Consider the following 72,089-nt stretch of genomic DNA (forward strand, 5'->3'; position numbering starts at 1 on the left):
AGCATGGAGTATAAGCTAGAAAAGAACTATTTTCATATCGATATTCCTTTATCTAAACAATGATATCTTCATGAAAAAAATACAGTTTGCGTGGACTCAGCAGTCACTGGCGTCTTTCTAAAGGTGACCGTTGGGTAAATGTGACCTTTAGGACAGGTTTGACTGTATATATCATGTTTTTGAGAGCATTCTACTTATGCCTCTCTCTCAGTAGGATTACGGCACACAGTGGAACTAATCTCTCGCAATTACTAACCAGGTTCACCACAATTTACCCGATGATGCCAACAGATCACCAACTTAACATAAGTAGTTATTCTCATGATTGTTCTTCATACATTTTTTAATGGTAATAACGATATTCTGATAAATGCTCGTCTAAAGACTGAAGTCAACCCAACCGTTTTCACAAAGTTTGTGTCCCTCTTAGAAAATCTGTTTCCAAGGTAGTCCGAACAAAGAGTCATGACTTAGCGTTAGCCTTCAGTTTGGTGGCATTTACATTCTCTGAAAGGTAGTGCAAATTGTTTTTTTTGAGTAATAATTATTTGCTATTCCTGTGTACTTTTGTCATTAATTTTATTATCAAATCATATATTTTGAGAATTCATCCAATGAAACCCTGATACAAAAAATTGATATAATACTTTGCCGTTGGATGCTATTCTATTTATTATACTAATTACTCATTCATATCGATTCTTTGCACTACTGATGTACATGCTTGCTTTTTGATATGATAGAATAATCCTAGCAGTGTAGAAGGTTGTGGAAGTTTTTAAAGATTTGTTTGAACAGTAAAAGAAGTAACCAAATTTCTTGTAGATTTTGTTCCTGGATATATAAACAAAACGTACAAGTAAATTTTTTTTCCAGTTATACTTAGTTTACCGGTATTATTGGATTTTTACACCCGGTATAGTTCCCCTTCGTACATTTTATATTGAATAATCGATTAATTATAAGAATGATAATACGGAATGAATAATAAAAGGTAAATCAATTTAATTAAGCTCAAAGATTGTATATAGGTTACAAACTTTTCTTTTTGTAATATCTGTATGATTATTTTTCGTCGTTATTATCGTACAGCTTTTCCCATACAATCAGTCTAGTGATGAGAGCCAAGGTGGAAATACGAACAGAAATAGAGTGTATATGATTTGCAAATAAAACGAATGTGAGATTTAATACCTTATTATTAATCAGTATGTAATTACACAGACAGAAAGTAGTTTGGTAAACCAGGCAGTTAAACTCATACGAAGACATTATTTACATATTAACAAAACACATAATACATATATGTATACGTCGTACATACAAAGACAATATTTACATGCATGAATGCCAAGATAAATTGATCAGGATCGGCATGGTGACACAAGATCTACTGATAGATGAATATACTACAGTCTAAGAGTTACATATACTTTAAAAGAAAAGGTTGACGCTTGATTGTTTTGATTAAATGTATCAATAATAATGCTGTTCCAAGAGCACCAAGAGAAGCATCACAGAGGCTTGATTGCCATCAGAATAAACACTGGCCATTTGACACGCATATCTCTGTGACCTGGAATAGTCATGGGCTTACTTAAACCCTCTGCATATATTGTCTTCAAGCTGCAAAGGTAACAAAATGACTTTATCTGAAACTCGAACATTGAAACATATGTTCTAAAGCACAACCATTGAAGATTAAGATTCCATTTCATCGTTAGACGCGCAAAACCAAGAATCAGTTAATGAGAGAAATTAGATATGTTCCAATAAAGCTTTACATAAGATATCTAAACAATGTGATCAAATGCAATGATGTAAGCAAAACTAAGCATATATATATATATATATATATATATATATATATATATATATATATATATATATATATATATATATATATATTTGTGCTGATTTTGTAACACGGTTTACAATAAGTTTTCGAACCTCAGCTCATGTTAGCGATACAGTTGAGCCGGTGCGGTTGCGAAACATGTATAACAAAGTGATAGAAAATTATACCGAGGATGGCAAACCATCCAAACACTATATATTCATTTACAATATTAATGAGTTCAAACCAGATTAAAATGGAATAAATATATTAGGAGTCACTGTAACGTCGTTAATGTGTAGCATTTTAAAACAAAATATAATATCTAAAAGGTAAAATTGACAGTCTTAAATATGACATTTATTAGTGAAAAATATTTTGTTTTTTATTACATATAAAAAGGCCAAATATCTAAACAAAATTGAGAGGGAGAGATGATAGTCTGTGCATGTGTTTATATATATATATATATATATATATATATATATATATATATATATATATATATATATATATATATATATATGTGTGTGTGTGTGTGTGTGTGTGTGTGTTTGAGAGAGAGAAAAAGAGAGAGAGAGTACTTTATCTTTAATTGATTGAGAATGTCAGTATCCGGGTTGTCCTTCAGAAATTTTTGCCAGCCTGACCACGTTGACAGATAGCCAATGTGCTCGTCTACCGTCATTTCCTTGTAAATCACGTGACTATCATCTCTGCAAGGTAATGCGTTATTCAAACCGAGTAAATAGCAAATTAATTTTCCATTGAAAACGAACTCGAATGATTATATAATATCAGTATTTGACAATGTCATTCCGTACGTCTTGTGGCATGCAAAATCACAAAAAGACTTTAACTGGTACTGTAATTTTGTATATAACCCGGTGAAATATGAGAACTTTCGAAACCAAAAGGGACGTATCATTTGCACCTAAGAAAAAAGGGGATATTATCTTTGATTAGCTTCATGTGAGAATTTTACCTCATGAACGTTTTTCTAAATTATACTCATAGAGTGGTGAAATACATAATTACAATTCAATAAAGGCAATGGTTAAAAAATATTACAAGGAATTAATATTAAGAAATTTGAAATATACAGAAAATTAACTGCAAATACTTGTACGGTGTGGGTGAAAAGCTTGTAAATTCCAACCTTGCTCGGCACACATTATGACGACGATGATTTACATTAACGTAAGAAGTATCAATTCTATTGTTTGAAAATGAAACTCATAGAGACCATAAGAAGAGGAAAATGTTTGATGTCACTGGCAATTGTTATTTGTTTCCTTTCTGTTGAATATTAACTGCATTCGAGGGAAACGAAAAACATATTCTTTCTTCCCACGGATAGAGGAGACTTCTTTTTTGTTTTGGTGTATATGCGTGTGTGTGTAATAGGCCAAAAATAATTACTATTAACAGAAAAAGTGAAGATCTTTTATGTTTGCATATACAGAGATGACTTATGAAATGAGATGATAATCTGGTCAGTTTACGACAAATCCCTCGAATTTTCAACATCCCAGCCAGTATGAATAAACATGTCATGTAGTACAGCAGCAGAGAGGGTGAACAGACCATAGAATTCCGACAAAACAAATAAAACAAACAAATAAAATCATCTCGTAGAAAGGTCAAGATTTTACAAATGAACTTTTCCTTGAGATGTTTTATTTCTGTAATGACCGATTGTACTAATAAAACCTCAGTTCGAAATAGTAGCTGAAAAAATAAAGTACTCTACGTGTTTATTTATTTCTTGTTTATTTTTTTGACGACCAACGTTGGTAGGTACCCTCTCTGCTGCTCCCCCTTCTGCTGATATTAATTAAATTATTATGTTATAATAAAATGATACATCCAGAATCTCATACTGCAAGAACAGCTCGAGAACGATTAGAAGCAATTAAAAAATTTCTTCCTGTCAAAGACTCATTTAGAAAAAATCTACAAGCGCAGCAAGAAGCACGATTTGAGTATGAAGAAGAAACTAAAAAACTATTTAAACCCGTCACTGCAGCTACTGAGAAAGTTACAACTGTCATCAAAGAAGATCTTCTTCCGGTATCAGAAAAAATAGCAAGAAGAACTAAACAGGCAAAGAAGATTTTACGAGACCTTCCAACTGACATAGCTGCAGCTCAACCTCCACCTGTTGGTGAGGAAATACTTGAAGGTATTGGAGAACTTCGTACTGAAGTCGCCGATGTGAGAAAAAAACTTGCATCTAAATCCAAATCAGCAGGAGAGAGCTTAAAATTAATTGCAAGATTTAACGAAGGAGTTGTTGAGGAAATTAGAAATACTGAAAGAGAGAAATTACCTGAGATGATATTAGATAATATATCTGATAAATCTAATTTTTAAAACCCTCTTATGGAAAAACAAATGATGATGATTTCATTAAATGGATATATCGCGTATATTACAATAAAAAACAAGCTAGAGGTCAAGAATTTAAAAGATTTAATGAAGAAATAAATAGACTTAGAGGGGGACGGGAACAACTAGGACAAGGAGAGTCCTCCCAGTATCAGCTTCCTCCACCTCTGCAACAAATAGAACAACAGCAATCTTCTTCGCCGCAGCAAAGGTTGAAGTCGGAAATTAAAAGGGCTAAAGAGTCACTTAAATCACCGCAGCGGAAACTTCCTTCACCTTTACGTAAAATTTCTGCACCGGATGTAACATTTGCACCGATAGATTCACCACATGGATTTCGAGAAGGTGACTCACCCCCGGTCACCACTGAAGTACTTACTCCGGTAATGCAACCTCCAGTATTTAAAACACCTCAAGATGAACCTAAAACAGGATCTGGTTTATGTCCTGATAATATCATCAATGACGTGTCACGGTTAGAAGTTCTCATAGAAGGAAAACGAGCTGGAAATAATTCACCAGAAATAACCAATGAAGCAGCTGATATTTGTCGGCGACTATTTCAAGGTGGTATCATGGATATTGGCGTTTACCGAGAACTTATTGATGAGCTCGTTGATGATTAGTCACCGCGATTAGATAAATGGTAAATAAAATAAGATGATTGTGCATGATAATCATCGTAAACCCACACAGGTTAGAGCGGTAAATTCACGATTACCAATCTATAGTGTTATTTACGGAAATGGACTTGGTGATGTCATTCAGGGATTATTTACAAGGATAGCTCCAAAAGTAGCACCTGTAGCAAAACAATTATCGATGAAGGCTATTGATATTGTTCGTGATAAAGCTCCTGGTGCAATTGTCAATGTTGCTGGTAAGGCGTTCTCGGCGATCAAGGAAAGACTAGCACGATTATTGCGACGAAAACAACAACCACCGGTGAAACTGGCAAGTACTGAGGTGATGCCTGCAGATGTTAGTAAAATAATAAATCAAGCTGCAAATCAAAAACTAGCGGCGATATCTGAAGAAGCAGAAAAAAATATAACAGCAAATTTAATAGCAGGAAGCGGTCTTCGTCGACGATGATCATCATTTGAAAAATGGTAACTATAATAAAAATGTTCAGGCGCGAATCAGACCCAGCATTTGATATGGAGGCACCTGTCCTTAAGTATGAATCTATACGTGATTATCAATTTTATTCCTATGACGCAAGACTACCAAATCAGCGAGGGAGAATCGAATTACAGGTTCATGATACAAGTAGATATTTCTTGCCCGCTGAGGCGTTTATTGAAGTAGAAGGTAGACTTGTAACGGATGTTGTAGCTAATGCGCCATATGCTGCTAATTTGCGTGTTGGTTTTGTCAACAACGGGATTATGGCATTATTTAGTGGCGCCACATACATGATTGATGGAAAAAATATTGAATCAATTCAGAATGATGTCGACGTTGCTACAACAATAATTGGTCTGGCGAGATATTCTGACGACTTTACAAGATCGGCTGGTCCAACAATGATGTTTGCTAAGGATATTACCAACAACGCTGATCATGTTCAGTATATTAAGTTACAGACACCTCAAGTTACTGCATCTAATCCACAACCGGTTGATTTTGAACACGAAGACAGACCGGGTGCTGCTTTTGATATTATAAAAAGTGTTAGTGCGACTTACAACCTGGGATTAGCAACACGCCGAGCAGCTCTGTCGGGAGATAATAGAAATTTTTCGTGTGCAATTCCATTATCTCACATCTTTGGATTTTGCAGAAATGTTAGAAAAGTCATCTTTGGAGCTAAACACACAATTGTGCTCGTAAGAAAAGGTGATGATAATGATGCAATCTGGCGAGGTGCTGGTGTTGTTGCTGCTGGTAAAGTAAATATATCAAAACTTTCACTATGGATGCCAGTAATGACTCCATCTATTACTGAGGAACAAAAATTACTATCTTTTATGGATCAAGGCGGTAAATCATTGCTATCATGGTTAACAGTAACCACAGATGCTGCTCAAAGCAATATTAATGGTTTATTTACATGGCATATAGCATCACAACAGGGTGTTTCTGCACCACGACATATTTTTATTGCGCTGCAAAATATTGACCGGATAAATGATCAAGAACATTCGCATATGATATTTGATAACCTTGGAGTTAATGAAGTTTCCTTACGGATAAATGGACATCAAGAACCAGCCGAGGATATATTGTTAAATTTTAATCAAAATCATGTAGCGCGCGCATATCATCGTTTAATGTCATTCATGGGACGTGATCAAAATATAGATACCGGTTTGCAAATATCACAATTAGATTTTACAGGTCTATATCCGATTTATTATTTTTCGTTAGAACATCTTGATTTATCCAAACAATCTGTTGTTGATATACACTTTCGAGCTCATGTTACTAACCCACCAGGTGCTGGTGCCTTTTACAGAGCGATCGCGGTCATACTTAGCGATAAAGCCATGTTACTTGAAGGTGGTAGTGGTCGAATGAGGGTCGTTGATGCACCGGTGGAAAATATTTAATCGTGTTATTTAGAAAAATATTATTTATATAAAAATGTCGTATAGTCATGTTAATGTTACTCTGACCCCCGGTCAGGTAAAAAAGCTTCAATCAAAAACCGCCAACAAATGCGGAACTAAAATATCACTAAAACGAGATCATATTAGTGGTGGTCCAAACAAATTATCGTTGACAAATAATCAGATTAAACATTTCAATAAAGCCCTAGAATCAAAAACTGGAGTTCAATTCCATCTCTCCCCGAGCGCCATCAAAGACATGGTTAAAACGGGTGGTATATTTCCACTACTTGCGGCCATTCCGGCATTAATAGCTGCAGCTGCTCCAGCCGTAGCAAAAGCAGCCGCGTTAGGTGCTGTTGGAACAGCTGCTGGAATGGCACTAAAGAAAGCAACAGGGCAAGGATACAAAAAAAAGGGACGCGGCTTAAGATTGCCAGGATCTCGTTGGGGGAGAGGCCTAAGGCTTCCAGGATCATTTCGTTAGACGTTCCAGCATCAAATTTTGATTTACTTAATGCCGCTAAAAAATTAAAAATATCTGCCTTTAGAGGTGTTTTTATGCGAGATCAATTACCGAAACAACCAAACAAACTAGAAACAGGTATTATTAATCTCGATGAACGTTCTGGACCTGGTACTCATTGGGTATCATACGCGGTTGATCCACGTGGAATCATTTATTTTGATTCGTACGGGTTAGCTCCACCTGTTGAATTTATCAAGTATGTCGCACCACTTCACGCAGGAACCTCTGGTTGTAAAGTTTGGTATTCAAGGCTACCCACACAAACAATGACAGATCCGCCAATATGCGGCCGTGAAGTAATTAATGTACTCGACGCTATATCAAAATCATCCAGGCCGCCACATAAAGTCGTGCACGATTATACAAGCAACCGATTTGTTGCGCGTAAGGCGTTTTAAACAGATCTTAGATTTTTATATAATGGTTGATATTTACGGAAGATCTTCTTCACGCGTTAAGAAAAAGCCCGGCGACGTTGATCTGTCGAAGTATGCGACTAAGGATGACCTTGCTGATATCATGAACCTGGCTGGAGTTGACCCAGATGAAGTTGTTATTTTTCAGGATCGATATGGTAAACTAAAAACCAGAAATATCAAATGGAATGATATAGTCCGGCGAGTACTCGGTGCAATTACGGATAATATTCCCGTGTTTACTGATAGCGGCAAAATCAGAGATTCAAGTATGTCACTTAAAACCATCAGAGATGAAATTGCAAAAAGTGTTGCTAATCGCGTGAGAAACACCGGTGACACAATGATGGGTGAACTTAGCATGAACGGGAACAAAATAGTAGTTTTAAGAGATCCAACATCTGACGAAGACGCAGCAACAAAAAAATACGTCGACGTCAACTATGGCACCGTAGACGGTAAATTATCCACGTTACGGGCCGAATATGATGTTCACGTAACCGGTTTTTTGAGGCTTCGAAGAAATTTTCAAAAAACCGATGATTCCATTGATAAGTTCTTTGGCACTCCTCCAGTCATCAACATGAAACTTTCTGATATCAAAACTGACCTAGACACGATCAAACAAACACAGCAAGACATCGTAGCGGGAATTCCTGAGATTGTCAACAAAACAAATTTGATTAAAATTCCAGCTGGAATAACTCCCGGGCACATCACAAACATCGTATGCACGGTATCATCGGGATTTGCAACATGGTCGCAGCAAAATAATACTATCAAATATACCGCAACAGTCACTGGCGTGTACAGGCTGTCTGTGTTTAGTGCTGCAAAATTTGAAATATTTACAACGTTTCCATGGCGTCATTCAACGGATAGGTTTTCCGGGGTTGTATCTGTTATATTAAATATCGGAACCGAAGAAATATTTATTCTGGAAGCAGATGATAAGAAATTAACCGCAACATCCTTCTGGTGGTGTTTGGAATTTGTAGCTGAAACACCTCAATTGGTTACTGCATAAAAATATATATGGACGGTGCACAATACAGGTACAATCAAGCACGTGAATGGCAGGCGGCGCTAAAAGATCAAGTTGATCAATATACAGTAAAAGTAAAAAAATATCGACGACGATTGGTTATCGTTGATGTGATTGTTTATTCAGTATCCGCTGTTGTTGCTGGAACCGGTGTCATATTATCAGCGTTGACAACGATGGCACCAGTAGCTGTAACTATTTGTATTTCAGCAGCAACAACTATTGCAGGTGTGCTTAATATCATCACAAAAAAAATATGTACTTGCACGAACGAAAAATTATCCGATTACAAAATAAAATTACATACAGCGACGGTAGCATACTCGAAATTATCCTCGTTGTTATCAGCGAGTCTCAGTGATGGAATTATATCTGATTTCGAATTTTCAATGATAACCAAAATATACGACGAAGGTATTAAAGATACAAGTATCAATAATGACAGAATTACTCCAGCAGATCGTGACCAACACAACTCCGCCAAAGATAACGATGATCTCGGTAAGTTCAATTAATCCTGAATTTAGTGTTAATTTTCCTACTGCAATTCCAGAAAAAGAAATAGCACTAGCACAATTACAAGTATATTACAGCTGGCCAAATATCAGATCAAAATCATTTAATGGTACACCAGCAAATAATTCGCTTATATTTGCTAACAACAACAAACCTGATGGAACACCTGACTGGGTTGTTGTTGGAATACCAACTGGCAGTTATGAGATTGAAGAGATCAGTGAGGAATTTGCGCGTAGAATAAAATCAATAACGGGAAAATAAGCAAAAATATCAATTAATGTTCATGAACCCACCCTGTCCTCGACGATTGAAATAAACTCGCCTGATTATGCCGTTGATATTTATCAATCCACGATAAGATCCGTGCTAGGATGGCCTGAAATATCACCACCGATAACACCGATACCACCAGAACCGAAAAAGTCTGATTATGTCACGGATAGGCAATCATATCATGAAATTAATCCATCATACGGGGAAGAACTACGTATTTTAAAAAATAAATCAATGCTCAGCAAGGTTTTAATTCACGATTTTGATGAGTTATGGGCTTTTAACAATTCCGGGGAAAGAGCAAATAGTTTTGCTATTTATCGTAGTGATATTATTAAATATTTTCAGGAAATCAATCAAGAATGTAAAAAACAACTAGATCAACTAAATCAATATTTTAACGAACATATTTTTGACATATCAGCGTCATCGCGTGAAAAAATCATCACGCGTGTGGAAATATTAAATCAGCTTATATCAGATATGGAATATTTTAATAACCGAATAGTTCAAGCGATGCTTAGTTTAGAATTTTCTGAAGGAACTCATGCAAAAATATGGTTAGATAAATATAAATTAACAGAAGCCGATGTACCAAATTTTAAATTTCCCGGGTATAGTGTAACCGAGTTAAGAAAATCTGTCAGTGATGTCATTGATGAGTTTTTTCCTAAAATACTCGATGCATGGAGAAAATTAATTCCACCAGCAGCTGTTCTTAGACATGATAATGATCCACATGGCGGCGGAAGACACATATCTCCGGGGATCGTTAATATAACACCGACGGTCGCGGTCAATCTGGTTTGTGACGTAATCGATGGCAGCTATCAAATAGATCTCGGAAGATCAAATCAAGCTCAACAAGGATACATCCTGTACACGTTCACACCACAAGTTCCCCCTGGAAGTTTAATCGTGCAAGAACCAACTAATCCTGTGTATCTGCGGTGTCACTATAATATGTTAACACGAATCAATTTTAAGCTCACAGACCACCTTAATCGCTTAATTGACATACGTGGAGAAGAACTTGTAATAAATCTGTATGTAAAGTCGTAAGACTTTATCGTAGATCTTTGATTTTAAAGATCCAGTAATGTACCAGCACATGAGGGTTTTATACACTTGAAAACGCGCGTTTTCACAATTTAGTCATTGATGAACACGGAAACGAGGATTTCTTATTAACACAAGAACAGTTAGATGAACTCCGGCGCACTCCTGCATCAAAGTCGAATAAATATATCTGATGAGGTAATTCATCTTTTTTAAAATGTTTTATTTTTTTCTGAAAATTTGATCATTTTCACATAAATCTGAGTACCAACTCACCCATCAGAGTCATAAATTGCATAAATCTGAGTACCAACTCACCCATCAGAGTTATAAATAAATAATAATTCAGAAATAAATAATTTGTAAAATTAAGAAATTTGTGCAATTTTATGTTTTTGATGGGGTAAATGGTAGTCAAATTAAGAAATTTGTACAATTTTATGTTTTTGATGGGGTAAATGGTACTCAAATTAAGAAATTTGTACAATTTTATGTTTTTGATGGGGTAAATGGTAGTCAAAATTAAGAAATTTGTACAATTTTGTTTAATTTCAGTAAAAAAAAACAAATTAATTCAGTAAATAAATAAATTAATTCAGAAATAATTAAATTAATTCAGTGAATAAATAATTTGTAAAATTAAGAAATTTGTACAATTTTGTAAATTTGATGGGGTAAATGGTAGTCAAATTAAGAAATTTGTACAATTTTATGTTTTTGATGGGGTAAATGGTACTCAAATTAAGAAATTTGTACAATTTTATGCTTTTGATGGGGTAAATGGTAGTCAAAATTAAGAAATTTGCACAATTTTGTTAAATTTCAGTAAAAAAAACAAATTAATTCAGTAAATAATAAATCTGAGTACCAAGTAGCCCATCAAAATTATGAATAAATAAATCTGAGTACCAACTAGCCAATCAGAGTTATAAATTGCATAAATCTAAGTACCAACTAACCCATCAAATTCAGAAATAATATTTCTGATCAAAGATCTCAGTCATCTTCATCGGAATTACTACTCTGGATCGTTTCACCAGTAACGAAGTTACTTTCTAACATAATTTTTCTTAATTGTCTTATACGAGTACTAATCGTTTTCTTTGCCTCATACTCGTGGGATAATAACGATTTAATTCTTTCTACGGCGGCAGATAGAGGAACGAACTCCTTCACATGATCATCTTCTACGGTAGCTAGCGACTGAAACATTGCCGCCTGAATCCGTTTCATGAGCCTGTATTCAGATGATAGTGTGTGTGTCCCCTGGGTTTTACGTTCTTGTAAAATCTCAAAGTCAGAAACTATTTTTTCAGGATTAAGTTCATCAGATATATTAATTCCATCTTTTTTCAATTTTTTTAATAGCAACAATTACATCATTGATATTTTCATGGTTCATTATATAATATATAAATCTTTAAAATAAAAAAAAATATCCCTAGAACCCCTATCGAGTGTATTAGCGAGTTCGTCGGGATGTTTCAGGGACAGCACAACATATACAATGAATGAAGAGCTCCTATCGAGTGTATTAGCGAGCTCAGATTATGAATGAAGAGCCCCTATCGAGTGTATTAGCGAGCTCAGATTATGCATTGGACGGCACAAACATATAACTTAACTAAGGAAATGGATATATACAATGAAATGGATATATACAATGAAATGGCTATATACAATGAATGAAGAGCCCCTATCGAGTGTATTAGCGAGCTCAGATTATGAATGAAGAGCCCCTATCGAGTGTATTAGCGAGCTCAGATTATGCATTGGACGGCACAAACATATAACTTAACTAAGGACAGTACAAACATATACGCTCAGCAAAATCCCACCCACAATAATTAATCCAGTGGGTGATACGAAAATATGTATCAACCACAAGTCAATATTGTGGTTGAATTTTGCTGAGCGGGGGGGGGGGGGGGGGGGTTTGCGGTTCCCCCACTATTATAAAAATCGCAATTATGCGCGCACCACCGACAAATTGTCAGCCATGGGGGTTCGATCCTGGACCGCGAGCGTCACAGTCCAATACCATACTGATTGAGATATCAAACCTTGTTACGAACATATGTTTCGGAAGTTAACATATAGTTAAGCTATATAGCTAAGGAACCAATATTTACACTAAAACAGCGGTTTCTGAATAATAACAGTTTCTGAATAATAACAGTTTCTGAATAATAACAGTTTCTGAATATAAAACAGCGGTTTCTGTATTTATAACAACAGTTTCTGAATAATAACAGTTTCTGTATTTATAGCAGCGTTTTTCCTAAGCAGACTGCGAATCAATAATAACAGTGGCATGAACACACCTGCAGATCGATTACCATGACAACGGTTTCTGTTCTGTACCTACACAGCTTCCTTGCGGATCAATAACATTGTCATGATTTCTCGTAATGTTGTATGATGGGAAATATTTAAAAACCATAAATAATACTTCTACGAGTAATTAATTACGATGTAATTAGTTAAACTGACTAATTACGATCATAAAAAATCAAAAATCTACGAAGAAAACTATATATTACAAAGTAATCTCCCTTTTATATAATCAAAAATTCAGTAGTGTATGGAGGACCTACTGTGACATAAATTAAAAAAATTAATTCAATGTGGTGATGATAGTTATTGATACTGAAAGGTAATTTTCTGTTTATATTTTTTCGAGAAGGTGGTTTTATATATATTTTCTGCCGCTCTTTGTACTGATTGCGAGTGAATATCAAAATATTTCGCAGCTGAATGCATTGAACGAAATATTATTTCTTCACCAGTTTCTATGTTTGTGGACTTTACTACCCTTCTAGAAACTGTCTTACATCTTCCAGTATTACCACGTGTATTATTCTCGCTGTGAGAGATAGCTTGTAAATTGGATAAATTATTGTTTTGAGTATCCCCGTCAATATGATCAATAACAAGACCGTCATTGATCATCCCATTATGACATTCATACGTAAATCTATGACATAGATAATGTTTTCTCCCCCCAACAGTAAACATTAGATAACCAAAATTATTAATATAACCAACTGATCTCTTCAACTTGCAGTGTCTGATGATACCATTAATATTTGATTCATAGTTTGTTATGACAGGATGTGGGACAAATATATTTTGCTCCATTATAATAATATTATTCGTTTAAATCATTGTTTGTCTGAAATCTTGATATATAATCCCCCACGGATTTTATAGCGTTTTCACCGCTATTATTTTTTTTGTCATAATATCTTTTAAGTTCTCTGAACCGTTTTCCGCCGCACTTTCCACATAATTCTGTTTTTCCTCGCACTCCAATACCACACCTCAGACATGGTATTGGTCCTAGACTTCCTCGTCGTATGTTTTGTGAGTGCATCCAACAAAATTCCTTTCTGCAGGATTTGTTGCATCGATTTACTGAGCCGATCATCAACCATCTGCATTGAGACATTGTATATATATATATATATATATATATATATATATATATATATATATATATATATATATATATATATATAATTTTCTTTATTTAAATATTTGTTTTAATTATATGAACGAGTTTGAGAGATTATCCCAAACTAGGCCTGTTAAATATAAATTCAACCTTGACAGATTATCTTCTGACTTGCCAGTACGAGATTTGGTTGATCCGAAAAATAAAAGTTTGATCTCGAAAATTCACGACGCCAAGAAAGAATTTTACACGGATGTTGCATCTCATACATGGTCAACGTTCAAGATTATACGCCTTGACGGAGTCAAGAAAGCTGACAAAGTCAGTGTCGACAAAGTCACGGACGCCACAATGAACGACAAGCGAGCGGCAACTATCATTAACTACATCGCTGAATACGAGGGCAATCAAAAATATTTCTTCAGAGTAAAATTTATTGTATTAACAGAAACAGGTAGTTGGATTATCCGTGACAAATATGATCCTGTCCTTGGCAATAATAAAACTGTCATATTAAGTAAAAATTCCAGACCGGGTCTACTGACGGGTATTGACAAATCGTATTATGAGCGAGCGTATCCTGTAACAGCGGTTATTTATGGAATCTATGAGATAAATAAAAAATCCAACGTTGATAAACTAGCGCCGATGAAATTTTCAAGGTTAAATTGTGTAGCTGAACGAGTAATAGAACACTTTACAAACGCGATGCGTGGAAATGGATTAACTGATTTAAGGCGTGAAAAAATAAACTCGTGGGCTGATTCAGTTAAGGATACCGGTGCTACAATAAAAGATGTTGCTGAGTTAGGAAAAATATTAAAATTTCCAATAACCGTAGCAACAATAACGGGAGAAGTACTGTACCAATCGAAATATAAATCGAAAGGAGCTCCAATAAATATTATCGATCATAACGCGCACGCATGGACTAACGCAGTAACAATATTTCCACGTGATCGAACTGTTAGATTTTACCCCACAGATATGTTAGATTTTATTAAAGAAATAAGTAAAACCGATCCTGTATCGGTATGGTTATTTAAAAGTAATGAAGAAGGTGAATTTGATCAGTTTGTCAAACCAAACGGTGAAATATATCGCACAGAATCTCTCCATGACGAGATGAAAAATCTCGCGAAGTTTTTACAGTGCAAGCACGCGGAAAATACTGAAAAATTACTAACTAATTGTTTTACCGTTCCATCTGTTGCGGCTCATTTCGCCAGAGAACGAAATTCATGGAAACCAACACGATTTGATTTACTCGAGGACGTACGCGCAAGTTGCGTCGAATATGGACATGGCGGATTATGGAATACCAAATATAATTACAATGATGTTATTTCGGTTGATATGGTTGCATGTTATCCAGGAAGTTTTCTGGGATACGGAGATTGTTCTGTGTACTTTGAAAGATTTGGTCACCCAACAAACGAGATGACGCGAGTGGCAATTAATGGACCATTACCTGATTTTGATCTGACTGGATTCGCCTGTATTGAATCATTCGAGTTTAACGAAAATCTTCACAAGATTTGTTATGTTTGGTTTGGTAGACATTTTTGTGAAAAACGTTGGGCACCTATAGTTTTGTTACGATATATGCTAGATTGTATGATACTGACATCGTTGGTGGTCAGTGAGGCGATTATATCATATCATGCACAGACCAAAGTTTGGTTGCCCATGTCAGATTCTGAAGTTATCAGCGAGTTTAAGGATGTTTCCGAAGATGATATTCCTAATAAACTCAAAACCGCAAAAGATCTCGGTAGAAAAATTATAGGTAAATTTACTCAAGGTGGTGCATATGATCATAAAAGACATCACGCACGATTAATTTTAGATGATGCCGAGTACGATTTTATAATCGCTGATACAACAGCGAAAAATATATTTGTAAATCGAGAAAGTGTTTATTTATCCGACGGAACAAAATTGGGTACGATCGTTAGTTACATAAATGATGTATCCCCGCAATATACTCGTCTAAGATCTTCCATGTTGGCTTATGTTTCCATAAATTTATTATCGATGATTAATAGATTTCCTGAGACCGCAGTCAGAGTCGCAACAGATTCGTTTTATATTTCAAGTAAATATTTAGAATCTGTTATGAAATTTACAAGTAATGATGAACGATGGGGTTCGTGGAGAATAGAAAAGGAACTACTACACAATTATGTAGAATCAGCAGATGTTCCAATGAGAGATTTTTATCGTGAGGGTAATAAAATATCAGAAATGTCGAAAGCACCATCGTTGAGTGATCCAATAACCAGATATAAGACAGTATATCTCAATGGACCTGGTGGATGCGGCAAAACAACTCGAACGATTAATGTTTTTAGAAATTCAGATATAATCGTGCTGACACCCACACATAGACTTGCACGTGAGATGAAACAGCGGCAAGTACAATCGTGTACGTATCATAGTTTCTTTCGGTGGCGCGGAGATACATGGACTCCTGAACGGATGGGAGAAAAATATATACCTAAAATAATTATTTGGGATGAGATATGCACGGTCTCATTGGATACATTAAAAACGTTTCTTGATTGGTTGTTGACGAAAAATACCGCCATAATGATGTGTGGCGATCATGGTCAACCGCCGCCTTTTGTTGGACCATCTCCACATGATTGGTTAAAAAATTTCGATTATGATTATTACGAAGAAATAGATGATGATCATAGAGCTCTTGATGCAAATTTGAGGGAGTTTAAAAAATTAATCAGATTACAATCAAACAAAATTCAGTGTGAAATAATACGTGGAGTGATCTCAGAGACCTCAATGAGTGATTTTTTGAATTTATGGAGACCCACCGATTTGATCGTAGCAAGTAGAAAAATAATCAGAGACGCTTTACAACAGCAGTTATTTCAACTACATAAAGAAAAATATTCAGAATTACCCGTACCGTTGTGTTATAGACCATCAGATACACGAAAACAGAATATTAATGTTGATATTCCAGGACCCTTGACAGAGTCAAGGAAACAGAATCTCGTATTAAATGATATTGTCGCCGTTGATATCAGTGTGGTCGAAGATGCATTACACGCTGACAAATCTCCATGGGTGTTGGGATACGCCATGACGATCCACTCGTCTCAGGGATTAACTATTTCTGACACACGAGTCTGGATTGTAGACGATCGCATCGAGTGGTCAAATTTAGTTTATTTGGCGGTATCGAGGGTCAGAAATATATCTCAATTACGTAGAATTATAATTCCTGAAATCGTTGATAAATTTAACATCATCGATGATGATATAATAAGAAAAAAATTAATCGGATACAAACAATCTGGTAAAAAAAATAAACGTGACTTTGATCTTGAAGTTGAATTTATTATTGAGTTAAAACAGCAGCAGAATGATCATTGCGCCAGTTGTAATTGTATAATGTTATGGCGGTATTCGAGTAATGATTCAAGACAATTCACCGTAGATAGAAAAGATAATAGTCGCGGTCATACACGAGAAAATACCATGTTAACCTGTCTTGAGTGTAATCGACGTAGAGGCGCTGGCACCCTTGGCGCTAGTGCTAGTTAAGTGATCGAAATCACCGGAGTGATTTTGGTGGTAGTTGTGTATCCGCGGGAATTATTTGTAGTTGTTCACGTGTAAATCCACGTTGAGGAGCGGCCGAATCTAATCTGTAGATTGCAGGTCTGGAAACGCCTACGTTTCTCCCAGTGGATCTTGTCACGGTAGATATTTTGTGTGTGGTAACACTCCAAATAGGATCAGTCGCTCTCGCTTTACCACCTTCAAGTTCACCAGGCTCATATAAATATCTGACTGTAACATCACCTAATATTTTTTGTTTTCCAACATCTTTTCGTTGTGTTGGTATATTTTTTTTTGTGACCGCGCTAATGGGTTTCATGTTGGTTGTTCGTGTGATCTGATTATTTAATGCAGCTATCACGCCTGGTAATCTTGCAACCCATTCGCGAGATCTTTTATCCTGAATAAATTCCCTCGCGTATTGATATCCAAATAACCGTTCAGCAAGTGTTCGATTAAATCGCTCAACAATTGCTTGATCACGGTGAATTGCAGTATGACCTCGTCGTATTTTGGTATTATGTTGTTTCATCAGCGATGATACTGGACCAAGAAATTCCTTACCAGGATCAACCTGTAGTAGCTGTGGCCATCGCAGACCACCTTGTGGTCCGAGTCCTCGTTGATAAATTCGTTCAAACGCATCGGCTACTTCAGATGATGTTTTCGCTGATAGCGGCTCTGCTTCTTTATATCTACTTGCAACATCAACTACGGTTAACGCATATTTGTACGTTTTTCCACGTACAGTATCATGCGGTAAAAACAGAATATCAGCTTGATGAACTTCATTAGGAACACTGACATCGAAATATGCGTACTGAATTTGTTTAGGACGTGGTAGATAAATTTGCCATATTGCTTGTTTGGATAACCACGCTTTAGCAGTAGAATGTTTAACCGCTGCTGCATCAGCGAGTTTACCAATTGCTGCTTTGCCTCTCCAGTATCCAACTGGTGAATAATAAATTGATTCCATTATTAATTACCAGCCCCAATCGCTAATTTACCTTTCATCGAGGATCTTACTAACTAACTAGCTAATGATTCTCTAATATTTTTATTTTTTATAGAATTTAATGAATGAATTAATTTTACATCTGCAATATGCCTATCGTGTAGATTTTGACTTTTATAAGCTACATCATGAATATGACAAGCTCGATCAATAGCGTTTACTGGTTCCTCGCCTGGTTTTGGTTGATCTTGATTATCGAGCCTGATATCGAGTCGAGTACCAGGACCGCAATAATTATATCCTGGTAGATGTTTTTCTCCTGGATATTTAGCCCATGGAGTACCTGGAAACTTTGACATCAAATTAGCAATATCACCACCGCGCTTATTAGGTAAAAACGAAAATTTCTTTCTACCGCACACAGAACATTTTCCACCATACGCTATTTTTTTATTTTTTGTTATAACTGTAGCTAAATCAGTAGTTGGAGTTTTAACTCTACAGCGTAAACAATATAAATTCATGTTATAATATATATGGATATAATTGATTTCTCAGCAACTCGGCAGCGAGAACCTGTTAAGCATCATCCTGCGCTACCGAATTCCATCAGAATGATTATCATAGGACCATCTGGATCGGGTAAGACGCAATTATTACTTAATCTGATAATGAGATGGTTGAAATGGGATAAATTATATTTAGTAGCACCATCCGTTGATGATCAACGATGTTATGATGTACTTAAAGATTTCAATGAAAACGCACGATTACTGGATGAAGATAATGATGTTATAGAGTTTATAACCGATATTGATGAAGCACCATCCGTAGATTCCATAGACGGATTTATTAATAATTTAGTTGTATACGACGATGTGATGCTAGATAAACAATCAAATCCAGCCAGAATATTTTCCCGAGGTAGACATAAAAATACAGACGTGATCTATGTTACTCAACGATATACACAAATTCCGAAGGTGATCAGAGACAACTGCAACATTTTAGTTGTGTTTAATGGCGTAGACACACACACGTTGCGAAATATTCATCAAACTTGGTTTGGTGGTGACATGGATATAATTAAATTCAAAAATTTCTTCTCACGAGCGCAAGCTACCCCACATGGATTTATAACAATAAATTTACATGATCCAAGAACAAGATATCGTGTGGGTCTTGATAAAATATTTGGGTAACAGGGGTGATAATAAAATTAAATTTAATTAAACAGATAATGAACAACTGTGCGTGGCTGCGTCAAGGAACCACTAACAATTGTAATAAAAAATGCCGTGGAGAATATTGCAAGAAACATAATTATCTTATAAAGAAAAACCTTCATGCTGGTCCACGAAGTTGTGTTGGATGTAACAACGGCGTTAGAGGATTATATCAGATTTGTAAAAATTGCGGTGGAGATCGATATCGAAGTTTGATGAACTGTTACAGAAAAAGAAAGAACATAAATCCAAAAATAGAAAAACCACCATCAGAACTTGAATATTACTTGAAACATAGAACAAATTCCGAAGATTCAGATGAAGATGAAACAGATGAGGAAAAACGACAGCGAGAACGCGTTGAAAAATATTCATCAAACTTGGTATGGTGGTAAATTAATAAGAGCAGAGAGGGTACCTACCAACGTTGGTCGTCAAAAAAATAAACAAGAAATAAATAAACACGTAGAGTACTTTATTTTTTCAGCTACTATTTCGAACTGAGGTTTTATTAGTACAATCGGTCATTACAGAAATAAAACATCTCAAGGAAAAGTTCATTTGTAAAAATATGGACCTTTCTACGAGATGATTTTATTTGTTTGTTTTATTTGTTTTGTCGGAATTCTATGGTCTGTTCACCCTCTCTGCTGCTAGTACAATAAAAAAGAAGAGTATCCGAAAATCGTATATCTATTCAGGAAGTACATCATCTACTCCCGTGTAAACATGAAAGGTCACTTAACTACAGGGATATCAGAGTACACATCCAAAGAAACACAAACAAACACACGATCACGTTTGGTTCGAAAGACATATCACAGAAGGACAATCAAGCAACAAACAAGCAAAAAATTACACCAATATCAATGTCTTAAAAAACAACATTGTCCTGCCTTTTCCATCCAAGAAATGGAAGATTAAGTCTGACATAATGATCGTCTGTGTGATGCGCGTTGGGATCCCAGTACTCATTTAGAGTAACATCGTAAAGCTGAAATGAAATTGCGTAACACGAGACTAGTAATCAAGGATACTATGCAATATACTTTATCAACACAGAAGCACAATATAGTCTGTTGACTCTATATGTATTATTCCAGAAAAATATATTATCTGTGTGTCTTATTCAGATATCAGACAATTATAGTTTTGATAAAATTTATTAATTACATGTTTTGCAAGAAAGTAGTTCTTCAGTCGCTAAAATCTGTATCGTTGAGCAATTGTTTGTAAATAGTTTATATATTTTATTCACTATTTAAAGTAAAAATGTCTACACGGTACATGGAAAACAGACGAAACATGGATGTTTAAATTTGTACAAAAATCATGTTGGTGTATCAAAATATCGTTAAACACATTTCCTGAACTCACGACAAGATCAAATGGTGGAAAGAGATATACATTCTTTGTTGTAATAATTGTTATATAGTTTACCCATACATAACTTTAATGTTAATCACATATCAATCCTTACCTGATTCTGCAATGCATCAGCTTTCTGTATATCAAGGATATTTTTACCATATCCATAGGCAACGAAGACGCCACCTGGTTTCAAAGTCCTCTCGACTTCAGGGTAAAACTTATCGAGATCCATCCAATGTAGAGCCTGGGCCACAGTGATCAAATCTACCGTATCATCTTTCAGAAAGCTCAAATCTTCTGATGGCCCAATTTGAAAAGATACGTTATGTACATTTTGTGGTACATTTTTAATCTGTTACTGACTTATATCTACCCCGATCATCTTTTTAAAATATTTTCCAAGCGGCAAGGTGCTCTGCCCTGAACCACACCCAACATCCACGGCAAGTTCAAGCTCTGCCGCTCCTAATCCCGATGATTGGTGGCAATATTTTAATGTTGCCTCATACACAGAGTCAGGATATGTTGGTCTGTATAAAGCATATGCTTCTGTATGGCTGCTTTCTTCAAAATATCTACGTGCCATTTTCCTTTTGCAGTGCGAAAGCTCCTTTACAGCGGAAATGCATTATTTGATGATTTGATATTGGAATGAGATTTCTAGAAGCGATTTGTCTGAAACTATATGCAGAACTAGTATTGTTAGGAGCTGTTTTCGTCAATGTGGAAATGGTGACAAATAGTCGTTTTTTGATGTGACAAAACCGTAGTCAAGCAAACTTACATGTTTCCTAAATAGAAGTTGCTATTTGTTGCATTTAAAGTACGTTTGATAAAGGAAAGCTCGTTTAAATCGACACTAGTTAGAGTTATAAAGGCTCAAAATTTGAAACAAAAGCTGGAAAGAAAGAGACATAGAAAGTAAAATATTTAATAACATAAAACATGTCTATCTATAATTGATCAATGTAAAACCAATGATATGTACCTGGTGGCCATAAAGTCTGAGTAGCTAAAATAAATAATTAAATATAAAGTAAATATATAAATATGCAAACATATTTATATTGTATGTTTTCACATTAGTGCTTGCATTTAATTTTAGTGGCATGCAGCGATGATTAACGACTTTATTATCTGTTATTGTTTCATCCTAGGCGTGGGCAGACCATGTCGGTAAATATCAATTTCGCCTTCCATGCATAAAGTTGTACTTAAAGACAGGTAATGTCCAACTTATGAATAAGAAAAAAATTGTCGGAAACTACTAGTCTTAGAGAAAAATTCTAAGAAATCGTTTTTTTCCATAACAGTGAAATAATATTACTTCCGAATCAACAATAAAAAATGCATCAGGTGATGTCGCTATGCAAAAACTAGTACTGAAAAACTATAACTGGGTGTTTTGAAAGAGTTTCCATTTTTCAGAGGTTAATCAATTGATTTAAACATTATTTTCTGTCTTGTAGTGATACTAAATCACTTATACTTGTTGCATTTATTTGTACGGAACATTGTGTTTCAGAATATGAAAAAATGTGAAGAAACATATTTCTTTAGTAGTCTGTCTGAACAATGTGTTGAAATGCTGGAAAAAGTCACTATAAACTTACGATATTCATTTCTTGAGAAAGTGACAGTATTAGCGTACAGTGTGTTAAGATTAAAAAGTGTTGATAACAGCATATACATGTATTTGAAAGCGGTCAGAGGATGGCAAGATATAAAATTTGATTATTGCATAGGCTTTGGTAACAAGTCCTTAAGAAGTAAAAAACAAAATACGGTTACGGTACAGATGTGGTGCGGTCTTTTTCGTGGAGAAAATTGGAAATTCATATCTTGTGGATATAAGACTACACACCCGTACAATGAAGTGGAGGTGAATATTGAACTCTGGACAATAGGAACACAAAGAATGCGATTAAGGTACTATGTAAGCTGTAAGCGGCGCAATGGCAGAAAAAGAACATTTCAAAGGGACAATTTACATTCCAGTGGTGTTTGTTGTGATGTTTTTTTTCTTTCCGTTTCTTTGTTTGGAGAAAAGATGTTAATTCAGTTTTGTGAGGAGACAAATTAAGTGTCACTTCTAAAGCTGAATTTTGTTAAATCGATGTATTTTTTTTAAAAAACTGAACAGGAAATATGAGATTCAAATTTCTTCATAATCTTGACTTAAATTTAAGTCTAGAATCCAGTGATATGATTGGCTAAAACGTAAATCAGATGAACAGCTTACGTATCAAATGTATTCAGTCTAGATTTAATTAAACTGAATGCTTGTGAAATCAAGATTATTACAAAGAGTAACAGCATTGTAGCGTCACACATGGACAAAACCAATAAATTAAATAAATATAGATAAAGCCAGGATTCTCTGTCGAAGTCGGCTGGGCGGTTTACGAGGAGTCATTTGAAGTTTTTGTGTATTCAGTTTCAGTAACGGCGGCCGTAGTCGATATAATTTGAACTGGTTTAAAGCCGATATTTCGAAAAGATGCTCTCTGGGTAGAATTCTATAGAACGCGTTTGAGAAGTTGTTTAATGTTTCACACACCCCACCATATATATATATATATATATATATATATATATATATATATATATATATATATATATATATATAGAGAGAGAGAGAGAGAGAGAGAGAGAGAGAGAGAGAGAGAGAGAGAGAGAACAACGGCAGCTATATTTGATGTTAATAATAAGGAAAATTTGAATGGTCTTGATACGATCAACTGCCCTGTAAAGTTGTGTAAAACGAGACTTTTGAGAATTGTGAAATGTTGGATTATATATGATAGTTGAAAAACCATGACCGAAACCAAGTTTGCGTTGCGATCATGGGAATCTGAAATGAGAGGGAGGGTGTGTGAGGAAAGTACCTATCTAGCAAAATTATTCGACCGAAAGATAAAAATTATCAAACGGTGAATAACACTTTTTATTGAAAGGATTACTTTATCTCCAGTTTTCTGCGAGAGACGATACAATCGAGCTAATCTTTGTCCATATTAATGTAGTGCTTGAATCTCTGTGTGTGCATGTGAGAGAGAGAGAGAGAGAGAGAGAGAGAGAATGCCTACTAGATTAATGATACCTGACACCTAACATAGCACGGTTAAGATATTTTATTTCAGCACCGTATAATCGCAGAGAACTCTGGACTAATTGATCTAAAGAAAGCAGTAGGTTGTTACTACCTGAAAGTTGAAGTTAATGACCTTTTTCTTAAAAATAAATTGTTGAATCTTGCAAGAAGGAACATTTGCGAAGTGTTACAAATGGTATCTTATTATAAACAAAACTGGTCATCTATTTCTGTCCCTGCCACGGTACAGAAAGTGCAAACTGTCAATATGATTGAGAAAACATCAAATGACGAGTTCACTCATCACATGAGGAGCTTACTCTGAACTTGTCAAATTGAACGTGTCAATAGATATTTCCTGTCTTGGTGTGGTTTTGCGAAATATATCATATTTCAGTTGCTAATCTTTTGAAGCACAAATAAATGTTTTTGTTCCAAATTAAATTTTCTTTACTGTTTTATCTTGACATAATACTCATTGCCAGCAACTTTATTCTGATGTTCATTGTTGTTTATATCAATATCATTGACCGCATAGCCATACAGGAAATAATTGTCGAAATCTACTTCACCCCGATTCTAAAAATATACTCATCACTAGATTCTGTTATCTCACTTTCACTGTGTTCCAACAATTTATATCTATGTTCTTGAATTCTATAATTAACCAACTGATCAACCAATCCTCTAATTATTAAGATCTTTCTCAGTTTGATTCAATTAAATTATTGTTTTTGACGTATACAGTTTAACTTGATTTATATGTATCACAATTTCGTGTCATATTTAAATGCTACCAGATAGTGAGTTATAGAAGCGGTGACAAGTTAGTTGCCTTAAAAAAATGTATGTATTTTAAACCGATTATAACACTTTAGTTTTAAACGAATTGAATTCTTATACATTTTTTCATTGGATTGTTTTCAACAGTCGCCATATACATTGGGTAAAAATACCCACTGTTAGTATTACAATTCTAAGGCCAGCGAAGTGGTTGCTATATTGCATGTCGCATCAACAGAAGGCGGGTTGGGAATAGGTAGAGTAAGGGTGGGTTGGTAAGGTGACACGGGGATATATTTCTTTTAGTCAGAGTTTGACACTTTCATACTTTGTTTCCTCTGGCTTTGCCAAAAACAAAATAAGCTAACTAAACATATACATTGCTCTACTACGATTGGATGGTGATACATGTCTGCTCTGCCTGTATTCGAATTTTCGTCGAAAGTAGGAAATATATAAAGCATAAATGGAGCGTAGCGCTGAAGCAGTAGAGAAAGACGGTGCTACTATTTTATCCCTTTACTTTCTGTTTAGTAAGTAGGTATCAATTTAAATAATAATCAAATGTATATAACGTGCATTTCAAAATATAGCTGAGGGTTACAGTGCACTAAAATAGCGAGAAATTTCACATACACATTGAATACTTTTAACCTTAGACCTTGACCCATCCTTTTAGGAAATGAGTGTATGTCCCGTGAGTGTTAGGACACTGACACGACAACCAAACGACAGGTGCATTTGCTTGCGCATGCCTAATATTCCTGCTTACATCTATTTCAGTATATATATATATATATATATATATATATATATATATATATATATATATATATATATATATATATATATATATATATAGAGAGAGAGAGAGAGAGAGAGAGAGAGAGAGAGAGAGGTGTAGGTGTGTCTAAAGCATTTCTTCTAACTCTGGGTACATTTGTCGTTTGTTGCATTCACTCACCAACACAGGGTACGGATCGTAACATGAATATCTGGTGCGTATAGTGAGATCTGCGTAGGTTTTGAACAGTATTACTAAATCCAAGATTGTGCTATGCAAACAATATGTAATGCAGACACCTTTAACACTTTTCATCCTTAGTAGTGGAAAAATGGATACTCTTGAAGAGGATATGAAAGATGGTACAACGGAATTTGATATGATTCAGACAGTGCGAGAACAAAATGCATGATTTTTTCACTTTTCGAAAGAGTTATCAATTCAAGCAAGGATAAGTACAAGTGATTTCATATCGCTAAAAGTTTGAAAGAAAGATTTAGTAAATAAACAGACTTGCCTCTAGAAACTTTTCAAAATACAATGCATACACACACACACACTTGTACAGATCAAGAGTGCTGATTTTAATGGCGGTCAGACTCCTCTGCATTGAAACTTGTAATTTGATACCTGTGTGTGAATGTGACCTCGAGAAGTGGAGACAGGATTACAGGCAAATGTACGTATTCCTCATGATTTTAGTATTTATGAAAGGTATAGAGGGTTAATGCTCAGATTTGTATACTAGTCAATCCAATTTGACAATGATCAATGACAGTAAGGTATTCTTCAGATAAATGCATTACCTATCGACAAAGCTATTTCTTTGTCACTGAACCAAATTTCCGCTCACCACACAGATTGCAGGGTCACGTTTCTATTAAGTCCTTGATACATAACTTTAAACGTTCAGTTAATGTACACACAACTGGAGTTACATTGTTACTGAGATCTTTCGAATTTATATATGTACTGTTGGCAGGAAGACATTTAGATTCAACTTACACAACTGTTTGCATGTCTTCATGCTATTTTTAAAACGAGTGCTCTACAAGGTCGGAAAATAATAATAACTTTTTAAGTATAGCCTCCCTTGGGAAGATGAAAATAACACAATGCTTTGTGAATGAAAAAAAATGATAGGGTAGGTGACCTCTTGCCAACACGACTATTACCCAATGCATAATAATATACTTTTTATGAGAAGGACAGCAATGATAGGTAGGTAAGAAAAGCACTAGACGGGGGAGGAGTGGAAATAATAAGTTAATGGAAGTAGTTATTATAACTTTGTTACAGTCTAAATTAATTATGCATAACATTTTATTACACTCCGATTTACTCAAAAAAATATATAGAAAAGGTAATGATCAGTATCAAAGTTAACAATTTGTGGAAATGGGTCTTTCGTTTTAGATATTATCACCAATAGGTCACAGGTTAATATCCATATGTTCTAATACACCATCAACAGTAGGAAGTAGATATGTGTTGTGTACACTTTTAGTATGAAAATGAAAACAAAATCATGCGTTTTCTATTTTTGAGCTCAAATTAGATTGATTGGTTACTGGGTGGTGGGGAAGAGGAAAGGATGGAGGGAGACACTTGATAGCTAATCATGATCTCTCTATTTATCTAAGACGCAAAGGTTCTATGCTGCTAAAATGAATCAAGAAGAGTAATATTTCTAATGATGATAGATGTTTCACTTTGGGCAAGATGAACACTATTGTACGGTCATGTCTGAAGAAGTACATCTATTAATATGTAATCTAATGCGATGCTGAGATATTGTGACAGTAAAAATGTTGATTACAGGTAAAATCACTGTTTGTGTGCATAGCGATGATGTAACGTCGAACATATAGTTGTAAAATCTATGTTAAGCTTTTGAATAAAAGTTAATATGACATAGTTTTTATGCAGTTTTATGCATACATTTGTTCATTGCAACCTGATTATTTCCGATAGATATAAATGGTATGTGCATGATGATTGTTTAACTTATAGTGATTGATTAGTATTTGCAGTTTATGTTCATTACACGTTCAGATCTTTGACAATGTCGTTGGCGGTAATGTGCAAGTTAAATTAATCATGTTTTGTGACCCAAACAAAAACTTAAGACGTTCTATGCGCTTGGTTAGCTGAGTACATAAGTTTCTTAAATTACAAGAAAAAGTTATTGAAATCATGACGGATGCGGACTTGTTGCTACGTAGTTTAGAAGAGAATGACAAGGTTTACTTAAATGGCCATCTGTCCTCGTTTGTTGGCAAAACGTGTTTTTCCTTAATTGGAAATAGTTGTGTGTTGCATTGAGTCCCTCTCTATATTTGCCTCTGAGGTCATGTATACTCAATGAACAGTCGGCGTTGCTAATTCATTAGTGATTAAATCACTTTTGAAGCAAATATCTCGACCCATTTGATGACACGATATGCCCTTCAACGTCCTTCCCATGATTGAAATCTCTCCAGGAAATAAATTTGTTATTAACTTGTACGAATTAACGTATACTTACAGACAACGAATATGTAAGCTATTATTTTAATTTAGACTTTCATTTCATTGTTTTAACCGCGGTATGTGGACTAAATCCTACTAGGTTGGTTTATTTAACTTACTGTCCGGAGTAATTAAACAGAAACACACGATATATGAGTTGGTACATTACCTACTTCTCCTCCAAAAATCAGTTTAGTTGATCAGGTTTGGCGTTACACAACTTAACGAAGAGGAGGTATATCATCAACGGATAGGACAACATCTTCTCTTTGTCGAATGGCTTATTTATAATTAGCAGAACTCCGGTTAGGAGCAGATAATATGCCCGATTCCGTCTGGTCAATATGTCAATGTTTCAGATTAACACAATGCTTTCATCACGGATTTGTATTGATTTATAATGGGTGAAGGTAGTGACACTGCTATCTGAACGGTAGACGTGCAACTATGAATATAGAAATCTTAAAAAGACAAACAATTTGGCTAGATGATCTAGGTTCTCCCCTTTATCGGTCACTGACAGCTAACCTCTTTTCACATTGCAAGCTCGCCAGGAGCTTCACGTGGAGCGGTGGTTCTTCTCGTGATCTTCAGGGGTTCTTACTGCGCAAAAGGTATTGTCCATCATGTTTAGCCTATTATGCGCGGATAAACAACATCAACAAAACGTTTAACTGTACTGATTATGAACGTTTATGAAGAGAGAAACTTTGGTACACGTGCATCTTATATTCAGAACAGTGCCATGATTATTAAAACCACATTTTGGTGAATGCCAATGCAGTTGTGATTCAAAACAACGTGTATTACTGTTGACGCTATTCATTTTATACAGAAGTGATTCAACAATCTGCCGATTTGATTTACCGTACTATGTTTAATGTATTCTAATACACCGTACATATTGGTAACGTGATTACCTTTAGTAGTATCAATCTACGGGTTTTGCCTTTTTTATCCCTTCCGGCCTGTTCCTCCCGACCTCGTCTCTATCCTTCATGGGAAATGAGCCCACACTTGAACGCTTCCTGTTGATTACTTTTAATTTTGTCCACTGGGGATCTTGCACTTATATCACGTGAGTGAGCTAGTCATGTTGGGTAGAATCTTGTCCGGATGGAAAGCCCTAAAGGGTTTCCAAAACGGGCAAAATGCCTGTCTTTAATACTACTTGAGTAATAAAACATATCTACTTTGTTGTGATTGTATAAATGAAAATCCACAGTGTGCTACTTCAGGAAGCCTATATTATGATCAATATGCACACTACCAGACCAAGGCGAATGAATGAATGAATGTGCTTATATCAACCTCTGATTTGCATTGATTTTCTCCGCAGTATGTGATAGTCTATATATTATGGTATATTTACATTGATAATTTTGTACTGGCAGAAAGAATTATATAGTCGAGTTGTGTATATTCTCGTATTGAAGAAATGTATGTGGCTGCCTATATATAAATGTTGATGGCAGCGATACTACCGGTTAATATAGTATACTGAAAGAATTCATGGAAATTTTAACAGTGCCCTACACCTGCCAAATAAATGGAATGTCAAAAATCTGACCGATAAATTGAGATTGCTTTATCTTTAGAATGCATCATATTGGTTAATTATAGAAGCACACAAGATGTTGTACGAGTTCTCCGAAACTAATTCAAAACATTAATAAGTTGGTGAACCTGGGAGTGACCTTAGAAATAGAATGAAATAAACTTTGGCATATTATTAGGCAAATAAAACTAAAACGAATCTGTTGAAGATTGTGCATGAAAAAAATACATCCTCAAAAGAAACATTATAACTCGCCCACTGCTTCTGAAGCGAGTGATGTTTATCATGACGTCAATGACCAATGTCTCAGAGCAGGCTAATTAAAAAAATGTTTTGGGGCCATACGTATAAGAATGGCATCCAAACTCACCGTTTAACAGTATTTGTTTTACAGAGCAATATCCCACGAGGCAAAAAAGAAACGGCGTGAATATATGCAAATATTTTAAAAACAAAATTGTGGATTAAATTCACGAGAGGTTTAAAATTTCTGGGTACGTGCGACAGTCGCCTATGTTGCTGATGTACTCGATTATGACTCATTTGCGCTTATTGTGGTGAAGTTGTTTCCCAAAAGATATTATATTCAACACTACAGAATGATTTCACTATGGGTACTCTGAGACATGCGTAGTTAGTGTTTTGGCAAGGATTGATTTACACATTCGTGTTAACAATGGAAAATACGAGTGGGGTTGCTGCTAATACCACTAAACAGAAACTGTAGTTGTGTCACTGCCAATTTAATAAACGCTTGTGGGTATGTATGTAAAAAGTTCTATGGCATTGGCACGCAACAAATGTAAAGCCGCCTGCCTTGTAAAATATGAACCCTATGGTAGAACATACCTTTATGAATATTGCAGAAAACAAACGCAAATATTAAGTGGGGGATTAGGGAAACGACCCTGCCTGAAATGTGGCATCGGGGTCAAATCAAGAAATCAACTCTGTCAGCGTTGTGGATCTGTTTGTGAATACTATACGGCGCGCAGACACAAATCAAAACCACAAACACTCGTGGATGCTCAAAAGCACAAACAGAAACCACAAAAACAATTGAACAGAAATAAATTATATAATAACCAAGATTGAATGGACTGGAGTTTCTGATTCTGACAAAATACAAGAAATAAAGCAAGCGATCGACATAAGTTCTCAATTAGAAAGACGCTTCACCTTCCCCGTAGCATAAACATGTCTACTGTGTCAGAGTTAAAATAGCTTGCACGGCAATAGCTCGCACAGCAGCATGAAATGTACATACCAAGTGGTATAAGAAAAGCTGACATACTTGAACTATTGAGACCCATATTTGTACTGAATCCATAACCACCACAGGTTGCCACTGTAACAGCAACAACAATTACAAATAAAACAACGGTACAACAAGTTAACAAGCTAATGTCAAGGAATAAATCTACACCACTTCCAACTACCTTCTCTCCACTCGACCTTCCGGACATGTTTGCAAATTTCTTCCGTGATAAAGTACAAACCATTAGGGATAAGCTTGACACCACAATTTCAATCGACTCGTCGTCACCATACAGTTGGGATACAGAATTTGAGCGGCAACCATTAGCAGCATTTGAACCTGTCTCCATGGATTTCGTAAGTACAATCCTGATGAAGAGTGCACCAAAGTCATGTGAACTTGATCCAATTCAACATCACTGCTGCTTGAGTGATTAGATCCAGTATTGCCTTCACTAACTGATGTTATTAATACCTTTCTCTCATCCGGAGAATTCCCATCATTTTTCAAAACTGCCATTGTAAAGCCTTTGCTGAAGAAACCAACACTAGACCATAACGATTTAAAGAACTTCTGCCAAGTTTCTAATCTCCCATTCATATGAAAAATCTTAGAAAAGGTTGTTCTATCCCAGCTTGTATCTCATCTGAATTCAAACAGTCTTTTTAGCAATGTACAATCTGCATATCGCCTTTGCCACAGTACTGAAACTACTCTTCTAAAAGTAGTTAATGACATTCTCTCTGCGTTGGATAGAGGAAATATTACAGTCCTTACCCTCCTTGATTTGTCTGCAGCATTTGACACAATTTACCATGATATATTACTTCACAGTCTCCAGCATGTATCTGGCATTCATGATACAGCCTTACTGTGGTTCAAGTCCTACTTGGTCAACAGGACACAAATTGTATCTGCAAATGGAATACACTCCCACCCAGTTGATCTATATTGTGGTGTTCCACAGGGGTCTGTTCTTGGACCTGTTCTCTTCATTCTATACACTCACTCGCTCTCAAGTGTCATAGATCATCATCCAGTGTCTCACCAATTGTACGCTGATGACACCCAAATATACAAATCTAGCCACCCAACTGAAGTTGATGCTACCATCCAAGGTGTAGAGAGGTGCATTTCTGATGTGAAATCATAGATGACATGCAACAAGCTACAGATGAATGATGATTGAACTGAGGCCATTCTAATCACAACACAAAGACTTTCTCATTCACATCCTTTACCTCAAACAACAAATATCAGCAACACCAACATTAAATTCACACAATCAGTACGAAACCTAGGTGTTACTCTGGACAGTACTCTCGTATTGCACCACCATGTCATAAACATATGCAAGGCTGCATATCTTGAGCTGAGACGCATCAGCTCAATTCGCAAATATCTTTCAGTTGATGCCACTAAAACACTTGTGTGTTCATTAGTACTTTCAAGACTGGACTATTGTAACTCAGTTATGTTTGGTTCATCTCAATATCTGCTCCAGAAACTTCAAAACGTTCAAAACACAGCTGCTTGGATCATACTTAGAGTACCACGACCAGAGCACACCTCCCTACTGCTCTGTACCCTACACTGGCTATCCATTCGATCCAGAATCAAACACAAAATTTGTTCTCTGTGCTACGTTTCACTGTCTGACTCTAGTCCAACATACCTATCCGACCTCACCCATGCGTACACACCAGCAAGATACTTATGCACCTCTTCTGACAATCGTATACTCGTTATTCCAAGTATGAAAACAAAGTCATATGGACAGCGTTCTTTTGCATACCAGGGCCCAGCAACGTGGAATGAATTGCCCACTGAAATTAGACACAAAGACACAGTGATCCCATTCAAGAGTGCTCTCAAAACTCACTTATTTCAACTGCAAGAACAAACTTAAAGACCTAATAATGTTTCCTACCTTAAATATTCTCAGCATGTTTTTTTAGGTTTTCTAATTTCATGGTGTTTGTTTTTGTAATCATATCATCATATTTTTTTTATCTTATAGGTGTTGTCTGATGTTGTTAAGCGCTTAGGGCTTCTAAAGATTAGGCGCCATACAAAGTCCTCATTATTATTATTATTATTATTATTATTATCATAACTATAACATGTTGATGAAATTTCGTGGCATTGACTCACATTGTCTAGGAAATATTCATTGGACTTGGTGTGCTGCTGACCACAAGTGAGATAAATTTCGTGAAATGTTTGCGCGGATTACTTCGAAACCATATAGTTTTCTCACCATTGATTTCACCGGAACTTGCATTCGAGTGGGTAAATATCGTACGGTTCTGGACATGAATGTGTCTGAGAAGAACGTAACTCTTAAACCAATTTAACAATAAAAATACCATCATATAAAATAATATGGCGGTAATACCATATAATAGAAGACCCTGAAAAGCGACTTGCTTGCAAATGTGATAGAAGGCCACAAAAAATAAAATATATGTTACAATCGCGACAAGCTGAACGAAAAGATCTCACAGTACGGTTTGTACAAACATTTGCGCCTATGATAAAACCCATAAAGAAAATTAACGAACGTGATGAGGATATTAGAAAGGCTACAAGAGCAACCGTACAACATGTGTCAGCACGCACGGGAGCAGAAACAGCCCCTCGTCCATTTCGTAAGATAACCAAAAGTACCAAAGATATGAAAAGGGCACAATATCTGGTCGGTCTACAATTACTATTTATGCCTACCACGAAAAAACAATAGGCCCAACATGTGTTTCCCACACGATATCTTGACGTCAAAATACGTGGTTTTCATTTACTCTCTCAACACAGGCCATAACCTTGACAACTAAAGTTCCGCACTATCAGACACAAGGTCGTTGTTTCGAATCCAGATTTCGGAAAAATGTGTTCTTTATCACGTATGAAGACTACATAGCTGGAAGAGGTGAAAGGTAAAGTCAAATCTGATGCTGTTTAGACGATCCTCGTAATGGATATGTTGCACGCGTGATCTTTGAATCGTGTCTGAAACATACTGAATGCACACGTTAGTCAACCTTAAAACCACATATGAAGGCTTAGAATGAACTGAGTGCCAACATTTCAAAGAACTAATTACAAAGCACAGACTGGTCTTAGAAAGAATTAATGTGGTATGTAATAGTAAAAAAAATCAGATTGACACCAGTTTCGTACAGCTTTTTCTGTACAATGGGTGTAGACATTAGAGCCAACGGGAACAGTATGATTATGATTTGCAAATTAAACTAAAAATGCCAATATGAAGTATGATTTTTTATTATTAATCTTTACCTAAATACACGTACATAAAGAGGTCAGTAAAGCAGTTATTCAAACACATGATACATATATATGTTGATCCGTACATACGAAGTTAATACATGCTTACATCGATGCCTTGGTTGATTTGATTATGATTGGAATGTTGAAAAGATATACTAATAGATGGATATACTAGAATCTAAGAGTCAGGTATATTTAAAAGAAAAGTTTGAAGCTTTATAATTTTGTATAAATGTAATAGTAATAATAATGATATCACAGCCTCCTCCCCAAGAGTAGTATCATAGAGGCTTGGTTCCTAACAGCATAAACATTAGTCGTTTGAAACGCGTAACTTTGTGACATGGTATGCTCATGGGGTCGCTTAAACCCTCTTTATTTATTGTCATCAAGCTGCAATGTTAAAAAAATGACGGTCGATAGAACTTAATGAAATTTACAATATAAAGCATGACCTATATAGAGTAAAGTTATATTTCATCTTTAGACTTGTGTAAAAACAAGAATTAACTAATGCAAGAAACTCGATATAATCCAATCTTTTTATAAACGAGATAACTACAGCATTTTACGTAAGTGCAATGAAACAAATAACATATATGTTTTGGCAGGAGTATAAATATTTAACCGGTGTTGATTTTGCAAGAGGTTTTAAAACATTTTCTTACCCCAATCCATCTTAACGGGGCAGTTAAGCCTCTGCTGGTCCAAAACATGTATAACAAAGTGATAGAAAGTTATACCGAGAATGGCAGACCATCCAAAACACTATATATTCATTTGCAATAATAATGAGTTCAAACCAGATTAAACTGGAATAAATATATTATAGTCACTGTAACGTCGTGAAAGTGCAGCATTTTGTATATAATATCATATCTAAGAGACAACATTGACACGGTCTGATAATATATCATTTATTAGTGCATCTGAAAGGCCCAATTATCTAAATAAATCACGAAGGAAATAGATTGAGATGGTAGTGTGCGTGCAGATGTATGTTTGAGAGAGAGAGAGAGAGAGAGAGAGAGAGAGAGAGATTGTGTGTGGGGGGGGGGAGGGGGAGAGTACTTCATCTTTAATTGATCAAGAACGTCAATATCCAGGTTGTCCTTTAGATGTTTGTCAACATGACCACGACGACAGATATCCAACGTACTCCTCTACCTACATTTTCTTGGAAATCATGTGACTATCGTAAAGTCATGCGTCATTCCAACGAATGTTCCACTGAAAACAAACACGTATGATATATTGCGCGAATATTTGACAATATAACTCCGGATTTCCGTGGAATTGTATAGGGTACGCATGCTCACTAAATAGACATTAACTGGTAATATACATTTCTAAATTGCCCGGTGCAATCTGATAAAGTCTGAAGAAGAAAAACAAAAACGATGTTTCATTTGCTTATAAGAATAAAAGGGCTTATTAACATAGCTTAGCTCTATGTGAGAATTTTCCCATCTTGTACCTGTAGAAACCTATTGTGCTACATAAATCTCACAGGGAGGTGAAAAATGAGAACCAAAATTCAAGAAGGCAATGTTTGATAACTCTCAGAAAGATCTGATGCATTTACCGTGAAATGATACGCAATTTGAAACATATAGAAAATAAGTTGCAAACACTTGTACAGTAACCGTGTTAAGCTTGAAAAAACCAACCTTGTTTGGCACAGATTTTAACAACGGTGTGCAGGTTATGTATAACTAGCATTAAATTGGTAACAACCAATTCGCTCGCAGAAATTTGGAACTCCTATAGACCAAGACAAGAGGAAAATGTCTGATGCCACAGGTAAGTGTTTTTCCCTTTCTGTCTATTGAAATACAAACATCAAATTCACTGTATAAAATTATATGTTGCTAATGCTTGTAAGGAAAATGTGTTTAGAAATTTGAACAAATTAGAACAAACACATGTTTTAATAATACTGTAGGAAACTTGTCAAACGTCGGTAAAAATCATCCTAAACTTTCGATGCTTATTTCCTGAGCTTTATATAGTATTAGCATAAAACGTGTTAATATGATACAGAATATCAAGCTACAAATGATACAGAATATCAAGCTATATGTGATACAGAATATCAAGCTATATATGATACAGAATATCAAGCTATATATGATAAAGAATATCAAGCTATATACATTATTATTGGCTTATTACAAATGTCTCTACTTTTGCTTCAGATCTTTTGTGCTTTCAAATGTGCATTCTTTTCATGATGAAAATAATGATGATAACTGTATTATTGTCGTTATTAAATTCTTATTTACGTGATATTGTTATCTTGCCAGATCAGTCAGTATTGTTTTCTGTGCTCATGTTGTTATTACTATTCTTGGCGTATCATAAATGTGTTATTTGTATATAAATGCATATACATGTATATAAAAATTGTCTGATTGTCAGATATAAAGCATGATTCTTATGCAGCCTTTGGCAAAAAGTCCTTGAAAATACATAATGTACTTACGGAGGTTACGGTGCATTTGTGGTGCGATCTTGGTGTGGAAGAAACTGGAAATTTCTCGCATACGAGTGTATGACAATATACACTTGCAATGGAGCAGAAAATTGTGAGGAACGTTGTTCTGTTGTTTATTATTCTGTATATCATTAACGGATCCAACTATATATCAATAAAATAATTGAACTGAATCAAATGGAGAGAGATATCCGTAATTAGATAGAGGAGTCCATTTTGATTTATATACCTCGCTATTGTATGTCATACTGGATGATACCAGATAGCGGGTGATTTCAACAGCGTTAACTTTAATAGATTAATGTCATTTTCATCAGTTTAAACACTTTAATTTTAACTCATTGAAATGTTATATATCGTTTCTCTGGATGGCTTATTTATACAAAATTAAGAATAATTTTAACAGTTCAGCTCCTTTTTAAAACATATAAGTACATAGATATACATCTTTGTGGAATGTACATTTATGCAACATTAAGAATAGCTTTAACAATCACAGCAGAAAAGATAAAACATGGCTGCTAATATGGTACTTTCTGTGTCTTAAATAGGTGTCAGTTTATAATTATAATCAAATGTACATAACTTGCATTTCTAAATATAAATCCTGCCGTTTTGTGCATCTAGATGAGTTTTAAATTTCGATTACCTAGCGAGTAAATTCACGTGCACATTGAGTCCTTATTTTAGACCTTGATCCATATTATAGGGGATGAATTCTTTGTAGAGTGTGCTAGGACATTTATACACGACAGCAACGCGATAAGTGCCCTTGCTTGAGAAGATTAATATTACTACTTCGAACTATTTTAGTACATACGAGTCATTACAAACAAAGTCTCTCTACTAATTCTGAAGACAGCGAGCTATCGTTGACTCATTGACTCAAACGAAAATACTATCTGAACCTGAAGAATCAAAGATTTCGACATTGATATAAATGTGAAATACAGACTACGTTAGCACTTTCTCGTTCCATTATTGTGGGCAAATGGATTTGTCCTCTTCTTCAAATAATTGTCTATGCAATCATGGAGGATAAGTAGAAGAGATTTCATTTCACGTCACTACAATTTAGAAAGAAAATAAACAGACTTACCTCTTTAAAACAAGAACTGTTTCAACACACGATGCTAACGCACACTTGTACTGATCAACAACGCTAATTTTACAGCGACCAGACTCCTTTACGTTGATGCTCTGTACTTACAAAGGTGTGTGCAAATGGACTTCTAGATGGACATTAGACTTATTAGAGTGATGTGTACACTTTCCTCATTCTTTTTGTATTGAGATGAATATAAGTTAATCGTGAAAAGATTAGTTGCTAACTGATAAATAAAACTGCCTGTCAACAAAGCTATTTTTAGTTCACTGAAAAAAGTTTCCTCTCACAACAAAAATTTCAAGCCCAAGTCTGGACTAAATCTTGCCACTGGGTATATAACTTTAACAAATTCAGTTGATGATACCAGTGCACAGTCAGATGTAATATTACTGACAAAGTTATCTTGAGATGATATATATGTGCTATTAGGATGAATATATCAGGATACAAATCACACAATTGTTTGAATGTTCTGACCTCTTGCTATCTTTAACATAGAAGGCCGGATAATAATAAGGATTGCCTCACGTGGCAGGATGAAAAATTACACTTCTAGATGGAGGGCAGCAATGATTGTGTAGCATGAAAAACAGGGAAGGGTGGGACTGATACGCATAGTGTAGGAATGTTTGCTGAAGTTTCCTCTTGCCAGGTACTAAGTTAGTGTTGACCAAGACATGAAAATAACAATAAACATCTGAAACTTGTCTCACTATATAAGTTCAAGCTGACACAATTCTATCCGAATGACAGTGATTATTGGATAGGTTAGAAAACGCTGTGGGTGGGAAAAATAAGCAAAAGGATTGTGTTATCCCATCATCTCACAGTCTAAATTAAATATGTAGAAGATCGCTCCAGTGGTAAGTGATACGAGCGTCAACCTCGGATGCGGTAGGTCACGGGTTCGAGCCCAAGCTGAGTCATACCAAGGACTTATTAAATATGGTACTACAAGCTGCCTAGTTTGGCAGTAAGTATTAAGAGATTAGTGTTAGGACTGGTGGGTCTCGCGTCACGATGATATAAATTGATAGGACAAGATACTAGATGCGGCATTTTGTCCCAGTGCTAGACATCTCTATAAACAGCCTAACTGCAGACATAGTAGCGATGTGACTTAGACAGTTTTTTTTTAAATATAACAAACCCACAAACAAAGTTATGTACAAAAATACACTTCGAGTTACCCGATAATGAACACAAAAGGTAACGATAAAATTGCTAGTGTATATTTATGGAAATGAGCCGTCTGCTTCGAATATTATCACATATGCGTCACAGGCAGTCCACATATACTAATGTTGCACAAATGGTTGAAAAATAAATGTGTTGTGTGTACAACTTTCAGTACGATTGGGGAAACAAATTACGTTTATTCTATTTTGGATGGCAAAGAGGTTGGGATGGAGGGGACGACGTGTAGGCGCAAAAGTTATATGCCACTAAAAGGAATATAGAAGCGTCAAGTTTCTAATGTTCATAGACATTGCACCACGGACAAAATGAAAACTATTGCACGGTAATATCTGGAAGAGTATTTCGCGCGATATGTCGTCTAATGTCATGTAGAGCTACTTTGACAGTAAAAATACGTATTGCCAGGAAATGCTATAATTCTCTCTGTTTTTTAAAACGATATCGAAATTTCGCGAACATATTTGTTCAGTAAATGAATTTGAACCTTTTTAATAACAGTTCTATATTTCTGACAAATTGAAAGGTCATTTGCTAGTTCAATGATTAAGTTATAGTGATCGATTAGTATTTGCATTATTGTGTTCTCTACTCGTTCAAAATCGCTGGCAATACTGTATATGTTAAATTAATACTGTTGTGATGATAGCAAAAATTAAGGCGACTTTGCTTCTTTGTTAACCGTGTACTCTGTAATTCCTTAAGTCTCAAAATGCATTTGTAATCATGACTGATGCTGTATTTGTTTCAATGCAGTTTATAGGTTTTAGAAGATAATGGCTGTTTTTGCCTAAATTGACATCTGTCCTATTTGTTAGTCGAAGTGTGGTTTTCCTGACTTGAAAAAAAGGTGGAAAGGGTGGAAACAAAATGAACCTGTTAAACCCATCTCAAAATAAGCAATCGCCATTAGCAATTAAGTAGTGATTTAAATAACTTTTATAGCTAAGATCGTGACCCATTTGATGACACAATATGGCCTTCAATGTCTTCCCTACCCGCTAGTGAAACCTCTCAAAGATTGAAATCTGTTTTTACTTGTACAAGTGAAGGTATGCTTATAGACAAAATGATATCTAAGTTATGGTTTGTAATTTAGACCCGAGTTGTTTTAATTACAGTATATCCTACAAAGTTGGTTTATTACACCTACTGTCTGGAGTATTGATAGCAATTAAACAGAAAAAGACAATCTCTTGCCTAGTACATATTTTACCCCCGAAACCCATCTACTTTGGTGTGGCTAAGTTTAATGAAGTGCCAGTATATCAGCTATGGATATTAAGTCACATTTTTCTTGGTCAAATGAGTAATTTTTAAATGGTAGAACCCCGTCTAAGTGCAGATATACACAATTTCGTCTTAACACAAATGCCAATGTTTCCGATTAGCATCTTGGTTTCGTCACAGGTGTGTAGTGATTTATCATGGATACATGTAGTGATATCGCTACCTGTGCCGTAGTCGTACACATATATGATGATAAATCTTAAAAATATAAACAGTGTAACTGTACTGATTATGTACATTTGTGTCCCGAGAAAACTATACGCACATCGTAAGTTCCGGACAGTGTCGCGGTTATTAAGACCACAATTTCTTCGTATATCGATACAACTGTAATTGTGTTTCAAAGCTATTGCTGTTGACTTTATTCATTTTATACATATAAGTGTAAGCAATTTGCCAAGTTTATTTTAATTTTAAACTATGAACAACTGGTGTAAATAATTATAGGTTACTGCATTTGTATGGGAAAATATGAACGAGTTTTTCGGATGGAATACTGCACGACCTTGGAAGTGCAGTATATCCATCCAACAAAACGACACAAAAATGTGTAATCAAGCTTGAAAACCCATGACATGGCTCATGCAATTCGGATTTGCAGAACTAAGTAAGTACATTTTGAGTATATTCAGGATGTAAAACTGTAAGCATATTTTTTTGCCTTTCTTATACCAGCTAAAGGTGACAGTTTATGCCTTGTAGGTACCCATAAATCTTACGAAATCTGGCGCCAAAATCTAAAACATTGTATCAACAATGTTAGTGAGGATTGCACCAAAGCAGCTGGTATGTGGCAGTCCACGAAACATCTGCTTTAGGTCATTCAGAAACAAATTTAATCAACCAAAACGTAAAGCGTCTGCTACACGAGTGTACATAATTTGTTTACAATTTAGTTCCTAATACACTATTGGGAACACGTGTCCTGCACGTGAGTGCAATATGAAAGTGTGCAATATTGTAAACTACTGAACGATTCTGACAATGTAAAGTTAACGGAGAAAAACAAATGAGGATATAATAATCCAGCTTAGTTGAACATAGTGCTCATACCGTGATGTTAAATGATGCACTTGAAAACAGTATCATTCCCGTTATTTTGTATTTCGAATTTACTTGGTATTTCTCGCCAAGTGATAGAAGTGGCGTTGCTGTTGATTTCACCTCCTTTCAATTTCATTTTGTTGTTGGGCACCATATATAAATGCCAGTCTCAGTTCTCTTTGTCTTAAAAAGCAGCATGAAATCCTTTGAATATATGATATGACTTCCCACGGATATTGACTACTTACAGTACTTTGCAAATTTCGTTGTAGTTGAAACAATATTTTGTGCAATCAGTGTACAATTTCCTCCATCATATTTTAAAAATGTCTTTTTCATTAGATGGCATTACAAGACCTGACTATCAAGATCTGATGGTACAAGGTTAATAAAGCTAAGGACATAAGAGAGAATTAAATGAAATTCGCATAATTAGGTAGCTGAGAGTGTCTTTGAATAACGTAATTGTATTAATGCATGTAGTAATAGAAAGTTGAACATGCATTGCAGAAAAGGTATATATATATATATATATATATATATATATATATATATATATATATATATATATATATATATATATATATATATATATATATATATATATGAAAGCTGATATGTTTCTACATAACCTAAAATTGCATGCCTCATCTTTCAGTACAGATAGAATGACTTCAAATATGAACATTTTGGTGGCAGTCTAGCACATGTAAATTCGTCAGTGAAGGTGTAATATAAAATACTTTTTAGCATAAATATGGTCTAAAAGTTTATGCAGTTTAAAAAAAAACAGCCTCGAGACAATGTTGTTTTCAGAATGCTTGCTGCATTGAGTTCCTCATGAATTTCACTTTGTGAAGGGGAAAATTTCTGTCGATCTACGGAAAGCAGCAGAGAGAGTGAACCCACCATTTTCCTAAGGTTCCAAAACCCGAAATAAACCTTGTAGAAAAGACGATTAAAACCTCGTAGATAACGTTAAACTTAATCATTCTAACTCCACGAAGGCTGCCTTGATATTGTTAGTTCATTATATTTCGTGTGTTGTTACACGCCGATATCATAATCTATACGTAGTAAATTACCACGTTGAACTTATTTCGAAGTCACTCACTCCTCTGCTGCTGTAAATTTATCTGAATATTTTATCAATGCCTATACGATATCTTGATATAGGATCATGTAAATTTATCGTTATAAACCCGTGTGATGTAGCCTGCGCATGTGAAAAGATGTTTCTAAATTTAATTTTGTTCGTGTCTCCAGGGCACCAAGTTTGATGAATATTTCTTAACGTGTATGTGTCAACACCGTTAAACAGAGCTAGAATGTTACAATTATATCTTATTACTTCAGGAATTTGTGGGTATCTTTGAGTAACACATATAATATCGGTGTTTGTATGTCTTCCTCGAGAAAATATTCCTGCTGAATTTGATTGTTTATCTAACATTACATCGTCATATACAACTAGACTATTAATAAGTCCACCCAGCTCATCTACAGACAGTGCTTCATCAATATCTGCTATAGACTCAATAATATCATCATTATCAACATCCAACTGTTTAGCGTTTTCATTAAAATCTTTAAGCACTTCGTAGCATCGCTGATTATCTACGGATGGTGTTACTAAATACAACTTATCCCATTTAAGCCATCTCATTATTAAATTAAGCAATAATTGTGTTTTACCAGATCCAGATGGACCTATTATTATCATTCTGATATAATTTGGTAGCGCTGGATGGTGTTTATCAAAAAAAATAAAAAATGAACGACATCCATGTTGTACAAATATAATAAATAATATGGATCTAAAATGCCGCGCGTATACTAATACAGATATGGTAACAACAATCATGACAAAAACTAAAGGATACGCACTAACAGGCAAATGTATGCAATGTGGTACAAAAAATATAAATTTATTTCTGCAAAAACAGGTGGTGATTTAGCAACTTCGTTAGAAAAATTACCAGGAACTCCATGGGCCAAAATACCCAGGAGTTAAACATATTCCTGGATATAATTATTGTGGTCCTGCAACTAGACTTGATATTCGACTTGATAACCAAAATCAACCAAAATTTGGTGAATACCCGATAAACGCGATTGACCAAGTATGTCATATTCATGATATAGCTTATAAGAATCCAGATTTAGAAAAGCGACATCTCACAGACGTAAAGTTAATCATTCATTAAACTCTATAGAAAAATAAATCTATTAGAGAATCACTAGCTAATTGGTTAATAAAATCCGCGATGAAAAGTAAATTATTACTTGGCGGTGGTAATTAATCAACAAATTATTATAATGAAATCGATTTATTATAGCCCAAACGGATATTGGAAAGGTAAAGCAGCACTTAGTAAACTCGCTGATGCAGCAAATGTTACACGTGCCCATGCAGCAACATGGTTACCACGACAATCAATATGACAAATTTATCTACCACCACCTAAACAAATTAAACGTGCGCATTTTGATGTCAGTGTTCCTAATGAAGTTCATCAAGCGGATATTTTGTTTTTACCGCATGGTACTGTTAAAATTGGTAAACACCTACGTACATACAAATACGCGTTGACACTTGTTGACGTTGCAAGTAGATATAAAGAAGCAGAGCCATTATCAACTAAAACAACAACTTAAGTAGCTTCTGTGTTTAAAAGAATTTATCAACGAGGACCCTTACCATGGCCACAACTATTACAGGTTGACCCTGATAAAGAGTTTCTTGGTGCAGTATCATCGTTAATGAAGCGACATAATGTCAAAATACAACGTGGACAGGCTGCAATTCATCCTGATCAGGCAATTGTTGAACGATTTAATCGAACACTTGCTGAGCAGTTATTTGGACATCAATATGCAAAGGAAATGGTTTATAATACAAGATCTCGCGAATACGTTGCAAGATTACAAGTGTAATAGTTGCGTTAAACAATGAAATTACTCGTACAATCGCTATGAAATCTGTTGATGTAATTACAAAAGCGCGTATACCAATACAACGACGTGATTTTTCAGCACAGCCAGTATTAGGTAATGTTACTGTAAGATATTTATATGAACCAGGTGAACTTGAAGGTGGTAAAAAAAGAGTAACTGATCCTATTTGGAGTATTACGACACATACAATTTCTAGCGTAGTTCCATCCACAGATAGACCCGCAATATACAGATTATATTCAACTGCTCCTCAACGTGGATTTGTACGTGAACAATTACAAGTAATTCCTTCAGATACACAATTACCACCGTATTCACTTAACTAGCGCCTTTACCTCGATTACATTCAAGACAGGTTAATACCACGTTTTCACGTGTATGACCAAGACTATTATTAATTCTATCTACGGTAAATTGTTTTAGATTATTATTTGAGTATTTCCACAACATTATTTTATTACAGATTGCACAATGATTATTCTGTTTTTGTCTTAATGCCATGATAATTTCAGCATCAAGATCAAATTTATACTTGTTTTTTTCTGTCGTATCGTTTACAACTAGCTAATTTTTTTCTTATCATATCTTCGAATTGTCGCTGTGTATCCATGTGTCCATGGGGTTACATTTTTTGATAGCTCGTCTTCAGCAAAATTGATAATAATCGCGACAATATCGTTTAACACAAGATTTTGTTTTTCTGATGATCCTGGTTTATCAACTGGAATATTCTGCCGTCGCGTATCTGCTGGTCTATAACACATTGGTACCGGAAATTCTGGAAATGTCTCTTTTTGTAACTGAAATAATTTCTTCTGAAGTTTATCACGCAATATTCTTCTACTTGCGACTATCAAATCATTTGGTTTCCATGAATTCCAAAAATCATCAATAGGTGTTTCTGAGATCATTATACGCGCTACTTCACATTGGATTCTATTTGATTTTAATCTGATAATTTTTTTGAACTCTTTTAATACTACATCAAGTGCTCTATCATCATCGGTTATTTCTTCGTAATAATTAACAAAATTCGTTAACCATTCATGTGGAGATGATCCAAATACCGGTGGTGGTTGTCCATGATCTCCGCACATTATAACAGCTAATAATACTTGTGCTGAAAAATGGCGTTAAGCCCTACAACAACAACAACAAAAGATCAAATCTAGATTTAGGAAATTTTCTTTTCCAAGGCTCAATTACAGATAATCTCTTAAATTCACTCATATTATAATTAAAGCAAATATATGTTCAATTAAAACACAGTAATATATATTATGGTTCAAGCAAGAAACAAATGTAAATGGATCGCAATAGGTTTTGTAAATCCATGCAACAAAGCTTGTGTAAATGAATTCTGCGGGCATCATTCACAGAGCGTGCGTCAAGGAAGTTTAGGACCTAAACCATGTTCACAATGTGGTGTTGGAGTTAGAGGAGAAACGCGGCTATGTGTGCAAAGTGGTGACAAAAGATACAGAGAGTTGAAACGATATTACGATAAAAAATAATAATTCCGACAAGGTTATAAAAACCGCGGTAGATTATTTAACAAGATTTCAACAAGTATATGATTTAGACAAATACTATTATTGTATAATGGAGCAAAATGAGTTTGTGAAACATCCTACAATTAAAAATTACGAGGCGTCTCGAGATGGTTTTATTAGACACTGTAAATTAAAAAATCAATTGGCGCTAAAAGGAAAAACGGTTATCTTAATTATCTTAATGTTCGTTACAAAGGATCAACCTTTCATTCGCACCGATTTGTTTTGAGTGTCTTCACGGGCCGACCAAAGACGGTTTTGTTGTTAATCATATCAACAAAGTTCGTGACGATAATAGAATAACAAAATCTCTCATGCAAAGTCAAAATTGTAGATACGGTAATACCGGTAAACACGAAAAAATTGCTAAACCGGTTGCTGCTGTTATTGGATGTGATAAAGAATTTCGATCAATGAAAGCGGCTGCTAAATACTTTAATACTCATCCATGCATAGTAAAGTTTGCTGCCGATGGTTTAATAAACTCGACGTTTTCATTGAAATACGACGCATGGTTATCGTTTTATTTTACGATTTAAACAAATAAATTGTATATGGCATATGAATAGGGAAAATATCAACGACATAATCAATGATATCACAATTTTAAGAGACGAAAATATATTGCCTCCATCGTGTAAAATACTTCCAGCGGAGCATATTTCTAATGAATACAAATCAGTAGAAACGTCAAGATTTCATAACGCTCTCACATTACCGAATGAATATCGTATCATATCAATGATTATTGATGCGTTGTAAAGATCACTGTCTCATATAAAAGATGAACATTTTCATAGAATTACCAGTCTTGCTTATAAGGTAAAAAACATCAAGAAATAGATAGGTGACGGATATGAAGAGGAGAAAATGGCCAATCCTCGTACAGCTGAGTTTAGAAACATAATAAGGAGCTAAGAAAACGATACAATCTGTAATAATTTCATAGAAAATCAGAGAGATTTAGGTTTGTAACGTATCCGTGTTTATCAATGTTCCTTAGTTCATCCTTGTGGACATTAATATCCGTTTCAAGTTGTTGTGTTTTCGCTTCATTGAGATTTTTTAACTCGTTTTCGCGGTTTTTAATGTCTGTTTCAAGTTTTTCGTTTATTATTGTATTATGCTCGGAGCGATTCTGGATGTTTTTAAGGTTTTCGTTAAGATCCGTTTCAAGCTTTTCATATTCATCAGAGCGATATTTAACTTTTTTTAAATTATCATTGAGGTCTATTTTAATGTTTTAGTATTCGATGAAGCGAATTTAAGTTTTTCAATATCCGCGCATTCGTTTTCATATTTATTTTTAATTCGACAATATCTAATGTTTTACTAGAAAAATTTGACTGAATATTTTTTTACTCTGTGTAGTTTTTTCTTTGTTTCACTCTTTATTTTTCGTATAAAACTAATTTCTTCATTAATTTAGCTTATTATCTCAGTAAGATGTTTACCTTTGATGGTTCCAGCAAGACCCGTTGGAAATCTTTTTTGTTCACTTGCTTGTTCCCAAATCTTGTACAAACGAGTCAATCCGATATTATACTGTACAGCAATTTTCTGAGGGGGTTCTCCGCGTAAATCTATTATTTTGTGTTCATCATCGTGAAATAAATACGTCGGAATCCTAGGTATTATTAGATAATCATGGAAAAATAATCATGGAAAACTAATCATAGAAAAATAATCATAGAAATAAATATAAAAATAATCAAGACATATACAAGCACGGCGCGTGCGTTATAAGGTGTTTTACTTTGCGTTTATTTTTCTATGCTCATTTCTATGATTATTTTTCTATGATTATTTTTCCATGATTATTTTTCCATGATTATTCATTAAATAGATTTTTCTATGATTATTTAAAGATCTTCCTAAATACGTTTCTGAGTGTATTCAGGATTAAAAATCTTCTACGTTCAGTATTTCACATACAGACTTATACTGAGAATTTCACACCTTAAATCAAGCAAATGTCCCTTCTGATCAGTAAGTTTAAAATTAATTCTTGATAATAGATTATTTCGAGTGCGTACATAAACGGATTAATCGGTTCTTGCACTATTAAATACCCATGAGGAACTTGCGGAGTAAACGTATAAATAATATATCCTTGTTGGGTTTGATTAGAATTTTCAAGATCTATTTGAAAGCTTCCATCAATTACAGCACATACAAGATTGACCGCGTTGAAGTTATATTAACAATTTCTGGTGAAATATGTCTGTCGGCGCTATAAGAATCATTGTCATGTCTGAGAATAGCTGCTGGTGGGGCTATTGTTCTCCATGATTCAGTGATTTTAAAAAGGTTTTCCGCGATAGGATCGTTAAATTATTTCTTTTGTTTGTCAGTTTCAAATCCTGGTATTACAAATGTTGGTAATTGTTCCCTGCCAATTTTATAGTGATTAAAAAATAAATCTTTAAGCATCATTATACTTCCATTTTCCACCAATGAATTTTTAGAAAGACGATGGTAAAAAAAACCCCAGAATCGTACATTATTCCAGTCATAATTTTATTAACATGCTCAAGATCTGATAAAACCTGATTTAGATATTGTATTGTTTCAATGATCTGTTGTTTTGTATCATCGCTGTAATATTGTATAATACTAGAAAATAAATGTAGGCTGATGATTGTTTGTTGATGCTCGGATTTAATTGCGTCGGAATATGATTTAATGAATGTTTCATCAACGATCGGTATTCTATAATCATTACGAGTTATATCATCAATAAAAGTATATAACGGTTTGTTTGAATAAAAAAGAAATTTACCATCGAAAGCATAAAACCTAACATATTCACCATTAAAAATGTATATTATACATGACCATGGAACAATATTTCGATATTCTGGAATTTTTATGAACGTTCTCTCATTTGTGATAAAATTATCTCGTCGCGGTTCTGGTGGTCCATGATATTATGGCGCTGTTTCAGGCCATCCTAATATGGATCTGATCTATGATTGATAGATATCATCGGAATAATCAGGTGAATATATTTCAATCGATCCCGGTAAAGTTGGTTCATGAACTGTTAAAATTATTTTCGATTCTTTACCTATTATTGATTTTATTCTGCGCTGGAATTCGTCGTTTATTTATTCAATCTGATTACTTCTCATGGGTATTCCAACAACTTGCCAATCAGGAGTTCCGTCTGGTTTATTTTTATTCGCAAACACCAACGAATTATTTGCTTGTAATCCACCGAATGATTTTGATCTGGTATTGGGCCAACTGTTATATACTCGTAATTGTGCAAGTGCAATTTCATTTGCACGAATTGCAGTTGGAAAGTTAATATTAAACTCTGGATTATTCGAAGTTATTGTTTTTAACGGTATTGTATGCGCTGCAATTTGCTGAAGTAGTTCGTGTTGCATTATTATCCAAATTATAATTAGCTGAATTTAAAAAATCTGCGGATGTATTAATAGCAATACAGTCATGATACATTTTAGTCATCTCGGCAAACTCAGTATCTGATATTATTCCATCGCTAAGGCCTGCCGATATCAACAAGGATAATTTAGAATATACCGCTGTTACTGCACATAATTTTACCGTGTAATCGTGTAATTTTGTATTCGTGCATGATGATATTTTTTTGGTAATAATATTAAAAATTCCCGCTATATTGTTGTAGTTGAAACTCAGATTGTTATAATTACCGGTGCCATCACAAATGATGGTGTTATTGCTGATAATAATACGCCAGCTCCAGCAGTAACAACTGATGCTGAATAAACAATTATATCAATGACAATTATACGCCGATTGTATTTTTTTTACTTTCATCGTATAATTATCAACGATGGATTTTAATTTATTTTGCCACATACACACTTGATTATATCTAAAACGTTGTGCTGGCATAGAAAGACTCATTATATTTACTTAATAGTCAATTGGTGTGCTTCAGCAACAAATTCCAAATACCAGAAAGTTGCGCTTTTTAATTTTTTATCAGATGCTTCCAAGATAAATATTTCTTTGTCGTTATTATTTAATATAACAGACACGGTTCCAGAAAACCTATCGGATTCATACCGCCATGGATACGTAGTAAATATCTCAAATTTTGAGCTACTAAATACAGATAATCGATAAACACCAATAACTGTTGCGGTGTATTTTAGACTTTTATTTTGTTGTGACCATATAGCTGATCCTGATGATACCACGTACGTGTTGTTGATGATTATTATATGTGGAATTTTAATCAAATTAATTTTTTGAACGATTTCAGGAATTCCGCTGATAACATCGTTCAGAGATTTTTTAATCGTTTCAATATCACTGATTTTTGTGTTAATTTCAGCGAGTTTTACATCAACAGATAATGGACTTTCAAAGAAATCTTCCCCAATTTTATTAAGTTTTTGAAAACTTTTGCGAAGATTTGAAAATGTATTTAAATGAGATTCATACTCAAATTGTAACGCGCTTAATTTATCATCTACGGTATCTACATACGTCTTTGTTGCGGCATCTTCATCAGATGTTGGATCTCTTAAAACAACTATCTTGTTTCCGTTCATGCTATGTTCACCTGTCATTGTATCACCGGTTAATTTTAAACGATTAGCAACACTACGAATAATTTCGTTTCTAATGGATGCAGTTGATATACTTGAGTCTGTGATTCTTACGCTTTCAGTAAACACAGGAATATTATCCATGGTGGCGCCAAGAACTCGTCTAACTCTATCATTCCATTTGATATTGCTGGTCTTTAAAACACCATTTTTATCTTGAAAAATAACAACCTCATCTGGATCAACTCCCGAAAGATTCATAAGTTCAGCAAGATCATCTTTAGTCGCGTATTTTGATAAATCAATATCATCACGCTTTTTAGTGGTGCGAGAAGATCTTCTATAAATATCAACCATTATTAAATTAAGGTCTGTTTAAATAGCTACTTTTATACATATGCACGACTTTATGAGGCGCGTCAGAAGATTTTGATATAGCGTCAAGTACAGATACTGCTTCACGACCACATATTGGCGGGTCTGTTATTGTTTGTGTTGGTAATGTTGAATACTAAATTGGAATGTTTATTGTGTTTATGTATTTTAAAAACTCTTTTGATGGCGCTAATCCGTACGAATCAAAATAAACAATTCCACGAGGATCAATTGCGTATGCGACCCAATGAGTATCTGGAAATGATCTTGTATCGAGATTAATAATCCCGGTTTCAATATTATTTGGATGACTTGGTAATTGATCGTGCATAAAAACACCTCTGAAGTTTTTGATGTTTAATCGTGTAGCAGCATCAAGTAAATCAAAATTTGACATTCCAAGAATACGTTTTATGTCCGGCGTGGTATTGTTCATGGAAGTCTAGACCGCGTCCGTACATTCCTGGTAATCTTAGACCATGACCTTTTTTAAATTCCTTTTCCTGTTGATTTATTTAGTGCCATTCCAGCGGAGTATCCAACAGCACCAAGTGCAGCTGCTTTTGCAACGGCTAGAGATGCGGCTGAAATTAACACTGGAATAGCTGCGAGAAGTTTAAAAATACCTCACGATTTAGCAATATCTTTAATAGCACCCGCGGAAAGATCAAGTTTAACACTTGTCTTAGATTGCTGAGCTTTATTAAAGTGTTTATGTTGACGTTCTGACAATGATATCTTATTCGGACCACTGCTATTTGATTTTGTTTTGACGTTATTTTTGTTCCTGTATCATTTTTAATGATGATTGTAATTTTTTTTTACTTGACCTGGAGTCAAAGTAACATTGACCTGAATATATGGCATTATTAATATGATGAGCGATTTAATTACGTGTTAAAAATATTATATATTTTCCACTGGAGCATCAACAAATCTCATTCGTCCACCAACACCTTCAAGTATCATCGAACTATCACTAAGTATAACAGCAATTACTCTGAAACCACCAGCCGTGTATATCAACAACAGATTTTCTGAACAAATCTAAGTGTTCCAACGAAAAATAATAGATCAGATATAATGTTGTAAAATACAACTGCGATATTTGCAAACCAGTATCAACGTTTGATCACGCCCCATAAACGTCATCAACCGATGATATGCACGTGCTACATGATTTTCTTCAAAATCTAACAATATATCTTCAGATGGTTCTTGATGTCCATTTATCCTCAAAGTAACTTTAGAAACTTCAAGTGTGTCAAATACCATTGGATTTCTTTCTTGTGAATTAACTCTAACACTTTCCTGAATAGCAATACATATATGTCGTGGTGCCGAAACTCCTTGTTGTGATGCTATTTGCCATGCAAATAACCCAGTCGTATTACCTTGAACGCTATCCGTGGACATCGTTAACCATGATAATATTGATTTACCACCTTGATTCATAAAGAAAGGTAATATTCCCTCTTCGGCAACAGATGGAGTCATTACTGACATCCACAACGACAGCTTCGTTAGTTTTACTTTACCAGCATCAACGGCAGCATAACGCCATATTGCATCATTATCGGTGGCTTTTCTAACAAGTACTATGGTTTGTTTAGCGCCAAATATAACTTTTCTAACGTTTCTACAGAATTCAAAGATATGTGATAATGGAATTGCACACGAAAATTTTTCTTCTCCCCTTAACATTCGTCTGCGTGCGGAAAATCTAAGTTAAAGTTTTCAATCATTGATGCAACTTCAGTTCCAGCTGCGTTTAGTGTTATATTTCTGTTTTCTGGATGATCGGTAGTATCCTTTGCAAACATCATTGAACGACCGGCTGGTCTTGCATAGTCGTCGGAATACCTTGCAAAACGAAGTATTGTCGTAGCAACATCAACATTCTCAATACACAATTCGATATTTTTCCCGTCAATAATATACGTAGCGCTACTAAATAACGCCATGATACCAGTATTAACAAAAGCAGCTCGATCACTGATTCCGTATGCTGTATCATCTGTTTTCAAAAGTACACCTTCGATCTCAAGAAACGCCTCAGCAGGTACAAAATATCTGCTTATATCCTGAACATGTAATTCAATTCGACCACGTTGATCTGGTGCACGTGCGTGATGAGAATAATACTGATAATCACGCATGGAATCATCTTTAAGAACTGGTGCGTCCATGTCAAACGCTGGATCGGACGTACTTTTAAACATTTTTTTATTACAATTGCTATGATCTAAATCATGGTCGTCTATAAAAACCATTTCCTGCCATCAGACTGGCGGTTATATACTTTACTTTTTCTTTTTCTGATAGTGGTACACCAGCCAACTTTGTTAGTTTTTAATTCGTGGCCTGGTTTATTATTTTACTAACGTTTGCAGGCATAACCTCGGTGCAAGGCAAATTCACTGGTTGTGGTTGGATCGCGTTTGGGCTGCGTATTAATCGTGCTAGTCTGTCCTTGATTGATGAGAATGCTTTACTAGCAAGATTACCAATCACGCCAGGAATTTCGTCACAAATAATATCAATAGATTTCGTTCCTAATTGTTTTGCAATTGGTATTGCTTTCGGGGCTATCCTCGCAAATAAACCTTGAACAACATCACCAAGTCCATCTCCGTAAGTTGCTTTATAAACCGATAATCACTAATTTATTACTCTAACCGTGGTTGGTCCACGTTGAACATAATGTATAATCTCATCTTATTTGTTATTTATTTATCTAATCAGCGATCTTAATCGCTACAATAATCATCGACGAGTTCATTAATAAGAGATTGATAAACATTAATATCCATGACACCGCCGGTAAATAATCTTCGACAGATATCAGATATTTCATTAATAATTTCTGAGGAATTATTCCCTGCACGTTTTCCTCCAATCAGAATTTCTAATCTATCTACGTCAGAAATAACAATCAATAGGGCAATCAATAAGACCACTTCCTAAACCACTTCCGGTAGCGTCTGGAGGACCACCAGTTGAACGTTTTTGTAATTCTTTTACATCATCTCTAAATTTAATATATTCTGGATCTTTTTGATCAATCAGTGAAATTTTAACGGCAAAATATACCAAAGGAATCCAACTTAGGTATACTTTATCGATGTGTTCAGGTTTTAAATATTCATCTTTATTTTTATATTCTTCTGAAGTAAATTTGACTAATTTATCATATTCATTAGGAATACATTTTAAAGATTCTTCGTTAAAAAATACCCTAGGGCTTACTTTAACTTTTGGATTTTTTTTGGGTTGTTCTATTTGCTGCAGCGGTGGAGGAAGCTGATAAAAAAAAGTTTTGACTAAGGAGATTGCTTAGGAGGTTGCTCAGGAGGTTGTTGTGGTTGCATACGTTTAGGAAATTGAAATAATAATTTTCCTGTGGGAGGGGGGTAATATTTCATTTTAAACATCTTCTAAATAAAATCCACGTATATCATCGATTAGTTTGGCATATTTTTTATCTTTTTCTCCAGCTCTTTTTCTGTCATAATATACACGAAATACCCATTTAGCATAATCATCAGGTCCTGTATTAACATAATCAGGTTTTAAAAATTAATCCATACGAAAAATGTTATTGTATGTAGCATGAGAAAGATCTTTTTCATCAATTCCTTTAAAACTTTCAATAACACCTTCATTAAATCTTTCAGCTAATTCAACGTTTACCCTTTTTGCTCTAGATTTAGGAGTAAGTACTTCTTTTACACCGGCGATATCCGTACGAATTTTACCAATACTCTCAAGTATTTTTTCGCCTACAGAAGGAGGTTTTTCAGCAACTATATTAACTGGAAGATCTCGTAGGATTTTTTTTGTATAGTTCTTTTCGCTATTTTACTGGTTTGTTTCAGCAGTTTGTTTTAGCGTTTCAGTAATATCCGCAACTTTTTCAGTAATCGCTGTAACAGGTTTATATAATTGTTTTGTATCTTCTACACATTCAGCTTGAGCTTCTTGACGTTGTTGAAGTTTTTGTCGGACAGCATCACGGACAGGAATAGATAGCCTTATTGCTAGCTGTGTAAGATTCCTTAGCTGGTGGCATTATTAATATTGGTGATGATTTAATTACAGCAGCAGAGGAGTGAGTGACCTCGAAATAAGTTCAACGTGGTAATTTACTAAGTATAGATTATGATTTCGGCGTGTAAAAACACACGAAATATAAGGAACTAACTATATCAAGGCAGCCTTGGTGGAGTTAGAATGATTAATTTTAACGTTATTTACGAGGTTTTAGTCGTCTTTTTTACAAGTTTTTTTTTGGGTTTTGGAACTTTCAGAAAAAAGGTGGGTTCGCTCTCACTGCTGCTAAAGCACATTAGTTTGGGCCAGAGAACAATTAGTTAGATTTATGGAGACAGGCGCTTGTTAAGTCACTATGCTGCAGTGATTCCAAATGTCTGCTCGTGGTGGTAGAGATTTTTAAATTAAGCATTCGTTTACTTAACCGCGAGACGGACTATTAGGGATATGGCTAGCTTTGATTTCATAGTGGAACTGTCAAACTTGAAAAATTTCAGGAACAGTTATTCGAAGACCTAGGTCAAGTTCACCCCAATTTTGTCTCCTAGAGGAAAAGGCGGTAAATATATTTCATCCAGATTGGTTACCCTAAATAGGGGCGTGTTTCCCACACTAAATTTCCTAGCAGCAAATATTTCCCCTATCAAAAAATCTAATCAGTCTAAGCTTTGCTGCAAGAGTAAAGGTACAGGGGACTCCGAGAGTCAATTTGAAAGAAATTCTCAAGTAAAACATTATTCCACGAGACCGGATGTCTGGAAGGTCGACGGACACAATTTTGGCGGTAGAGGCGAGAAACGCTTAGCAAAAAAAGGTATTTGCGTCAATTTCAGGAAATTCGTTGATGCCAATATAATGTTTTGCTTGAATTATTTGATAATATTTGCATGAATTTATTAGTGAAATGAATTCGTACAATAATCTTCTTCATATAAAATTGTCGAATTGTTTGAATTAATCGTCATGTCTTTATAGTAATTAGGTTCGAAGAATTTCCTGTATTACTTTAGTTGATGTGAGTTACGAGAATCCGTGTGAATTCACCGATCTCATGTGATTCATGTATGCTAAATTTGAATGTGTGTATTCGCTGAACATAAGGTCATATCATCGATTGATTCCTTAATGGAATTCAAATTTATAATAGTTTAGGTGATTACATTTTCTGGAATTTAGTTTTTGTCTTTTTTTTCCTCCTGACATCATATCAGTGCGGATACATGATCGTATGTGCTTAATTTCCGTAATATTGTAGTGCTTTTACCGCTGGATTTTCATAAATATTGTCCATACTAAACTAAAAATTGATTTTACAGTATATTTCAAGTGCCGCATTACAAAGATATATCTTAGGCTTCAAAACGAGGTAATCTGCTTTAATTGTTTAAGGCTTTTAAAGAAATGCTACAAACATGAGATATTTAGCTTACACTGATTGCACAATAATGGAGACTTAGAAGTAGAATTTATGTAATATTTACAACATATTTATAAAACACGGTCGCTTCCCATGATAACCCAGTGTTTGACGAAATGTTAATTCCCTCTTTTTCTAAATTTGAGAAATGTCTTTGCAAGATTGCATTGTTCATTGGCACGACTAAGCAAACGTTTCATGAATGCATGTATGCATGCCATTAATCTCTTTACCCGATGAAATAGGTGATGGGTCCTTTGTTTTCCATAACAAACCGTTCACTGCAAAGGCCAATTTGCCAAACAGTGTAACAGTGTGAGCTCCAATGATGTTAATAAATGGTGGATAATGCAAAGAAATAATTTACCAATAAATGCAAAGGAATGCATTAAGATTATGTTAATTTCAAGACTAAGACAGAATAATGATATAGTAAAAAAATGTTGGGAAACATATCTGCCATTAAAAATATTATCAACAAAGACAGTTCCTTTGGTAAAAGGCCAAAAGCCCGATCAAAGACAACGCAAGGATCTTCAGTGAACACATCCAACATACCGTCAAGTCATTCATTCACTGTGGAGTCCAATCGTGCGAAATAGTGCTCTAAAAAATTACCGAATACTGCATCTACAAAGATACAAATTTGGTGTACACGAACAAATTGATTATTTTTGTTGATTGGGGAGAAGTAGGGGTGGAGGGGACCCCTTGATAATAAGTGATCATCTCTCTATTTGTGAAGTCCTACTGTGTATAAAATTAATGCTGGCATATATAAATACAGACGAATCATGTATCTACCGGTAGAGACCTTATAATATGGGTGAGATAAACACTATTACGCGGTCTTTTTGAAAGGGTACTTAGCTTGATATGTCATTGGAAGCGATGCAGAGTTACTTTGACATAGTAAAGTGCTGATTACCAGAATATACAATGAAATACTTTCTGGTTTGTGCATATTTGTAACGAAACGTCTTAAAAGTTGTTGTAACATGTATCGTAAAGCTCCAATTACGCCGTTACGTGCAAAATCTCGTACAAGCCAAATCATCTGAATAATTCTATATCTTGAAATATACTGGTCCTAAACATCATTGGGTTCCTTTAAAACCGGATAAGATAGACGTTTCATCATATTAAAAACCATGCAATTTCTCTCGAATTGAGAAACCTGGCCTTTTTTCATATGTGAACGAATTAATCCGATGTTGATCGTCGACCTCCGTAGGTCATCTGATTTCAGTAGAAAACTAGAACACAATATTTAATGACGTTTAAACATAAGAAGTCAACACCACATTATGTAGGATTGTCTTCAGACTAATTTCACCCTTCCAATATTACAGCATAATCGAACAATATTTTTCTGCTTGGTTTCCTGTGTACTCTTTTAAATCGATCACAAGTTTCTTAAATCTTGAAAAAGAAAAAAAAAATACTGAAATCATAACAGACCCAGAATTTGTTTCTACGCAGTTTATCTTTTTTTTAGGACTGGATGGATAGTTTTGGTTAAATGGTCACCTTTCCTCATTTGTTAGTGAAACGTCTGGTTTCCTGACCAGTAAGAAAGGTGCTTGTTTGTATGTGTATGTATGTAAATGCATGTGTAAGGGATGCTATTGAACCATTTTTACCCCTCTACGAATCCGCATATCAAGAAGCGTTATGGTCAAAAAGCAGTTGCCTTTATTAATCTTTTGGAATGAAATTATATTTTAAGGAAAGATCATGACATCTTGGCTGACGCAACATGCTCTTCAATGTAATTCTCATCACTGGAACCTTTCCAGCTACGAAATATGTTATCAACTTGTACAAATGAATGCATAAGCACAGGTAAAGGATAGTTGCTTTTAATTAAGGCTGCAGTTAAATTGCTTTAGGTGTGTAGACTTTATCTTCCTAAACTGGTTCATTTACACCAACTGTCTGGAGGTTCGTTAGTAATTAAACAGAAACACAGCATATCTGAGTTGTTATAGCGCCTAGTCTTCCCAAAATCAATTGAATTCGTCTATAACAGGAAGGTACAACTCTTGGTGTAATGATTTAATCATAATCTGTAGGAAACGTGCTTGGAGATAATATGCCCGATTTCATCGTGCCAGAAATATCAACATTTTCGATTATCATCATGATTTCATTAAGTAACAAGAATTGATTTAACATGGATAAAGATACTAATACTTCTATGTGTACGGTAGACCTACACATATGTACAGAAACATCTTTTCGAGAGAAGCAGTATAATTACACTGATTATTAATGTCTTGTGTAGATACATAAATTGGTACATCGTATATTCCGGACAGTGTTATGATGTGTGACTTTTTATCCTTCCTTCTCCTTATCACAGTTCCTTTCCATCCTCCAATTGTAAGCAGCTCACAATATTTACTGAGGGTAAGTGGTCTGTAACGAAAGGTATTGTAGAAAACAATATATTTTGTCTGAGTAACAATAACCATAACATTGGACCGTTTTAAATCCCAAATAAATAGGTTTGCTCTCTCCTCCAACAGCAATCGTTACACAAAGGAAGGTCGAGACGTGTGATTAAATTAGATGTTTTTGCGTCTAGATTGTTTTTTTCTTTTCAGTGTCAGTAACCTTTATTTTGGCCTTTCGTCACAAAACTTCCTTCTCATCCAATAGACAAGACACCCACATAGCTTAATTCAATGTCGTAATATGAAAATAATTATTATAAGGTACTAAAAACAAATGATTCGAGAGACGGATGGAGAGGTATACGGATAGACAGACTTTCAATATAACATAATACAATTCTGCACGCTATGATGGAGGTGTAAAACAAAAACTATTGTTTTCATTTCTAAGAAATATAAAAAAATCGTGTTCATCCTAACTGACATCAAATAAAAGAAGTGAAAATTCAGATGAGTATTTCTTCCAAGAGTAATAATCGAATTTCTATGGAGTAGTTTGCTCGTATAATAACTGAAAAGAGCAAATTCTAACATTCTGTTTGCATCGGCCGTCATTGGAGTTATATGATAACGTTTTCGTACTCTTTAGTACATTTGGCTGTGCAAGTGGGCCCAAATGTACCACTTCATACAGCCGAAATCGAAAGATAGTCATCTCTGTTAGAAGCCTTTGCCAAATAAGAAATGAAAATAACCAAAGATGGTTATTTTTGTGGCTTCAAGAGAAACTTCGGCTATTTTTACAAACAAATTTTAAATATTGAGTGACCTCTAGCTTTATTGAAACGGGATGTAATTCGTATGTCTTCTCAGGACAAACTTTGTTATTCAGAGATAGCCATAAATCGCACACAAATAGACGAAGATATCGAATACTACCTTACATATTGGCACAAACGGCGACTTCAGTTTTTTACGTATAAAGATGAATACTTTTCTCAGAATTCAGCAAATCTACTGCTTCGACATTTTACCCTGATGATAGAAAAGTACCAAGCTATCTAATATTACATGTTTACACCTTTGAGCTACAATATCAAAGTGACTGGAGCATGGAGTAGAAGCAATATAAGAACTGCTTGAACATCGATTAACGTGATATTCATTTATCTAAAATATGCCATCTTCATGAAGCAAAATTAGACTGAACATTTACTGTAGATATGCATCAAGGCAAATAGCAACTATTGCTTGGTTCGCTAAGGGAAGATATCAGTTTCATACAAGGCATTCATACAGGAAATTAGCCAGGGAGAAATTATAAAGGCCGCTGTGAATAGGTAACCGCAGAGTAATGGTGACCATTAACACAGGTTTGACTTTATATCTATCGTATTTCCGAGAGGTATATACGTGTTTCTTTCTCTTGTATTAGAATTAAGGGCAGTAACAATCTTCTGATAAATGATGACCCAAATTCTTTCAAAAACCTTTTGTTCTTCTTGGAAAACCTGCTTCCATGGTAGTCCGTGCAAAGAGTCAAGACGTATTTTTAGCTAATAATAGTGATTTTAAGACTTATATTTTGTCAACTATTTAACTTGCTTCATTTAAAAGTATATAACTCTAACCTAATCCTTTTTATTGTTTACTAGTACGTTACCTTATCGCTGAGTAGAAATAGGTTAACGATGAAAACATCCTATTATAAAAGGAATTTAGCACAAAGAACTTTATGAGGCAAGAAAATAGAGCGTCCGAATACTTCATAAAATGTTATTTTATCAAACGAAGTGAGATACCTGCATTGTAACCCACCAGTGACAGAAGGCATTGAAAGTTTATTATATTTATTTCAGTGAAACATTTAGATGTACCGGGATTATTTGGTTCACAGTCTTGTGGTTTTATAAATTTGGATTGCCTTCAGCTTGTTAAAATCTCTGAAAGTTAGGGTAAAATCTTCGTGTGTGTAATAATTATACTTTGCTATAACAGTTGTTATGCATCTGCAGATTAGATTAGTTATTAGTTTGTAAGTTTTAAATTTTTTTAATTCATTTAAATGTTATTGAAATGTAATATTATTTACTTGATTTTTTTCAGAATTAAGTTCAGTTCTGTTTGACCTGACTTTTTTATGTCATTGATACACACACCTAAGAATTGAAACACTGTATCTAGTTTCTGACCTTGATTCAGAACCAGTGACAGTTTAGGTAAACAGCTTTTTTACATTTTTTTAATTCTTTCTCTGAGTAAGAATTATTAAGTTAAGTCAAGGCCATACCTGGACGATGTGATAACCATCATGTAACAAACTTCTATTCTTTCTGGAAGGATGAACTCTTGACCCCCATCCGGGAATCTGTTTTGCGTTTTACTTAGTTTTATAACTGATGTATGATAACAATTCAGTCAGTCGTGTCTTAACACTTGAAAAATCAAGTTTTTTATGTTGTGTCCAGTTTGGGCTAATTATTTTATTTTCATCAAATTATTTTGAATTCAAGTGATTTGATTCTTTACCCTGGAAGTACATAAGTGCTCCTACAACATTCTTGGACAAAGACATTCACTAAAAGTTATACGGGATTCAAAACTGGAATATTTTCTGTGATTTAACAAGAAACTATTGACATAACAGCACTTCGCAGGTTACAATAGATGTAATCGTCTTTCATTTTGGATTTCATCGGGAATCGAAATCAGTTTCTTTCAGGACTTTTTATTACTAGGACTTCGTTTTTTTTCTTTGAATATTTTTCGATTTGATTGGTAAAACCGTAATTTCTTTTTTCTTATTTTTCACTTGATATTCTAGGGAAATAAATTATTTGTTAAATTTTACAAAGCTTCTTGTGTTCACTCTTTTCTATTACTTTTTGTAAGAGACTAGACTCATAACAGAAATTTGGGGTGCTCGGCCTCGGGATTTATGAATTTTGGCTAAAATATTTTAGAAAACTTTGTTTTTCTAAATGTATGTTCACCTAGTTTTTAAATGTTTTAAATCCCAAGCATTATGTCACATTTTAGAAATGTTTATTGAAGTCAACAGGCTTGTTTTTTACAATGTCATCAAAAGTGGAGATCTTTCTTTCAAATCCTACCCAGAAACAGTTAAACCGTTTGAAAAAAGAATTGCTTCAACCTGCCAGAAAATATGATCTTTCTGAGGCAAAAGCTTCTTTAACAAAGCAAGAAATTAAAAAAAAAACATTTTGGTCCTGTTCTTATGTTACGTGTTTAGGCTCGAATAAACAGGAAAAAAGAAAAAAGTGAAAACTGCAAGCTTTGAAAAAAATTAAGAAAAAAATTATTTCCCTGGAAAAATAATGTAGAAATGAAAAAAAAAAGAACCTACGGTTTTAAGAATCAATCTAAAAATAATCCAGTAATAATCCACTAACTAAATTTTAGAAGTCCTAATAATGAAATATTCTAATGAATTCAAATTTGAGTCCCGACGAAGAATCCGAGATGGAAGGAGATGACGTATACTGTAGTTGTTATTGTGCTGCTGTATGTACATTTCTGTGCTATTCACAAGCAATAATCCGGTGTTTGAATTAATGAAATGTCTTTGTCCCAGAATTCTGTATGAGTACTCAAATATTTTCAGGAGAAACAATTAATCCTTTTGAATCCAAATAATTCGAATAAACATTAAAATGTAAATCCCAAAACTGGTCACAAACAAGCAAACATCTTGACATCAAGTGTTTTGAGCCCAAACTGAGAAAATCTCTATAAAAAGATTTAGAAGGTACATACAAGTCTAATGGCACGTAGCCTCAGTATGACCTTGACAAAAACCAATCATTTTGCTCTAAGAATAAGATAAAAATAAAACTTTGTTTACTTGTCTCAGTGATTTCTGAAATGAAAGCCGGGAACTAGGTCAGCTTTAGGTGTTTACAACTAAGGAGTCAAGGTCAAACTATTGAAAAAAAATATATCAAGTTCCTAGTAAATCAAGCTACATTATTTTGACATGTAATGAAATCAAAATTAAACAGATTTTAAAACTTACAACCAATTAAATTAAATCAAATATAAATTAAATCAAATATAAATTAAATCAAATATACGTAACACTGTATTTGGTGGAAAAGAGTGTTTTGGATAAAAGTGCTTTAGTTTCTATCAGTAAATCTGTATCAGACTCTGACATAAAAGTAAAGGAATTAAAATTAAAATACAAGATGGAATTAGAGTTTAGACGGCTTGAACTTCAGAAAGAAGAAAAACAAATGCTATCGGAGAAAGAAGAGAGAGATAAACAGATGCAGTTACAAGCGAAGAAAGAGGAGAGAGAGACAAATGCAATAACAGAAGGAACAAATGCAGTTACAAAAAGAAGAAAACAAATGTAGTTATAAGCGCAAAGAGAGAAGGAAGAGAGAGAATATCAATTTAGAATAAGAGAAATAGAGCTGTCATGTGAAATGCACGTTCCCACTTCACATACAAATTCATGTTTCGATGTTATTAAGAATATTAGGTTAGTGCCCCCATTAGAAAAAAGAAGTAGACAAATATTTTCATCAGTCTGATAAAATTTGTGAAAATTTTAAACGACCAAGAGAGCATTGGATTATATTAATACAATAAGTATTCACTGGTAAACGTAATGGTATTTACAATTCACTGTCACTACAGCAAAGTACTGACAATTTTCTGATTAAGGAATACATCCTAAAAGGTTATAAGTTGGTCCCTGAAGCTTATCGGCAAAAAGTCAGGAACTATAAAAAGGAAGCTGGACAAACTCATGTCGAATTGGCAAGAGAAACAGTGCAGTTATTTGATCGCTGGTGCTTAGCCAAGAAAGTTGTTCAAGATTATTGATATCTCAGATAACGTGTATTACTTGAAGAGTTCAAAAACTTTGAAAAATGCTGCTCGTATTGTTGACAATTATTTCTTAGCTCATAAAGTTTCTTTTCTAGGCAAATCTTCCACTCAGCAGTCTTCTGGTAAAAAGTATTTCAGCCAAATACGAGCCCTTCTAAATTTCAATCTGGTACAACTTTTAGAAATCAAGCTTCTGATAAGCTTCATCAAAACTTCTTATCTCTTCCTACGTGTACCTATTGCAAGAAGAAAGACGCGTTATTTCTGATTGCTACAAATTTATAAATAAGCATCAGAATCAAGACAGATCTATTTCAAATGCTCTTATTTCTAAGAAATCAAGGTCACGGTCATTTATGGAAAGCAATACATTTGTTAGGTCTAAAAAAACCCAGTCTGATTTTGTTATGGAGAATTATGAACCATTGATGTTGAAGGGTTTTATATCACTCTTGGTTGATTCGGCCAATCCCATCACCTATTAAGATTTTAAGCGATACAGGAGCTTCTCAGAGTCTTTTATTATCAAGTACTTTGCCTTTTCTTGAGAAGTCTTCTTCTAATAAGAGTGTTCATATTCAGGGATTAGAGTGCGGCTTTGTTAATGTTCCTCTTCATTGTGTAAATTTGTCATCAGACTTATTCTTAGGACCCGTGACTGTCGGAATAGTGTCTGCTTTACCCGTTGAGGCATTCACTTATCACTAGAAAAAGACCTAGTTGGAGATAAGGTTGTGGTTAATCCATTTGTAACTGACAAGTCTTGTTTGGGTCAGAAAATTGATCTTATTAAAAAAGAATTCCCAGATTTATACCTGGCTTGTGCAGTTACTAGAGCTATGACAAAGAAAGCTCTTGAGAGTGATGTTGATAGGAAAGTATTACTTTAGCTGACACATGGTTTAGTTAGGGTTTGATGAGGTCACTTTCATTCCTTGTTTGGATCAATCGAAAGGTATTGATCACAGTGATCGTCTTTTAACTACTCATTCTCTTTTTTCTAATTAGGGTGACAAACGACAATCGCTTGTCGTCGAACAGGAAAAGGATCCTAAGATCTCCTGTTTGTTTCAAAGGGCCATTAGTAAAACTGAAGCCACTGAAGTATCTGTCTGATATTTTATCAAAAATGGGATTCCTATGAAAAAATGGAGACCTCCAGAGTTACCTGCTGGTGATGAGTGGTCAGTGAACTATCAAATTGTAGTTCCAAAATCATATAGACAGGAAATTCTTAGTCTGGCCCATCAAGTCCTTTGGCTGGTCATTTAGGGATTAATAAGTCTTTTCACAAGATGTTGGATCACTTCTACTGGCCAAGAATCAAAAGTCATGTTTGTAAATACTACAGATATTGTCATAATTGTCAAATGGTAGGAAAACAGAATCAGATGATACCTAAAGCTCATCTGCAAACTATTCCTGCATTTGACGAACCGTTTAGCAGAATAATGGTAGATTGTGTTGCTCCATTATTTAAGGCTAAGTCAGGTAACCAATACTTGTTGACCATAATGTGTGCATCAAAAAGATTCCCAGAGGCAATCCCTTTGAGGAATATTAAAACTAAAACCATAGTAAAAGCTTTAATAAACTTTTATTTACTCAATTTGGCCTTCCCAAATCTGTCCAATCTGATCAAAGGTCAAATTCTATATCTGGAATTTTCCAGCAAGTTATGTACGAATTAGGCATCCAACAATTCAAATCTTCTTCCTAGCACCTAAGATCAAAGGGGCGTTAGAAAAATTTCACCAAACTTTCAAAAATATGATTCGGTCATATTGTTTCGATAAGGTAAACGTTGGGATGAAGGCATTAATTTACTGTTGTTTGCTGTTAGGGAATCAGTTCAAGAACCTTTAGGATTCAGTCCCATTGAACTAGTTTTTGGACATACTGTGCGTGGACCACTGAAGTTGTTAAAAGAAAAACTATTTTATAATGAAGATATTGAAATCAATCTTCTTGATTATGTTTCCAATTTTAAGTACAAGTTGTCAAAGGCTTGTGAGGTTGCAAGAACTAATCTACACTCTACTCAGTCAAAAATGAAAGGAAGATATGACAAAAATGCAAGGGAAAGGAGTTTTCATCCTGGTAATAGAGTTCTGGATCTCTTGCCCATACCAAAAAGTCCTCTTCAGGCCTAATAATATAGTCCTTACACAGTTGAAAAGAAAGTAGATGATCTAAATTGTATCATTAATACTTCTGGGAGGCGAAAACAAAAACAACTTTGCCACATAAATATGTTAAAGGAGAGTGTTGAGTGAGATAGCCAGGCTAAACATGCAATTAATTTAGTTGTACCTGTCCCACTCAGTGAAGATTTAAACGAAGGGATGCAATCGGACTCTACTGATTTTGGAGTGACAAATCTTCGGGATTCAGAAATTATGAATAATCTGGACGAGAAACGTTCACATTTGCAACAACAAGGACGTAATGAACTTAAACATTTATTATTTGAATATGAGCATTTATTTCCAGATGTTCATACGAGAATAAACGCAATATACCATTTCGTTGAAATTGTAACTTCCACACGTGTGAAACAACATCCATACAGGATGAACCGTCTTAAACAGGAATACTTGAGAAAAGAAATTCAGCATTTGCTGGAGAATTATTTCGTAGAGCTCAGAAAAAGTGACTGGAGTTCACCATGGATACTTGCTCTGAAACCAGATACAACTTTTCGTATGTGCACAGATTATAGGAAGGTGAACAGTGTGACTGAAACAGATTCATTTCATTACCAAAAATCGATGACTGCATTGATAAAATTGGAAATGCAAAGTATGTCACCAAATTAGACCTTCTGAAGGGATTTTGGCCAATTCCACTGACAGAAAGAGCAAAGGAAATTTAGGCATTCTTGATTCCAGGTGGACTTCATCGATATAAAGTGATGCTGTTTGAAATTAATGGTTCGCCAAGTACTTTTCAACGTCTCATGAACATGATTACGTCTGGTCTAGATGATTATGATTCTTACATCATCGACACCGACACCTGGAAAGAACATTAACAACTATTCGGAAATGCTTTGACAGACTCACAGATGCAAGTTTGACAATTATTTTTTTCCAAAAGTGAGTTTTGCCGAGCTTGTTAACATTTCTAGCACATATCGTGGGAAATGGACAAGTTAAACCTATAGATGCCAAGGACAAGGCTATATCTGAATTCCCTGTGCCTATTAGTAAAAAGCAAGTGATGCGATTTTTAGGTATGGCTGGTTACTATCGGAAAGTTTGTTCCAATTTTTCCATAATTGCTGAACCACTGACAAATTTATTAAGCAAGAAAACCAAGTTTCATTGGACTGAAAAATGTCAGGAGGCTTTTGTTAAGTTAAAGGCCATACTTAAGAGTGCACCAGTTCTTACGTTTCCAAATTTCAGTCAATCATTTAAGCTGTCTGTGATGCAAGAGATGTTGGGGTTGGAGCAGTATTGATTCAAGAAGATAAAAATGGTGTTGATCATCCAGTGTGCTATTTTTCTAAGAAATTAAATAAGCACCAAAGAAATTATTCCACAATCGAGAAGAAATGTTTGGCTTTGATATTGGAATTACTTTTTGAAGTTTACACTAGTTCAGCTCCTTCTCCGATTGTTGTGTTTAGTGATAATAACCCCCTGACTTTCATCGGCAAGATGAAAAACAAAACTCAGACATTATTAATGTAGAATTTGTTGTTATAGGAATATAATATTGACATCAGGCACATCAAGGGAAGAGACAACTTATAATTGACCCATGGTAAAAAATAAAGCTTTATTATATAAATCTTTCTTTTCTTTTATTTAGGAAAGTGTTATGTATATGTAATTTAATTATTAGTTTGTTAGTTTTATTTATTTTTTATTCTATTGCATGTTATTGTGATGTAAAATTGTGTACTGGACTTGATTTTTTTTTAGAATTAAGTTTAGTTCTGTTTGACCTGATTTTTTATTTCATTGATAAACACCTAATAACAGAAACACTGTATCTAGCTTCTGACCTTGATTCAGAACCAGTGACAGTTTTGGTAAACAACTTTTTTCTATTTTTTGTTTTATTCTTTCTCAGAGTAAAAATTATTAAACCAAGCCGAGGTCATACCTGGACGACGTAATAGTTATCATGTAACAAAGAAAAATTCAGTCGGTCGTGTCTTAGCAATTGAAAAGTCAAGTTGTTTTATGTTGTGTCCAGTTTGGGTTGATTATTTTATTTTCTTCAATTATTTTGAATTCAAGTGAGTCTTTTCTCTGGAAATACATTAGTGCTCCTACAAAATTCTTGGACAAAGACATTCACTGAAATTTATGCGGAATTCAAAACTGGAATAATATTTTCTTTGATTTAACAATAAATTATTAACATAACAAAACGTCGCAGGTTAAAAAAGGCGTAATCGTCTACCATTTTGGATTTAGTTGGGATTCGAATTCAGTTTCATTCAGGACTTTTTATTGCTAGGATTTCTATTTTGTAATTCTTGGATTATTTTTGGATTTGATTCGTAAAATTGACGAAGCTTGTTGTCTTCACACTTTTCTGTAACATTTTGTACGAGCCTGGACTCGCAAAACTCTTCACAAATATCATACATATTATAATCAAAGACGATATTTTTGGAACTCATAGAATTAAAGCCAATACAAAAGTTTGGAACTTGGTATAATGCGTTGACTTTTGTGTTATTCTATTTATTATTTCTATTCATCGATTATACGGTACTTTATACTTGTTGGTTTCATTCTCTTTGCTATAAGATATCAATTATAAATTTTAGAAGGTTGTCTCAAAAGGTTATTAAAATCTGTTTAAACAGTAACTAAATATCTTGCAGATTTTGTCCCTGGATATATAAGTAGAACGTGGAGATATTACATTTTTCAGTTTTACTTTGTTCCCCGTCATATTTGTTTCTATGACTAGTATAGTTGCTTGTCGTCCATTTTATGTTAAATAATATAATAATTATAAGACTGATTAGATGGAATGAATACGAAATAAATTCATTCAATTAAGCTTAAAGTTATCTATGTCTTGCAATCTTTTCTTGTATGGATATGGTTAGTTTGCATCACTAGTGTCGTACAGTTTTTTTTCCGTGCAATGGGTGTAGACATGAGAGCCAACGGGAACATTACGAATAGAAATAAAGCGTATATGATTTGCAAATAAAATAATGGTACATATGTCAGGTCTAATTCTTTATTATTAATCAGCAATTAATTAGAATACAGAAAGCGATTCAGTAAACCAGCCAGTCAAAAGCAAATGCATACGTCCGTACATACGACGACAGTACATACATATATGAATGCCTATTAATTTGATTATGATCGCCATGATGAAACAGGATATAATGAAATATAGATATACTGCAGTCTAAGAGTTTGATATATTGTATAGGAAAAGATTGAAGCTTAATTGCTCTGTGACAATTTATCAATAATAATGTTATCCCAGGCTCCCCAATAAGCGTATCAACGAGGCTTTGTTCCCATCAGCATAAATACTGGCCATTGGACACGCATAACTTTGTGATCTGGAATGCTCTTGGTCTCTATTAAAGCCTCTTTGTATATTGTCTTCAAGCTGCAACGTTAAAAAAATGACGGTATATAAAACTTGAGCGCTGAAATTTACAATAAAGCACAACCTACTGATATTAAAATTCTGTTTCATCTTTAGACTTGTGTAAAAACAAGAACTAGCTAATTCGAGAAACTCGATATGGTCCATTCAAGTTATAAATAAGATAACTAAAACAGTTTGATACGTGCAATGGAATAAGTAAAACTCTCTGTCTGTATATATATATATATATATATATATATATATATATATATATATATATATATATATATATATATATATATATATATAATGATTATCTATAATTCACCTGTCTTCGGTTTGTAACACGTTTTGAACATTTTTCTTACATCATCCCCAGTAAAGCATGTTTTGATACAAAGCAAAGACGTAAGATAATAATAGAAAATTATACCTGGAACGGTGGACGATCCAAGCACGATATATTCAAGCATGATATGTTCGTTTATTCAATATTTGTTTTAGTTCGGCAAAGATTATAACTTCATAAATATAATATGAATCACAGAGGCGTCGTTAGCGTGTAGTGTTTTGAATAAATCCTATATCTAAGAGATAGAAATGACAGGGCTAATAATGTTCCATTTATAAGTGCACATAAGGGCCCATGTATAGAAATAAAAATGATAAGGACAGATAGTGTTGATAATGTGTGTGTGTGTGAGAGAGAGAGAGAGAGAGAGAGAGAGAGAGAGAGAGAGTACTTTATCTTTAACTGATTGAGAATGTCAGTATCCGGGTTGTCCTTCAGAAATTTTTGCCAGCCTGACCACGTTGACAGATAGCCAATGTACTCATCTACTGTCATTTCCTTGTAAATCACGTGACTATCATCTCTGCAAGTTATACAGATCGTGTCAATTACAAATTCATTTTCCGTTGAAAATAAGCACGTGAGTTTATATTACACCAGTAGTTGAAAATAAAATTCCGAACTTCAGTGGAACGGTATGTGACATGCAAAATCCCCTTAAATGACATTAATTGCTATTATAGTTGTATAAATATCCCGGTAAAATCTGATAAAAAGGGAATCAAATAGGAATGTTTCATCTGCAAATATGAAGCTAGGGATTTTTGTCATTGATTAGCTGCATGTGAGAATTTTACCGTCATTAACCTGTAGAAACTTTTTTCTACACTATTCTCACAGGCTGGCGAAATATAACTACGATTCAAACAAGTAATGGGGAAAAACTATTAAAATATTTCCATGCAAACATCATGCACGGATACGCGATTTGAAACATTTATTAAATAAGTTAAAATACTTTTTTGTAGAGTCCGTTGAAAAGCTTGTAAACTCCAATCTTACTAGGCACGTAGAATAAATACAGTGTTCTGCTTATGTACGACGTACATTATGATGAGAACTATCGAATCTATCTCATGAATCTGAAACTCCTATATATCATAATAAATCCCATAAGAAGAGGAAAATGTCCGATGTCACAGACCAGTGTGAATTTGTTTCCTTTCTGTTGAATGCTAACGTTAACTTTTTACTTCACCCAGTCACCATGCTGTAATGAAAATTTTTCCACTGGTTAATTCAATGATTTTTTTACCGTGACTTTGAAAATGGAAATTATGACACAGCATATGACATGTATATTATTAAATTTGTAAAGCTTTTGGGGAAAAACAACCCAACTCCGCCAAATTTAACCAACATAACATTTATAAGACTATTTAATTTCTTTTTGTATGTTTGCGTATGTGTATTATCGGCCAAAAATAATGATTTTTGACAGAAAAGTGAAGATCCTTTTATGTTTGAATACAAAGAGAAATGACCTACGATATGAAACGATCACAGGGTCAAATAAAGAAAGACAACCCTTGAAATTTCAATACACCAGCCAGTACGAATCACACGAATGCTAGTAGACGAATAAGAAAAGAGGGGATATGGAAATCGTATATATTCTTCAGAAAGTCCCTCATCTGCTCCCGCGTAAAAATAAAAGGTTATCTAATTAAAAGAATATCGGAGTACATATTCAAAGACGCATAAACAAACGAAAGACCACCTTTTGTACGAAATACATATTACGGAAGGACAAAAAAGAACAACAAACAAAACTAAACTAACAACATCAACAGCATAAAAAACATTTCCTACCTTTTCCATCCGGGGAATGGAAGACTAAGTCTGACATAATGATCATCTGTGTGATGCACCTTGGGATCCCAGTATTCATTTAGAGTAACGTCGTAAAGCTTGAACAAAACATGCGTAACATGTGACAATTACTTCAAGACCATACGTAATATTCATTATCAACGTAGTTTAACTCCATACTTTGTTGATGCTGCAAGTGTTAGTTTGAAAATTATATTATCGAATTTGCCATCTTCCCTATATTCAGTTGCCCGACAATCACAGTTTGGTTGAAAATTCCGGATTACATGCTTTGCAAAACAGCAATTTTTCAGTCTTAAATTCGCCTTGAAGAGTAATTGTTTGTAAACAGTTTACACATTTCATTCACTACTGAAAGTAAAACGTTTAAGTAGTAAACATATAAAATATCGATGTCTAAGTTTGCCCGAAAATCATATTGCTCAATCAAAATATCATTATCATCATTAGATATAACTTATGAACTGTACGCACGACCCAATGAGGGAAAGTACAGTATGCATTCTAATAACCGATG

General features: G+C 34.5%; 2 protein-coding genes across 5 annotated transcripts in view; both read right to left on the bottom strand.

Moving 5' to 3' along the window:
* Window positions 1-1,493: 1,493 nt before the first annotated feature.
* On the bottom strand, window positions 1,494-38,465 carry LOC149775891 (putative methyltransferase DDB_G0268948). The gene is made up of 6 exons (XM_089943532.1): window positions 38,097-38,465; window positions 36,986-37,141; window positions 21,334-21,521; window positions 20,740-20,847; window positions 2,422-2,615; window positions 1,494-1,626 (listed from the first exon to the last, which is right to left on the bottom strand). Exons 2-6 carry the CDS (start codon window positions 37,044-37,046, stop codon window positions 1,515-1,517), a joined length of 663 nt encoding a protein of 220 aa, XP_089799658.1. The 5' UTR covers window positions 37,047-37,141; window positions 38,097-38,465; the 3' UTR covers window positions 1,494-1,514.
* Window positions 38,466-69,004: 30,539 nt separating this feature from the next.
* The window catches only part of LOC149775892 (putative methyltransferase DDB_G0268948), a 16,278-nt gene continuing 13,193 nt past the window's right edge, over window positions 69,005-72,089 (bottom strand). For 3 of the 4 annotated variants that reach the window (XM_089943807.1, XM_089943806.1, XM_089943808.1), the window contains 3 exons: window positions 71,552-71,649; window positions 70,131-70,262; window positions 69,005-69,405 (listed from right to left, as the gene is read on the bottom strand). In XM_089943807.1, the coding sequence (XP_089799933.1) occupies window positions 69,294-69,405; window positions 70,131-70,262; window positions 71,552-71,649 (342 nt within the window). In that variant the 3' untranslated portion in view covers window positions 69,005-69,293. The remainder of the gene's footprint in view (window positions 69,406-70,130; window positions 70,263-71,551; window positions 71,650-72,089) is intronic. The other variant, XM_089943809.1, reaches the window with a different exon arrangement.

This window comes from Sinohyriopsis cumingii, chromosome 19, assembly GCF_028554795.1.
Source record: "Sinohyriopsis cumingii isolate HCF-2022 chromosome 19, ASM2855479v2, whole genome shotgun sequence".
NCBI classification, from domain to species: Eukaryota; Metazoa; Mollusca; class Bivalvia; order Unionida; family Unionidae; genus Sinohyriopsis; species Sinohyriopsis cumingii.

Coding starts and splice junctions, on each gene's coding strand:
- LOC149775891 (XM_089943532.1), bottom strand. CDS start 37,046: ATGCGAGAAATTTCCAGTTTCTTCCACACCAAGATCGCACCACAAATG. Junction 20,848..21,333: donor CTGATGCATTGCAGAATCAG/GTAAGGATTGAT, acceptor ATTTCATTTCAG/CTTTACGATGTTACTCTAAA. Junction 1,627..2,421: donor CTCAATCAATTAAAGATAAA/GTACTCTCTCTC, acceptor TTACCTTTGCAG/CTTGAAGACAATATATGCAG.